Source organism: Tursiops truncatus, chromosome 21, assembly GCF_011762595.2.
Source record: "Tursiops truncatus isolate mTurTru1 chromosome 21, mTurTru1.mat.Y, whole genome shotgun sequence".
Lineage (NCBI taxonomy): Eukaryota > Metazoa > Chordata > Mammalia > Artiodactyla > Delphinidae > Tursiops > Tursiops truncatus.
In genome coordinates this window covers 25,422,529-25,494,617 of record NC_047054.1, presented here as the reverse complement: position 1 = coordinate 25,494,617, position 72,089 = coordinate 25,422,529, and the positions used below count along the sequence as shown (strand labels likewise).

Here is a 72,089-nt window from a genome sequence, read left to right as displayed (position 1 = left end):
TCTTTCCCAGTACTTCCCTCAGCCCTAGGCTTCTTTTCCCTGTCAGTCAATGCCCCCCATGTTCGAATAACCCTTGAGAGGAAGTTGAATGCTCTTCTCTATGCAGCAGAAATTTCCACTTCTGTAGGAAGACAAATGGAGCAAATTGGGTTACGACTGAGAAGGACATTACGGTGTCAGTGGAATAAGTCCTTATTTCGTTTTATTGGCTTCCTTGGAAAGTGCAAACTTCAATAGCCATATATGTTCTCCTGGGCAACACCAAGTCTCTCTTGTGTTTTATTTTTAGTCTTGACAAGAAAGATGTCTTTGCAATTTGCCTCAAAACAGGTGATGGATGGATGTAATATTTATCCTCAAACAAAGGCACAGCAGGAATAACAATAACCTACATTTATACAATGCTTATACATATTGTATATCATTTGATACTTGTAGCAACCAGTGCAAGACAAATTGGCATTATTTCTCCTAAATGAGAACTTGAGGGTCACGGGAGGTGTTTTTTGTTTTTTGGTTTTTTTTTTTTGTTTGCACCACGCGGCATGCAGGATCTTAGTTCCCTGACCAGGTATCAAACCTGTGCCCCCTACAGTGGAAGCACAAAGTCTTAACCACTGGACCGCCAGGGAAGTCCCAAGTTGCCTTGTTTAAGGTCACTCAGTGAATCAGTAAAGAAGCCAGGATTTGAATCCTTATCTCTCTGTCACCAGTACCCACGATTTTCCTATCCAGAATGTTGCCCTAAGCTTTGTTATTATTTACCCAGGGATAAGAAGGATTCCCCTGCGCAGTATACAGATCAGATGCCCAACATACACAATGCCCAGCATGAGCACTGGACTGAAATGAACAGAAAAAGTGGTGCTACCTGAAAAGTGTCATTATTTTTAGGAGAGGCTGACAGAGGGACAAATAAAACTCTTAACTCAGCTTTTAAAGAGGCAATAAGCAATATTAGCAAAGGTAGAATTGAGGAAAATCATTGAAGGAGTAATGTTTATTTAGCAAATTCAGATGACCCATGTGAAAATTATTCAAGCTTAATAGCTTAGAAATGCAAATATAGAAAAATGAGAGACAAATTAATCCCATCAAAATGGCAAAGATTCTTAAAAAGTCATAAGATGAAGTTTTGCGAAGAATGAAGGGAAATGAACTTCTCGTAATTGCTTGTGGGTTTTAAAATTGGTACAACTGCCACAAGGGCAATTTGGCATCTTTATAAAAAATCCTAGATGTATGCATTATCATATATCTGTCTTCCTGTGCTAGGTATTATGCTAGGTAGTAGGAGAGTGATGGATGGTAAGCGAGCTATTATTCCTGCCTTCCTGGCAGGAGAGACAACTAAATAAGCAATCACAATAATGTGATCATTTGATGAAGACTATAAAATAGATTTTCCTATTTTTGCAATAATTATATCTGTGTATGTGTGCATGTAGAATATTAAATACACTAAAAGAATATATACCAGAGTTTAATGGTGTTTGTTTCATCTTTGTATTGTAGAATTGTGGGATATTTATATTCTTTTTAAAGTTTTTCTATATTTTTCAAATCCTCCTATAATTAGTAGGAATTACTAGAATAATAAAACTATATCATGAATTCCTGCCTTTTTTACTAGCAATGAAAATCAGTCAGTTCGTGAGTCAGTAAGAACCAGCCCTGGTGGCATATAAAAATCTAGAATTTTACACGCAGTACACTTTGGGGCAAGCCTCTGTGTATGCATCTGAAATCCAGATAGTCTCTTCCTCACTCACTTCTGCTTTCTTTTACTGCGTTTGTGTGTCTGAGCTGCTGGTGTTTGGACCCAATTATCATTATTGGTTTTCAATACAGTTTATCAGTGAGGCCGGAGTTCAACCTTGAACTTAAGCTCTGTTGGCTAATGAGCTTGCCCTCCCTCTTACCTCTGCCCAAGAAGGAAACTAGGTCCCCAGGACCCCAAACTTCCGGTTGAATATTCCTGGATACATCTCTAGGAATACCTGAGAAATTCTTTTTTTTTTTTTTTTTTTTTTGCGGTACGCGGGCCTTTCACTGTTGTGGCCTCTCCCGTTGCGGAGCACAGGCTCCGGACGCGCAGGCTCAGCGGCCATGGCTCACGGGCCCAGCCGCTCCGCGGCATGTGGGATCTTCCCGGACAGGGGCACTAACCCGTGTCCCCTGCATCGGCAGGTGGACTCTCAACCACTGCGCCACCAGGGAAGCCCGCGAAATTCTTTAGGGCTTAGGATCTAGAGAGTTTTTAGAGCATCCTGTTGTCATGTTCTTTCACCTCCCGCATTAGAATCAAGTGAGTTCTTGCTTCTAGACTTGGAGATTTGGACTTTTAGGTTCCCACCTGCCCTCCAGGGAAAGCAGCTAACTCACTGAATTAGTTCTTTAATTCCATCACCTGACACTCTGGATCATCGCTTCTCTTCTGCTGGCTAGTTGGAAGACACCAGAATGCCTTGCAGATATGGTTTATTATAAACTCCCATTCCAACTTCTTTCGTTGGCCATCCACCTGTCCTGTATTTAGCCATGAGCTTTCCCTCAGCAACACCTCAAGCTTCTCAGTTAAACCTCCTGATTTTATATTCAGGCTGCACAGAAACTTGATATTTATGACAATTGGCAAACATTTTTTTTCCCAAAAGTTAAATAATTACGAGGTTGTGTGACTCTAATATTCTTTTTAGGAAGTGATGAATTATCCTCATTTAGGCCATTAAATAAAAAGTAATCAAAATATCTTGCAAGTCCTATGATTTATGTGCTGCCTGACAGTTCCAACATTTAAATAATGATTTATTTCTCCTTGGGATCCACTGACAATAACAGAACTTTAAAAGAATTTGAAGAATCAAATACCTATGGCAAATATTCTTGGGAAATATTAAAGCAAAAGGCAAAATATATCTAGTTAGCACGATAACATTAAATGAATTTGAAGGTGGCTTCTGTATTATGTAAGTATGTTCTGAGGATAGAAACACTTAGAATGTCAAAATTCCCCTTAGTTTTTCAATGGGGTACTATCTTTAGTCTCAGAAGGAGAAGACAAATTGAGACACAATATTTATTATTAAATATTAGTTATTTGACAGTGCATGGCAGTAATGATTTATCACCATTTTGGTGAAGTTCACTTATTTCCCTAAAATAATTAAGACCAGCAACTCTTCAAGTTATTTATTTTAGAAAGATCAATGACAATATATTCATTGCTGAATACTCCAGTACTAGGGATTTGCACTAAGTGAGGTCTTATTTGTATCAGGGACCAATCGTTGACATGATTCTCATGAAACTCAATGGGACTTAGACTTCTATATTCATATTTCTATGCTATTAAGCCTGAATAATTTTTCATATGGGCCATTTGTATTTGCAAAACAAACACTATCCCTTCAATGATTTCGCTTTAGTTCTACCGTTACAGATATTATTTATTGACCCTTTAAGTCTTAGCCTCTTATGTAAGCTGTTTCTTCTTTTTCTCTCACATCTTAATTTCTGGCGATCTCATTTCTTACAATTTCCTGAGTAAACCTGTTACCAATTATCTAAGTAGCAAAAGAAAAAATGTTGAATTAAGTCTGACTTTCTGTGCTAGAGATCTGAAAATTATTTGTATTTAATACAAAAGGGTGAGAAAATAACTTTTCCTGTTCAGCATATTTGATACATATTCATTAAACACACAAACAAGTGTTTGTGTTCCCTTAAGAATCAACTGCCTCCTCAAAATATGTTTAGGAAAGAAAAGAGATTTGTTCCACATCCAGCCCTGAGTCTGTTCAACTCACATCCCTGAGTCGAGAGGGCATTGCCTACTGCTATACACTAGGCTCCTGGCATCATCGGTTACCCTGAACTCCAGGACCACTTTCGCAACAGGGCTAAGAATTTGGATCATTTGGTCTTAACAGAATGATGTGAGAAAGGCCATGCTTCCATTTATTATTTGTTTTTGTTTTTTTTTTAAGAAATATTTATTTGAGGCTTAATAATTTGTTGGGTTTATTTTATTTTTTAAATACTTTTTTTTTGATGTGGACCATTTTTAAAGTCTATTGAATTTGATACAATATTGCTTCTGTTTTGGTTTTTGGCCGCGAGGCATGTGGGATCTTAGCTCCCCGACCAGGGATTAAACCCACACCCCCTGCATTGGAAGGTGAAGTCTTAACTTCCCTGGACCGCCAGGGAAGTCCCTCATTTATTATTTGTAATAGACCTTTGTCATTCTTTTCGATGACTGAGCCTTGGAACCTCCTTACTGTATTTGGAGAAGCACCCACATTTTGAGGCAAAGCCTGCTTCTCACTATGAATGTATGCTAGATAATCACATTCCCATCATCTTTTGCAGCTAGAGCTGCATGATGTGCCCTAGGCATCAACCATCACATATACAAATGAATCAGGAGCTACTTTTGTGCAGAAGTTAAATACTATTCAGAAGCTCTCTGGGGATCTGTGGAGGCAGCTCCTAGAGGTAACTGTGGCAGTGGTGCGTGTCCAGTGTTTGTGGTGCCAATCTTGGAAGCGGCAGTGTTGTGTACAGTGACGGTAGCAACCTTGTCTTGGACCATCTGTGGCATTATTTGGGCTTTATGCCTGGCTGCATGGCTCCAGAGCCTGACTCTCTAGAGATTATATAAGCAGCCCAACATTCTTTATGTTAACTTTTAAATTTTGATATAATTTAAAACTGACAGAAAATTGGCAAGAATCTACAAGAAATTCCTATATACTTTTAGTTTAGGGTTTTGTTTTAATCTTCCTTAAAAATTTTTTTGGGGGAAATAATCTCAGACTCACATAGAATTTGCAAAAGCAGAACATAGAGTTTCTATATATCCTCCACCCAGCTTCTCCCAATGATAATAACTTACAAAACCATAGCATAACTATCAAAACCGGGAGATGGATAACAAATTACTAGTTAAACTACAGACTTTATTTGGATTTCACCAGTTCTTATATGCACTTAAAAGAGATGTATGTAGTTCCACAAGATTTTATCCCATGTATAGATTTGTGCAACCACCATCACGATCAGGACACAAAACTTCCATCACCCCAAATAAGCTCCCTTTGCTTCCACTTTGCAGTCACACTTTCTCCAAACCATTATCCTTGGCAACCGTGGATCCATTTCCCATCACGATTTTGTTATTTCGAGAGTATTGTATAAATGGAATCATGCAGTATGCATACTCATCTCCTAAAGATAAACAATAATTCTTAGAAGCAATTCAGCTTTATCCAAAATAAGGAAGAGAAATACTTTCTTTTCTTTTTTCTTTGAGAAACATTTTCTAAACACATCATATTCTGTATAGATTCTTTTACCCATTGTCTCCACTCTGTAAACAGTGTTTTCTGTTATCATGCAAAATAATCTCTTCTCTGACACCAATCTCCTGTTTCCAGATGATGGCTAGATGTGGGGTTTCAGAGCTCTATTTCACTGATCTGTCAGACACCTATGCACGTACTCCTGTTGCCACCTTTAGTTAGCTAAATGCCAATTTTTTTTTTTACTTTGGACCATATTCCTTGGTATGGCATCCTTCTCAAATTACCATTAATTAATAAAAAGGTGGGAAAAAAGGTGATGTCAAGGTTTATTACCTTCTTTGTCAATAGCAAACCTCAAAGGATATGAATAGGTCTGTGTGTGTTCCTTCAGTTAAATAAAAAAACACAATGGACACTTCGTTAATATTTCTTTACAACCTAAAGTACCACCTCTCTTTTTTCATTTTGGTACCAACACATGTCTTCTTCGATAAGGGTCTGCTCTCATCATAGGTGACTCGATTTAGTAGAAATAACAATGTCACATAATTCTCCTTGGGTTAACCCAGACACACACATTTACCACTAGTGGGTCTCCTAGTCTTTGTGGTTTTTCTTTATCTCATTTGGCCCTTTGCTGTCCGCTGACTTCTACCTGGCGTTCAATGTAGAGTCTAAGCGCTGAAGGTTGCAAATACAATGCAGGTAGGGGATTCAGAGAGACAAGAGGCATATGAAAGCTGTTTCATTATTTGTCCATATGTGAGTACTGAAATGATTTTTATTAAAAAACTAGTTAGGGCTTCCCTGGTGGCGCAGTGGTTGGGAGTCCGCCTGCCGATGCGGGGGACGGGGGTTCGTGCCCCGGTCCGGGAGGATCCCACATGCCGCGGAGCGTCTGGGCCCGTGGGCCATGGCCGCTGAGCCTGCGCGTCCGGAGCCTGTGCTCCGCGGCGGTAGAGGCCACGGCAGTGAGAGGCCCGCGTACCGCAAAAAAACCCAAAAAACTAGTTATCCTAATTATATGGTGATTTTATTACACACGGGGCTATCCATGTGTAAGACTAACTCCCTGTAAGCTAGTGCAGAACTTTTATATGAGTATGCTTACAGAACGCTCCAGAGAAAAACTGATAATCTGGGAATGATGGGAATAGAACTTGCTAGAGTTTTGTTGTCTAGCAAGTTCTTTATAATAGTCATTCTTAATAAAGATGTGTGTTCTTCCTTCCAGAATTACTTGAATGCATTTTTGACAACGTATAACAGCTTATAAAGACTGTAGGGATCTCACCCCTCTGGGTTGAGAGTCGTCTTTGCAATGATTCCATTTTACCATAAAGGATGTGCTGTTCATTAGTTGTGCTAAAGCTGAAACAGGAGTATGAATTACTAGGTTAGAGCTTTAATAACCTCACATGATAAGATTCAGGTAAAACTAGGGTTGAGGTCATATACTACAGATAGATAAACTTGAAACTGGCCTTTTTGTCAGGTACCTGTGATAACTGAGGAAAAATGCAGAGACCATAAGAAATTAACTTTTTTGTCCTTATGTAGGGGTCATAAGAAAAGTTTTGGTATAAATTAGCTCTGAGGGGCCTAGGAAGATGGAACTCACTCTTCAGGGTAGGAAAGGAAGCCAGGATCTGTGAAGTTGTACCAACTTTTTTTTAAACTTGGAATATCAGAAACCTCTACCTTGAACGTGACTATCTTTATTGCTTTGTTACTGTCTAGAACTAAGTTCTCTTCCTCTTTCCTTTAGTATTGAATGACCTTCTCTTGACATCATTTTCTTGTCTCTGTTAAATGAAGTATTTTTGTCCATGTTTAAGCAATTGGTGAACTTGAGAAAGTTGGGAATCAGACAAGAATCCTAGAGCAGTGCTGTCCAATGGAACATTCTCTGACGATAGAAATGTTCTATACTTATGCAGTCCAATATGGTAGCCACTAACCTGGCTAACCACTGAGTTTTTGAAATGTGACTAGGGTGACTGAGAAACAAAATTCTAAATTGTATTAAATTTTAATTTAAATGACCACAGGTGTCTAGTGGCTAAACTGTGAAACAGCTAAGCTCAAGGAGGAAAATAAACTCAGGTGAGATATTCAGGACTTATTTCATTATAATTCCTTTCATCTAGAGATATTTCTAGAGCTCTTCACTTTTAAAACCTTCGAAATTTTATAATTTGTTTCATTGAAGGAAGCCGTTCATTTATAAACTGTCTCTGAATTATTTTGCTCAAATGCACAAAGCTGCTTTCCAACGTGTCCTTTCTTTCAAGGATGCTTATTCATTCCCTTCTTGACCTGACCACACAGCATCCTTCCCCATATTCATGAGACACACAAGGGCAAGCACATAGGAACTGTATGAAGAGGGTTGTATATATAGACACTGAACATCCTCAGCTTGCAAGAGGCTGGCTTGCAAAGGTTCATTTGTGAATTATGGTTTTGAAACTTAGGATAGATTTTCCCACTGACTCAGGTTACGTGAGCAATATACTCAACTCATTTAACCCAAAATGTAAGTGAAGTTATATTTGCTTTACAAAATCCTCAAAAATGATGAAGTTGCAATTCTAATACAAATACAAAACCATAAATAAAATAAATGTGACAGGGACTTCCCTGGCAGTCCAGTGGTTAAGACGTCACCTTCCAATGCAGGGGGTGCAGGTTCTATCCTTGGGCGGGAGCTAAGATCCCACATGCCTCGGGGCCAAAAAAACCCGAAAACATAAAACAGAAGCAATATTGTAACAAATTCAATAAAGACTTTAAAAATGGTCCACATTAAAAAAAATAAATAAATGTGACAGTTTTCTATTTAGGGTGAGAGAGGCAAGAAATAGAGGGACCCAAGATGTGCATAGTTTTCTTGAGGCGGGGGGAAAGCAAGGATGTCAGTGAGGAAGACGTTAGATTAGAGAGTTCAGCAAACCACCTTTGAAGCAGCGCCCTCATCACTGTGCAGTGAGGACGAAGTATGGGGAGAGGGCAGCTGTCCAAGGAGAGGTGCTGAACGTTTCTGAGTTGATTGTTAAAAACTGGTTGGGGAGGGAGTGGAGTAATACCTCTACTCTCGGTAGCTTTGTATTATTTTTAAACAGGACTCTCAAAAGATACCTGAATGACATGGGACTTAATTTCTTCTCAGTAAGCTCTAGGCATTAGTCTTCTCAGGCAGGCTTGGCAAGCCTATTCTCCCCATGGATTTGGGAAGAAGAGAAAAATATGTGAGAAATGTCTTTGTTGTAACTGTATCTCCAGGATATAACACAGGGTCTGACAGAGCAGTTGCTGAACACGTGACTGAGGTAATAATGACAGAGTGAATGCCATGACCCTTGTGCAGAGCTGTTTGTCCAGGAAGGAAACAAAGCAGAGGCTCTAACCTATGGACATTCTGTTTGCATTCTTCTGAGGGTTAAGGACCCTTAACCTTCCTTAGGCTTTTCTGTAGAGATAGAAATAGTCTACGTTTATGTCTTAATTACAGTTAAAGTTTATAGAAGCTTTTACTTGTATGGAATTCGGTCACTTCATTTAATTTCTTTAAATTATCCGTACACTCTCCTTTTTGTACTGCAGTCTACTTTACACGTTTGGTAAATGAAAGATTCTAAGGGGCTTGCCATCATACTGACACCTGCAATTCATCTCTCTTGGGCCCTGTGTGAGACAGACTTGGAAAAATGCAGCCTTCAGTCGACCATGGGGATGAGCTGTTCTTTTTCATGGTGTGACTGAAGTTCTAGTTAGCCCTTGACTGTTTCCTGGGATGCTACTATCATATTCAGATAGAAAAAATGATAGCTTAAATAAAAACTTAGAAGCAGATGTTTTTCATCTAAAATTTAACCTCCTTTGAGAATTTCTACATCCACTCAGGCATCCTTTATTCCCCCCATACTTTGGAGATTTTATCTTTTCAAAACATTTTGATCAAATAGACTGGCTGACTTCTGCTTTTGGACAACATGGAGTAACAGGGACAGATTTATTCTCTTGACTGAAACAACTAAAAAAAAAAAAAAGGCCATATATAAGAAAACAATGATATTCAGAAACTGGACCTCAGGCAGCACAAGGCACTGGTCCCTAAGAGAGGGTAAACTGATAAGCTGAGCCCTATGATTGCTCCAGCTTACTTCCTAGAGAGAGTTTGAGGCCACTGTACAGGAACGGGGACCCAAGTGAACTGATGATAGTCAATTCCTAGATACTGTGTAATTACGTTTGTAAATTTTCCAGCTGGACCTTTGTACTAGAGATATTTCCATGAAGGTTTATGTTCTGGCCATGTCCACAGCCTTCTTCTGGGGAAAATTGCACTCTCCCCTTCTTTCTGATTAAAGTTGCCATGGCATAGTGCGTGCAATGATCAATCAGTGACCATCCTCATCCTCTGGTTTTGACTGATGGGGCCAGGGATCAATGTTCACGCTTAGGTGGAAAATAAAGGTGTTGCTTGGCAAGAACTTTAACCCAATATCTTGCTCCGTGTTGGATAGTAATTAATTGAGCCACTCAGATCTTCTCTCTTGGAGAGCATAAATGCCAAAAAAAAAAAAAAAGAGGGGGACTTCCCTGGTGGCGCAGTGGTTGAGAGTCCGCCTGCCAATGCAGGGGACACGGGTTCGTGCCCCGGTCCGGGAGGATCCCACATGCCGCGCAGCGGCTGGGCCCGTGAGCCATGGCCGCTGAGCCTGCGCATCCAGAGCCTGTGCTCCACAACGGGAGAGGCCACAACAGTGAGAGGCCCGCGTACCGCAAAAAAAAAAAAAAAAAAAAGAGGGCACCTAGAACTCAGGTTGTGTCTCAAAAGACTGAGCTATTATTTTGGTTTAACACAAAGCCTGATATATATCCCAGTCTTAAGGAAACCACAGTGCAGAGTGACTATACAGTTGCCGATATGATTTTTCTGTTTTCTTTCACAATAAATTACTATTACCAAAGGTCATATATTTGTGTTTTTTCTTACAAACTAAAATAGCTTCTTTATTCTTACCAATAATAATAGATAGCTATGGTTGAGTCCTTACTGTGAACTAAGCCCACATATTATAGCGTCTCCCCAACAGTCTTGTAGAAAAATATATTATTATTACTAATACAATTTTACAGATTATAGCCCAAGGTCAAATTATTAATATGTATCAGAGGTGGGATTCAAGCCCCAGTTCAAGTTCATCTGACCACCAATTTATACCCCTTTTCTTCCTCTGGTTACCTGCCATTGATCAATATTTCTTCCACCTAAGTTAATCAGGATACCTAAAAAAAAGATGAATCTCAGGGTGTATATTGAACTCAAAACCTGTTTTCAATGTTTTTTTATTTTTGGATAATTATTACTAAAATTGGATCTGTTTTTCTTGGGTGAGTTGTCAGTTAACCACTATTAAAATTCTGAATAACCAATTTCCAAGTAATTAAATAAGAGGCTGTCTTCTTTTTGAGAAAATGTTAGCTGACAACAAACATGTTTTTAGCTAATTGATTTCAAATTAAAGGCATTGTAAGTGGTATTTTACTGCCAGGAAGGAGAACTGAATTCTTCTCAGAAAGATTAATATTTCTAATCAAAGAAACACACATACAGTTCTCACTTTCAGATAGAGTCACTTTAGATGGAATTGTATGCTAAGGAAATAGAATTGGTTGCAATCTATGAATATAGTGTGGTTTGAAAAGGTGATTTCAAAAAGTTCAATCAGAAAAGTTCAATGCAGAAAATATAATTTCTTTTAGGAATTATTATGTATATCATCACAACTTAGATTAGCAAATTTGTGTCTTTTGAGCCTACTAAGTAGGTAAAAATCTGGCATAGTTTAGAATATAAGGAAATCTGGAATATAAACTGTTGGACTACACAACAGAAGTGGCTTGAATTCATTGGTATTTTTGGCAAAGGACTAATAATTGCTGTCAGTTTTCCAAAGAACTACAGAAGGAGACTAGGAAAGGAAATATTGTAAAAATTATTAAACCCTGTCACATTATAGCATCCATAGACTCCCAGACAGTATCCCATATTATACTTTTTCTAAGATTAAAAGGAAAAGCTATGTTAAGACTTCAGCACTTTGAAGGTGCTGAGGAGAGAATGTTTTAGAGCAATCATTGTTAAAAACAAAAACCTAAAAGACATAAAACACGACCAGTTTCCTTTGAATTGGACCCTCTTTTTGAGAGCTGTGTGTGTGAATTCAGGTGTCCCCCCGCCCTCTGTTTTGGTCGTTTTAAGGATACAAAAAACCTTATTAGTGAAGGTAACTTATCATTAGTGTCATTATTATTAAGATACTGCAGCACATAATGAAGTCAAACAATACTAAAAAGCACACAGTAATTGAGTCTCCCTTTCGACCTAGACTCAGGAAGGTGATTGTCATCAACAGTTTCTCTGTGTCTTTAGTAAAAAATTTCAATTGTTCACATATATACATATGTATTTACATAATGAGAGTATTTCTATTGAATACTTACTATTCCACTATATATGTTCTGTAATATACACATATGTATTACTAAATAGAATATCTTAGTGACACCTTCATAGCAACATGTATATATATCTACTTTATTCTTTCTAACTGCTGTACACTATTCTTTTATGTAGGCGTAATGTTATTTATTTAACCAGTCCCCTATTGACAGACAATTAGAGTTCTTTGAGATCTTTGCTATTGTTATGCTGCAGTGAGTATGCCTGTATATACGTCTTTGGTAATGTTCAAATATACTTGTTAGATATATTTTTAGAAGTGGAATTGCTCAGCTAAAGGGTATCTGCATATTTAATTTTGATCATGTCAAATTACCCTCCAAAGAAATTTTTGCTAATTATACTTCTATCAAAAATGAAAAACAGTGAGTCTTCATCAACATGGTAAAACTGATCTTTGTTCATCTTCTAGGTGAAAATAAGTTGTTGTTTTACTTTTTATTCTATTGATTTCAAATAAAACTGAAAAACTCCAAAAAATTTTAAACTATCTTTTTTCTATAAAATGCATGCTTTGCTCCTATTTCTATTAATATTTTGGTTTATTCCTCAATCGATTTGTAAGAATGCTTCATAAATTATGGAAATTACCGAAATACACTTTCTTATTAGATTTACTTGGTGAAAGCAATACATGTCTATGATTGTAGACATTTAAGGACATTACCAGTAATGACTAATACTCAAGTTTGATTAGCCTTTGATAAATATTGACACAATAACTTCATACTAATTTGTTAGAGGTCAAAAGAGAATGTTCCCTATGCATCATTTGTTTAGTCATGTGTACTTTCTGTATACTTTGCAGTAAAATTTACACAAAGTACAATATATAGGCACTAGGGATTATTCTGCTCCATTAGAGTGGCTCTTTCCTTGAACTTAAGTAGTTTCCTCATAGTTTGTGTTGATGAGTGTTCAGCTGAGGACTTGAGGAAAGCCCTCTGTTACTCTCCAAATCTCTGTCTCTGCAGCCCTCTCCTTTCTGGTACTTTGCCACGTGAACTCTAGATGCCTTACCCTCCTCAGACGCCCACTTCTCTCTCCTCAATGCAGGAAGACTCTTACTCAATCCAGAGTTATTCCAAACATTTCAGCAAAAGAGCCAGTGAATTCTTTTTCTTAAACCAGATTGCATAAGGATTTTTGTTATTTGCATTGAAACAATCCCACCTGTTTATTGAACTTTATGGAGCTATTTTTTATAACATGTTTTGACAAATATGGTAAGAATTCCAGCGAAGCACAGAGTACCTCTGCAGGGGTCCATTAAAATATAGTTTAATGGGCTTCATCTGTCTAATTCAAGAGTACTTATCGGACTACTAGAGGGAAGAATAGACTAAGTAACTTGATATAATTCTCCACAAATATTATTCTTTCAAACAATTACATATTATACAAATGGTTTATTTGCTTCATCTTATTATGAATATTATACATACTCAGTATAAAACACATACATGTACACATACATACCACCATTACCACCATTAAAAATATTATAAATTATAAAATAAAGATCATCCAAAATATTATGACCCAGTGGTAATATCCATCTCTATTGCACAAGAAAATTCTTAATTCGCAGATGTCCATAAGCAGGGTATACAAGGGCTATTCTGGATCCCGTTCTCTTCTTTCTTCACTTTATCATTCTTCGTAAGACTTAAATTTTAATACAGTTAATCCTCCATTTCTTTCCTTTTAATTGGTCCTTTTTGTGTGTCTTATCAGTGAAAACTTTCCCTCTCCAAGATTACAACTATATTCTCGTATATATTCTTCTAAAATTCTTAAAGTTTCATCTTCACATTGAAGAGTTGAATCGACTTAGAATTGATTTTTGTATATGGTGTGAGGTAGAAATCTAATATATATACATATATATATATTTTTTCCTATATGGATAATCAAATTTTCCAACCTGTTTTTTGAGCAGTCTGTTTTTCCCCCTTTGATTTGTATTGCCCACCTCTGCCTGGTGAGCAATACATGAGTCTGTTTCTGGGTTCTTTATTCTAATCCATTAGCCGGTTTGTCTATACTTGCCTCACAGTGCTAATTACTGAATATTTAAAGTGGTCCTAGCTGATAGGAAGTCTCCTTACCACATTCTGCCTCAAAATCAACTTGACTATTCTTGGTTCTTTGCTCTTCCATATGAACCTTAGTAGAGTTCTCTAGTTTACCACACACACACAAATCTGTTGGAGCTTTGGTCCAAACTTAACAGAGTTTACAGATTAATTTGAAGAAGTGACATCTTTTTGACACAAAATCATCCAGTCCATGAAAGTTACATAGCTATTCATTTATTTGGATCTTCTTTTAGGAGTTTTAATATTGTGTTATTATTTTCTTCATAGACATTTTTAGACTTAGTCCTTTATTTTTGTTGTTGTTACTTTGTTGGGATATCTTTCTATTTAGTTTTATGGAAATAGAACATTATATTGTATCAGGAAACAAGAGAATATTGCTTCAAAAAGAGAGTGATCAACAATTCAAACTGCTCCTGAAGGATAATGATGAAGAAATAGCTGTGGATTTGACAATTAGAAAGACACTGGTATCACTTAAGAGACTATATATTGGCTCAGATATATGTACATTTGAATTCCAGTGCCATCTGTCATTAAGCTATATGAGTTGAAGTACTCCACTGAGTAAAGTGATAAGGTCTTCACCACAGGATTATTGTGTGGGTTACATGAGTCAAAATGTGTAAAGCATGTAATATTTCCCAGCTAATAAGCTATGAAAAGAAGAGGAAGATATGACAGCAGATTAAAAGAATATTAGAATGGAAAATAGGATTTTTCTTAGACCACCAAAGAGTTAAATCTGTGGATAGGAAAAGGGGAAAATTCTAGTTAATAAATAGACCTGGAAGATATTTAAAATAAGACTGATCAAACAAGAGTGATCAAATGGAACAGGATAGAAAGCCCAGAGATAAACCCACACACATATGGTCACTTTGTCTTTGATAAAGGAGGCAAGAATATACAATGGAGAAAAGACAGCCTCTTCAATAAGTGGTGCTGGGAAAACTGGACAGCTACATGGAAAAGAATGAAATTAGAACACTTCCTAACACCATACACAAAAATAAACTCAAAATGGATTAAAGACCTAAATATAGGCCAGACACTGTAAAACTCTTAGAGGAAAACATAGGCAGAACACTCTTTGACATTAATCACAGCAAGATCCTTTTTGACCCACCTCCTAGAGAAATGGAAATAAAAACAAAAATAAACAAATGGGACCTAATGAAACTTCAAAGCTTTTGCACAGCAAAGGGAACCATAAACAAGATGAAAAGACAACCCTCAGAATGGGAGAAAACATTTGCAAATGAAGCAACTGACAAAGGATTAATCTCCAAAATATACAAGCAGCTCACACAGCTCAATATCAAAAACCAAACAATCCAATCCAAAAATGGGCAGAAGACCTAAACAGACGTTTCTCCAAAAAAGATACACAGATTGCCAACAAACACATGAAAGGATGCCCAACATCACTAATCATTAGAGAAACACAAATCAAAACTACAATGAGGTATCACCTCACACCGGTCAGAGTGGCCATCATCAAAAAATCTAGAAACAATAAATGCTGGAGAGGGCGTGGAAAAAAGGGAACCCTCTTGCACTGTTGGTGGGAATGTAAGTTGATACAGTCACTATGGAGAACAGTATGGAGGTTCCTTAAAAAACTACAAATAAAACTACCATATGACCCATCAGTCCCACTACTGGGCATATACCCTGAGGAAAACCGTAATTCAAAGAGAGTCATGTACCACAATGTTCACTGTAGCACTATTTACAATAGCCAGGACATGAAAGCAACCTAAGTGTCCATTGACAGATGAAAGGTTAAAGAATCTGTGGCACATATATACAATGGAATATTCCTGAGCCATAAAAAGAAATGAAATTGAGTTATTTGTAGTGAAGTGGAGGGACCTAGAGTCTGTCATATACAGTGAAGTAAATCAGAAAAAGAAAAACAAATACCATATACTAACATATATATGGAATCTAAAAAAAAAAAAAGGTTCTGAATAACCTAGGGGCAGGACAGGAATAAAGATGCAGACATAGAGAATGGACTTGAGGACACAGGGAGGGGGAAGGGTAAACTGGGATGAAGTGAGAGAGTGGCATGGATATATATACACTACCAAAAGTAAAATAGATAGATAGCTAGTGGGAAGCAGCTGCACAGCACAGGGAGATCAGCTTGGTGCTTTGTGATCACCTAGAGGGGTGGGATAGGGAGGGTGGGAGGGAGACGCAAGAGGGAAGGGTTATGGGGATATATGTATACATACAGCTGATTCACTTTGTTATACAGCAGAAATGAACACAACATTGTAAAGCAATTATACTCCAATAAAGATGTTAAAAAAAAAAAAAGAGTGATCAAAGCAGAGTGGATAGTCTCAAAAGCAGACAGTGTGACAGGGCAGAAAGTGGGATGAGGAAGGAGACACTTGAACCAAATGGGAAAACAATATTTTGGAGCCATTTAGCATAGTGTCAAGTAGCCTTACACTTGTCCACATCCCATAAACATATATTTGATTTTCATCATGTTATGATGTTTTTTTCAAAATGATATCATTAGAAATAGTTAACATATTCTTCTTAGTAATGAAGGAATTGTGTTATAAATTTTATAGTGTGCCAAAAACGATTAAACTGAAAAGCAAATGTTAGTGTTATGGTTTGGATTAAGCTATCTAGAATATTCAATAAATCAGAATCACTCCTTGCCTGGTGATAGTCTATAAAGGAACTTTTATTATAGCTTAGTGGTAAATTTATTTGGGTTGTTAAGGCCCCTCTGAAGAGTAACTGGGACTGAATGGATGACAAACTTGGAAAGATTATGAAGTTAAAAGAAAAAGGAGATAAAGCAAAAGAAATAAATCCTTAATCCTTTGTTCAGGAAATGTTTAGTCTTATTGTGTCCAATAAATCAGAGAAACACAATCAAAATGTCAAGATTCAATAAGCATCATCCTCTCTTGTAACTTCTTCTCCCATTTTCTTTCTTAACAACAGTTCTTTGTATTTCTGATTTTAACCAGACCAAGCCTTTTTGCAACTGCATGCATTTTAAGTCTCATTTATATTAGGGGATGACTCTAGGTTAAAAAATAAGGGAAGGGGCTTCCCTGGTGGCACAGTGGTTAAGAATCCAGCTGCCAATGCAGGGGACATGGGTTTAAGCCCTGGTCCAGGAATATCCCACGTACCGCGGAGCAACTAAGCCCATGCGCCACAACTACTGAGCCTGTGCTCTAGAGCCTGCGAGTCACATCTACTGAGCCCACGTGCCACAAGTACTGAAGCCCGCACACCTAGAGCCTGTGCTGCACAACAAGAGAAGCCACTGCAATGAGAAGCCCGCGCACCACAGCGAAGAGTAGTCCCCGCTCGTCGCAGCTAGAGAAAGCCCGTGCACAGCAATGAAGACCAAATGCAGCCAAAAATAAATAAATAAAATAAATAATTTTTAAAAAAAAATAAGGGAAGGAATGAAGGTGGGAAATAAGAAAGGAGGATAAGAAACAAATAAGGAAGGAAGGGAAGAATAAAAAGAAGAGAAACAAGCAACGAAGTGTCAATTGAAAACAATAGCAGAAGGATGTGCAGCAAACTAAATAGACACCTCCAGTTCTCAAACTCGATTTACCCTTTAAAAGCAATTTTTTTTGACCCAATAAGAGCACATGTTACTCTCTTACAGATTCACAATGTACATTAGCACATTAAGGACTTGGAGAGGGAATCAGTTTAACTTGTTTAACTCGACATTTCCCAAACGTATGTTCATGGTATGTACATGGCTCCTTGTGAAACAACTATTAATGCCATAGAAATTTAATTCCCATGGAGCACACTTCAGGAAAAGCTGGAGCTCACAAATTCAATTGCATGTATTACTGAATTTTATTTTCTTCCTCTTAAGCACAGCTTCTCTTTTTTTTCCAGCTTCATTGAGACATAATTGACATGTAACATTGTGTAAGTTGAAGGTATACAATCAGTTAATTCAATACACTTACATATTGCAATAATGATCACCGCCATAGCGTTAGCTAACATTTCCATTACATTACACAATTACTATTTCTTTTTTGCAATAAGAACATTTGAGATCTAGTCTCTCAGGAACTTTCAAGTATATAACGCAGTATAATTAACTATAATCATCATGCTGCATATTAGCTCCCCAGAACTTATTCATCTTATAATCAGAAGTTTGTATCTTTTGACAGATTTTCTTATCTTTGGCTGGATTATCATGCTGTATCAGTTGTGAAGCATGTCATTATACAATGCTCAATATCCACTATTCCAGGATATACTGTCCATTAGATATATGTATCACATGCTTTCTAAGCCATGGTTCTTTGGTCTTTGAAGATATGGTTTAAATAAAAGAAAAAATGAAATGGGCTGAGAGGTCCCCAGGCCTCTATTTTGAAAGATAGGTAGGTAGAATCATGGCCTCTAGAAAAGGTCATGCCCTGATCCTTGGAATCTATGAATGTGACTTTACATGGCAAAAGGGACTTTACAGATGTGACTAGGAGAAGAATCTAGAGATGGAGAAGTTATTTTGGATTATTTAGGTGGCCTTAACCTGATCGATCACCTGAGTCCTTAAAAGTAGAGAATGTTTCCCTGGTGCAAGACAACCAGAGAGATGGTAGCATGAGAAGGACCATTGTTAGCTTAGAAGGTGGGGGAAGGGAACCATGAGCTATAGAATGTGGCCGCCTCTAGAAGCTGGAAAAGGCCTTTGGAAAGGAATACAGCCCTGTTGATATCTCAATTTTATCCCAGTAAGACCTGTGTCAGACTTCTGACCTATAGAACTGTAAGATAATATATTTGTAAAGTTTGAGTCATCAGTTTGGGGGAATTTATAATGGCAGCAATAAAAATCGAATTCCATAAATAAGTATGCAAGAAGGTAGGATAGAAAATATTTGGATTAAACAACCTCCTCTAGTAAAAAATGATTTAACACACTTGTATTCTGGCACTGTCATAGGCAGAATTCTAAGATAGCCTCCAAGATTCCTGGTATATACACAATTTTCCCAGTTATTCAATCAAACACAGGTCTGAGTGCTGCTGCAAAAGTGCAGATTAATTGAGGTCCCATAATTGTTGACCTGAAAATAGGAGATTATCCTTTATGGGCCTGACAGGTTATTACCTGACAGGTAATCAGGTGAGCCCTTAAAAAGGATGGGGTTCGGGCTTCCCTGGTGGTGCAGTGGTTGGGAGTCCGCCTGCCGATGCAGGGAACACGGGTTCCTGCCCCGGTCCGGGAAGATCCCACGTGCCGCGGAGCGGCTGGGCCCGTGAGCCATGGTCGCTGAGCCTGCGTGTCCGGAGCCTGTGCTCTGCAACGGGAGCGGCCACAGCAGTGAGAGGCCTGGGTACCACCACCACCACAACAACAAACAAACAAACAAAAAGGATGGGGTTCTTGCTAGCGGAAGAGATTCAAAGAATGAGAGAAATTTGACACAAGGGGGATTCTCCATTGCTAGCTCTGAAGATCTCCATTGTTTGTTGTAAAATTGTGGGCAGTCTCCAAGAGTTGAGTGGGCCCCAGCTGATAGCCAGCAAAGAGATAAGGACTTCAGTCCTACAGCCACAAAGAACTGTACTCTGCCAACAATGTGAATGAGCTTGAAGAGCACCCATCGTTCCAGATGAGAGCATAGTCAACATCTTGATTTCAGCTTCATAAAATCCTAGGCAGAAAGCCCAGTCTTACTGTGCCTTGACTGTTGACCCTCAGAACTATGACGTAATAAATGGTCTTGTTTTAAGCTGCTAACTGTGTGGTAATCTGTTACACATCAATAGAAAACTAATTCAGGCACATAATGACATAATTTTTAAAAGTTATCTAAAACTCCATTTCAGTCAATGATAGCATTTTCATGGGGCCTGAGGGAAGCACCTTCCGTCAGATCATATACCTTTGAGGAAAATTATTTATCCACGTATGTGTCACAGAGCCAATCCCCATGCACTGTAGACTCGAACGAATAGGTTTTGATTTGAGTTAAAAAGATTCCACACCCCCTATCATATTGGGGATCATTTTAAGGGATGTTCAACTTTAAACACCTCTACTCTCATGATGCCAATTTCCTATTTTCATTTGGCAAAACAAGCCTACTCTGTTTATTGAAAAGATGAAATATGCTTCTATCAAAAGACTAATAATGATCATGTCTCTCGAGTATGAGAATAGACTTCAAGGCATTGCATCCGGGGGAATTGAATGGAGAACACCAGGTCTGCTCCAGTGCCCAGTGACTGGTAATGCTCCAGGGTGCTTGCTGATGTTACTAATAGAAGTGACCAGGATTTGGTGAGGAAATGCCTAGAGGGCACTGCATCTGAGTCAGGGGTCCGCAGGTCTTAAAAGCACAAATACTTACTGACTTTTGTCTTGATTGATTCTCTTGGCCTCCGTGCTAGAAGTTGAACGAACCATACTAAGACAAGGGACTCAAAAGGAGAGGGAGTAGGCAGACAATACTCAGGAATAAAAGAACAATGCCAATGCGGAAGTCAGGACCCAGGTCTAAGAATAATAGACCATGCCGTAGTGGAAAGAACCTGGTTCTCATTTTGCTCATTTGTGAAATCAGATTTTGCAAGGGAATGCGTTGCCATCCCATTTAATACAGACGAGCAAAATTTCTTTTTGGTGGACCTCAACCTGAATTCCAGGTTGTAGATAAACAGGGACCTGCAAAGGGAAGTATGTGGTGGAAGCAATTGGTGAAAGTCTCTCACAACTTTCTCTATCCCAATCAGAAGTAGAACACATGTAGAAAAATATATGTTGTGTTAACATTAAACCATAGTAATAAGAAAATATTTGGGTGGATGATAAGACTTAAAACACAGTTGTCTTTTATCATACATGAAATTAAAACAATTTGTATCTAACAAAATGAAGCACTCTTACACCTAAGAGTTTTAAAGGAAAGCAATTCCTTGCTCATATAAATATGTCTGCTCTGGCAACAGGAATTTTAAATCTGTGAGGAACTAATATTAAGTGACAGGTTCTCTAGATCAGCTCTGTAAATGCAAGGCATTATTTGATTTAGATATAAGATTTTCATCACTTAATCATATAATTCAGTGAGATATCTTTATTCTAACCTGAACTTCTTTTCAGAAGACTTGAATCACAAAGAGAGATATTGGCAAGAGATAATGATTTGTTAAATGTATGAGACAATTATTTTAGGGATTAACATTGTGTATATAAAATCTACTGATTGGACACCCGATTTTATAGCAAGTATATTTTGAGTTAAAAAAGTGAGAAAAAATATTTTTGTATGCTTATGGCACACACTGTCTAACATTTTTTCTTTTAAGGGTGCTATGTAAAAAACATTATCACTATCAAAAAGTAAAAGTTATTAGTTATCCAGAATTTGCTCAGTGTAAAGGTTGGACCTATTGTAATCTTTTGAGTCAAAAGTGAGTTGCCTCTGTACTTTGATGGAGAAAAATCATTTTCCAGTTTGGGACAGTGTTACTAAAGTGATTCTTAGAGACTGAAATGGAATAATTCTTTTGTATAGATGCATAGTAATCTATTTAGAAAACATAAAAGCACTAAAGAATATATGCCCCACATTTAACCTTAGGGAAGTCCAATGACCTCTAAAAGATGCATGGGCTCTGTGTGTACTGAGGGGGATGGAGGGATGCCCAGTGTCAGGACGGGTGTCATTGTCCGTGCCCTCACTGGAGTTGTGGGCAGAACATGTATGGCAGTAATAATGCTAAGCTGTATCTAGAATAATCTGGAATCTTCCAATTGGACAAATTTTTGATCAAATAAATCAGATTTGGATGTTCTTAGTTATAATACCAATTGAATCTTTGATGTGCCTCAGTCTTCATGGATGTTATTAATTGCATTTCACTGCTGTTACTTTGCACCTATGTGATAGTGTGATGCTTGAGCAACGTCAGATAGCAGGGTTTGTGGAGTAACCAGACAGCCACACTGGAAGCACCAGTTGTGCTCCTAATCTTTTCCCTGGGTTTAGCTTTAATTTTTAATGAGTTTGCCTCTGCTGAAGAGCCAAATCTCTAATACCCGGTATGGGGAATGATGCGTGAGTTATTAAAACATATAAGAGCTTAGACAATGAGAAGGGAAAGGGCTACACCCTCAGTTGTTGAATTGGTTGTAAAACAAATTCCTGGGGATTTAATGAATAAAATTTCTGTTGGCCTCACATTTGGAATTAATGAGGTGGAAAATATGAAATAACATGGAACAGCCTTGCAACACAGAGAACCAGACCTAGGAGAGTTTATTTTGGAGAAGGAACGTTTTCTAATCTTAGGTTCCTGTTTAGACTTATGACCACTAGCTGGCATGTGAATTCTAGTTAAACTCAGAAACTGTTTATTTTTGTAATTTTTGTCTGGGACTTTTCTCAATTTTTTGACTGTCAATAAAAAGGCTGACTGGCCGAGAGCTTAAACCAGGCCCCGCTGGAGTTCACTGAAGAACTTCAGTCAACAACTATTTGTCTGACACTGGTCTCAGGCTGGGGAGAAGGTTGGGGAAAAAAAACCCATTCTGGGAAACTGGAGGCCTGGGTTTAGTTCTAGCTCTACCACTAGTTAGCTGCAGGTCTCAGGACAGTTATCTAACCTTCCTGGGCCTTGTCACCAGGTAAGTTCCCTAAAGTTTAACTTGAGAAACAGTAAGCTCCAGGTTGACAGATCTGGTTTTCCTAACAGTGCCTCCATCAGACTGCTGCCAAAGTTTAGGAAACAAAGAATGTTTGGTCATCTGGGACTCGGGGCAGTTTCCTAACACCTGCAGGACTCGCTGCTTTGGAACATCCTTGATGGTACGTAGCAAAACACATGACGTATATAGATAATTCCAATCCAATCCAAAGCGGTGCCTGGCAAAATGTTCCAGAGCGTTCGTGTGTCTTTCTGCAATGTGACAGACATTCTCATGAAATTCCTGCAGCATATCTCTTGGACAGTTATTGATGTATGACGTACATAGAGGACAGTGCTCCAATCTGAAGGGTCCTGCTCTCCTAGTCTTCACAAACGAACACATCTGACTAATCGGTTTCCAAATCAAGAAATAGAACGTAAGCAGGGCCACAGAACCTTGCTTGCTTCCTCTTCAGTCATTTCCTCGCCCAAGGGTAGCCACTGTTTCTAATGGCATAGAGTGGTTTTAAAATGTCCAAAAAAACCCAGATGGAAAACGGAGATTGCCAGGTCCTAATTTAGAGATCTTGACATGTCATTCAGAAATCTAATCCTTTGCCTGTGCCTGGATGAATAGGTACTACCCTTTTGGAAAACAGTTTGGTACTGTGTCTCAAGATCTCTTAACACATTTATTCTATTCCATTCTTGGATTATCCAAGGAAATCCAAGATTTCCAGATTATCCAAGGAAAATCTGCTTAAAAAAGGATGACTTCAGGGCTTCCCTGGTGGTGCAGTGGTTGAGAATCTGCCTGCCAATGCAGGGGACATGGGTTCGAGCCCTGGTCTGGGAGGATCCCAGATGCCGCGGAGCAACTGGGCCCGTGAGCCACAATTACTGAGCCTGTGCGTCTGGAGCCCGCGATCCACAACTACTGAGCACGCGTGCCACGAAGACCGTGCTCCGCAACAAGAGAGGCCGCGATAGTAAGAGGCCCGCGCACCGCGATGAAGAGCGGCCCCCGCTTGCCACACCTAGAGAAAGACCTCGCACAGAAACGAAGACCCAACACAGCCATAAATAAATAAATTTTAAAAATTCACAACATATGTCAATATTTAGTGTTGATGAATTTATTCTATTAAAAAAAAGATGACTTCATATTTATGAATATTTTCACTTCACAGTTATCTGTAATTATTAAACCAGAAAAGTAGCTCAGACATTCAACAATGGCTGAATCATTAATGAGTTCAGAGATACAAACCATGAAACATTAAGCAGCTGTTAAAAGGGAAAACAGGGAAAGTACTTATCTTGTAATGTGTAGTAAAAAATTGAAAGTGCGAAATTACACTATGCTAGAACCATATCTTTGTAAAACTGAAATGCATATGGACAAGAACCGGACAATATTTATGGAGAGATGTTGGTTGCTTTCTATATCTGTTATGTTGTAAAATTGTTATTGTGATAAAAGTGTGATGGGGTAAAAAAAAAAAGCTGATGGGTAGCTGTGCACGATTTTAGTTCCATGGTCAATTAAGCCTTCACAGAAATATAAAAATTTGAGTCTAAATTAAAGGAGACAGTCTGAGACCTGCCATTCTTGATATTTCCAGGTATTCAAATTCTAATGTAGAATTCACAGGAATATTTTCCATAATGGACATACCCAGAAGCAAACATTTTCTTTTAAAGGGATCATCACAACCCTCTGAATTGTTTGTTTATGGTTCAGGAATCTTTACTGGCCTGTTGGATTGGCAGAAGTCTCCTCTAAGGACCTCAAAATTTATCCCTGCTGGCACTGCTGATTTGACCAGATATGTCTCAACCAGTCATTGGCTGAGCCTCATATAGGCCTGTTTTCACAGTTAACTGTCAGCACTGGGCTCTTCCCAATTAATATCAGACTAATGCCACTTCCAGCAGCTTGGCAACCTGCCCCTTGAGTTTACCATCTGTCACTGCTGCTGTTTTTAACTGATAAACCCCCCATCTCAGGCTTAACCCAATAAGAAGTGTATTTCGTGCCCGTGTCATTCTTAAACAGGTGTTCTAATTGGCAGGCAGCATCTCCTAGGCAGTGATGCTTCATAGATCGGCAACATGTGGTTTCCAAGTTGGCTGTCCTTGCTGGAAGAGGTAAGAGAATGAAGGATTCATGGCGGAGGTTTTTGTGGGTCAAGCCTAGAAGTGGTGCGCCTCCCCTCCACTCATATACCATTGACCCCAGCTTAATCACATGGCCAGATCTAACTGCAAGAGATACTGGGAAGTACAGTCTGTCTTTGAGCCCAAGAAGAGGAGAAATGGGGTTTGATGAATAGCTAGTTTCTGACACACATACAACTGTACAACTATTTTCAGAGTATTTAAATTTTTTAAATTACTTTTCCCTTTGTTGCATTATTTGTGATTTCTCACATGTGAATTTTAAAAATTATTCCAATTTGTCTCTGAAACATCTATTATAATTATAATTTTGCTGTACATTTTTTCAAGCTATATATATACATATATATATAGTACACATATATACATGTAAAATATGTGTGTGTATGCATAATGCAAGGTTACATAGGCCAGATCCAGAACTTGAGACCAGAATTTATAACTGTGAGTCCACTGAGTGGTTTCATTTTACTATACTTCAATATCAAATATATAGAGAAGATGACAAAAAGGTCCATGAGTCAATACTTTCGATTAACATCATCTCTACTTTAAATTCCAGTACTGAGTAGTAAATATCTAGATAACTATCTTACATTTTAGAGCCACTAGGGCATCAAATATTGGGATCTTTTTGTAATTACCTTTGCTACTTCTTCCATTCTTTTTCTCTTAGTATTAAATATTTCTTTATCAGTTTGACTCAGAGATTTATCATAATCACTCTGGCAATTGAGGAGTTAGAGCGAGGCATAGATAGGTAAATAGATATGGTGGAAGGCTGAGCTTTCTAAAAATTACAAAGGTACAGAGACCAAACTCACATCATTTGCCTACCCCCTTTCCCCATATCCCATAAAGGGTATCCAATGGGAGAACAGCAGAAAAAAACAATGGTCCCTTTAAAGTACAAAAACTGATATGGTGCTTGAATCAGAAATCTGACTACAAAAGCAACAAGAGGAGTGGGCTGAGCTAGGTGGGTATGACAAGCTTTGAGCCATGATGATGACACCAGTGTCTCTGTGTCACTGCCCAGGCCAGACAGCTGCTTCTCATTATCACTGCCAAGTAGGATGCCAGGAGAGAGTAGAAAATTGTGCATAAAGAAACAAACTAAAATTCAGATAAACTCAGAGAGGAATTAGCTAGTTAGTGAAAAACGCTAAAAAGCCAGAACCATCTGGTGTAGGAAAAACTACCCTAAAAGGGACTGTCAACATTACAAATAGCAAAAGAACAGATAGTCTTCCCAGGGTAGAATGAGGGGAGGTGTTTTATTGTGGTCTGATAAGGTGAGTAATATAGAAGGATTGTTTCCAGGCAGCTGCTGCCCATTAGATGAAGGTGGTGAGAGACTCCACGGAGAGCCTTTCAGACAAAGTTATGTGAAAGTATGCACACACCAGAAACTATTGAAGATATTAGATTGATCATGCTCCAAGTTCTATTGTGGCTAGAATGTTCTCTGGGCAAAGGGAAAAAGGCCAGGTTTGGATTGACAATACGTCTTAAACACTTAATAAAAAATTATATTATATTAATTCCTTTATATCCTCTGTTATTTGTCCAAGAGACGAAATATGATTCAGATTGTCTTCACAGGACTCTACTGATTGAAAAAGACATTGCTTGGCTTTCTTTTTCTCTTTCAATTCCTTAATTTTGTTTTTTTTTTGTTTTTTTGAATTTCAACTTTAAACTCATCGAAGGTAGAACCAACATTTATTGATGGTTTACTGCTTCCCAGACCTTGTCTCAATACTTTACCTCTTGTAACCCTCCATACAACCCTGTAAAGGAAATAACTGTAAAAATCACATTTCACAAATGAGGAAACTGCTTTGCTTAAGGATACAGTAATTGGCAGAACCAGAAAATTTATTGTATTTCTTAGTGCAAAGGTCATGCTCTTTTCCTAGAAGAGATGTGAGGATCCCCGACACTGGGTTTGAGCTTGACTGATTTTTCAGCGTTTTCTCTTACAGTTAACATAGCAGCTTCTTCAATTTTCCTCTACTTTCTGCTCTTGGAGGCAACACTGGAGCCTCGGTCACTGTGTTTCTTGTAATCTTGGGCAAGTCACTTCACTTTGTCCAGTAGTAAAATGATGAGATTGGACTAGAGGAAATCACAGATCTCAACCAGCTTTGACAAATCTCCAGTCCAAGGACCAGGATGTGCCAACCTTTCAGCCACGCTTCTTAACGCGATACCTATGAAGAATCTAGGAGCATTTCCCATTGCCAGGTAATGTCTCCCCTCACTTCTCCCCTCTTTGTAGGTAACTCTTTTTTAAAAGGTAAAAGTGGGGAAACTTCTCTGTTTGGTATCCACACTCAGAAAGCCTGGTGTGATGGTGAACATCAATTTGCAATTCATCAAGATGAATTCAAGCCATCAGTCATTTCACCCATCTGTAATCATCAGGAAAATACCTAAGTCTCAGTTGGAAGACTCATGCATTTTTCCAGAAAGTAGAAAGTGTTTGCCTCTTTTCTAGACTGGCAGCTGGCTAAAAGTGCTTACTCAAAAGACTATTGCTGAGAGGGGTGATGTCTAACCATTACGGGAAATTGGTTGCATATGTAAATTTACACCTCTCTTTATCCTTACTGACTTAGTGTTTTTGTGACACTTGTATCATCACAGGAGCAAATGATAGGAAAGCATGGCAATTTCACTTACCCATGGAAGCAATTCACAAAAACAAAATAAAACAAGAACAGATCTCTTTCTCCACTGTGCTTGGGAACTTTTTTGGGCAGATGAAGCATATCTTTCCTTTAGTATAAAATCCCTTTACACCTCACACGAAGTGATCTATTTGCTCAGTTATTTACTCAATATCATTAAATATCTGTTTAACCCATCTAAGGGGCAAGTTACTTCTCCCATGAAACATTTTCTTACCTATAAAGTGGCCAAAAATAATATGAGCTTATAGAGTTATTACATGAAGTAATTAAGAATATGCATGACAGTGCCTCCCTTCTCTGTGAAAAGTACTTGTCAGTCATTGTATAGAGTAAAAAAAGATGATTTTGTAAGGAAATGGATCAAGTGCTCAAGAAGTTGCAGTCTGCTAAGACAAATAAGGTATGTTCATCAATCCCCCAAAGTTACAGAAGGAAGTGGCATGTATGAAAGAAAAATATAGAAAAAATGCCAGAGGAGTTTGGAGAAGAGAGGATACTTCTAGGATTATAAGACACAATATTTTGCACAAGGCATTTGAACTCCACTTTTAAGGATGGATAGGATTTGGACATGAACAAATGGAGGAGAGAGAATAGAGTTACTTCCTGAAGGTGCAGCGTGAGAATAGAACTAAGAAATAGATGTCATAAGAGAATAACCAATGGTTCGGTTTGGTTGGAGTATGTGGTTTATGGAGGGGGCAATGGTAAATAAGGTTGGAAATGTAAGTATGACTAGATTGAAGATGGGTTTCAGTGCTTTTATTCTGGAGGCCAAGATTGGGGGTGATAGTGAGAATAGAGAGGTTATGAGGTGGAGTGGATGTGTAATGAAAGAGGACAGAAAGTTCAGTGAGGGACATATTGGATTTGAGATGTACCAAGAGCCTTCTTGTTGGATTGCTAGGGAGAACCGAGAACTGGGACACTGGAGGAGAGGTACATGGTGGGGTACCTTGGCTGTACCTTTATAGCAAACAACTTCCAATATAATTCAGTAGACTAGAACTGCCTCAAAAGACTTTTGTAAACACAGAGCCTCAGCAATTCCATCACTTATCTCAATCCCTAGCCACTGAAGGGAGTAGAGGTGACATAAGAAGTGAGAGTGAGTTTATTCAAATTTTAAAATAAAATTTGAAAAAGATCTACTGAAGGTGTTGAGGACCAAGAAGTACCATACTGCATACATTTTGGATTCAGTTTATAGTGTGTTCATGATGGTCTGGGGTGAAGGAACCTTAATAAGCCCTCAAACCAATTAACTGAAATAAGTTATTGATAAGGACAAAAAAAAATGAGCAAATAATACACCTTAACTACACAAGTGCCAGGAGTGATCCCAAGATAAAAAATGACTGATATGTGAAAGGCAATACAATCCAAAGGAAAAATGAATTGCTAACAAGTTGCTTTTTAAAATATTTTAATGTGGTAAGTTGCCATTCACATGGAAGGATTTTCTGATATGAGGATCAAAAGGAAATTTCTGGCAGCAAAAATTATTGACATAGAAAATTCAAGGGAAGCAGTGAAAATTCCATTAGCATGTCAGGGAGCCTTATCTGTAGTTTATTTTCTGCAGCTTGATTTTGTTGATGGAGACTGGCTACAAAGATTAGGAGCCATAAAGATAAGAAAAGTTGACAGACAGAAAAGGTACCTTGAAAACAGTATAGGATGCAGAATAATATCTTAACACCCTATACCTCTGAAAATATCAAATAAAAGACTCCCTGCCATAAAACCTCAGGAAAATAACTCTGTGCAGTAATATAGGGAGAATATTTATTGGAAGGACCAATTTTCTTCATGGGCTTTGGGCCCATTTAGTAATATAATGCGTATCAGAAATCTCTGCTATGATTTCTCATAATTTTGTGTCTAACAGGAAGACTTCCTGTAAAATATAAGGGCTTAGGCAATACACGTAGAGTGAATTCTCCAGAAAGTCAGAAAATAAAGTCAACATGACTTGTTCTCTCACTATTTAGGGTCTGAAATCAGAAGACCTGGCTGACACCGACCTTTGAGTTGATCCTGTGAGTAAATAAATAGTGGGAACAGAGACTAGAAAGATCTGCAGAGACTTTGAAATTCAGGTTTAAAACTTTTGACTTACTTTAAATAAGAAACAACAGGCCCCGAATAGAGTCACTTGTGCTCAGCCCCACATCAGCAAACCAAGATTTAATACCTAACCTAATTACAGTTTCTGTATCTTCCAGGCTTGACATTTTAAACCGATTGGCCTGGAATTTCCTGATCCACACTAATGAGGTAATCTTCAGGTGACAAGGTGACCTTGCCTGAAATAATCCTTCCTTTTGTTTTTGACTTCCTTGTCTCACTCCTCTTTTGCCTTTAAAAACCTTCCATTTTGTACAGGTCCTCAGAGTGCCTTTCTACTTGCTAGCTGGGATGCTGCCCAATTCATGAATCATTGTATAAAGTTGATTCGATCTTCAAAATTTACTCATTCGAAATTTGTTTTTTAACAGATTATATCCTTCTGGAAAAAAAAAAAGAAAAAGGGTAGCTATGTGAGGTCTTGGGGGGTGGGGTGGGGGGAGGGTGGTAGGCAGTAATATGACCAAATCTGTATTTTATAAAGAGTTGTCTGACAGGTGTAGAATAAGTGGAAATAAGAAGAGATTTGAACTAGGAAGAAAGGTTAAGAAGTTTTTTGTTTGTTTGTTTTGTTCTGTTTTTTTTTGGCTGCGCTGTGAGGCTTGCGGGATCTTAGTTCCCCAACCAGGGATTGAACCCATGCCCTCATCAGTGAAAGTGCTGAGTCCTAACCACTGGACTGCCAAGGAATTCCCAGGCTCAGAAGTTCTTATAAAGCCTGATCTAGATAGTGGCAGACAGCATGGTCCAAGAAGTGTTTCTCAAGTAGAATGATAGGGTTAGAGGAAAAAAGATCACTGTTATATCTTTTAGTGAACGTCAAAATAAAGTTTTTTAGTCTTCACCTAAGATTTTGCTCTAAATATTAAAGGATAATGTGATTGAATGTAATATTCTAGATTGACAGTTATTTTCATGCACACTTGGAACATACTACTCTACTGCCTCTGGACTTCATTGTTGATGAGATGTTTGCTATCAGTCTATCAATAACTTTCCTTTGCTAATTTTTATGATTTTCTCTTTATTCTTTATTTTCACTATGTGACCAAGGTATGGATTTATTTTTATTGTATTTTTATTTCTTGCTTGATTCTAGAGGTAAATTTTTGATCTAAAAATTCAGTTTTTAATCAATATTCTGGAATATTCCTAGCAATTGATTCTCAAAGGTAGCCTACCACCATTCCTTCCTTTCTCTGCTTCTGCAGTTTTTATTAAACATTAGATATTAGGCGTCTCAATCTATCTTTCATGTCTCTTAACTTCTCAATATTTTTTTCCCTTTTACTTTCTAGACTGCATTCTGGGTAAGCATCTCAGTACTATTTCCAAACTCACTAATTAGCTCTTTTACAGATTTCAAGTTAGAATGTATCCCACCTACTGCAGTTTTAAAATTTCAAGGATTAATGTAAGTTTGATGTTCAAATTGTCTAATTGATTCTTGAAATCAATTGATCCACATGATTTTGTTTCATTTCTGTTTACATTGTTTCAAGACTTTATGTTCTTTTCAAGATGGCAGTTATGCCTTGGTTTATTTCCTTAAACACAATGTACTTATTTTAAAGTTTTCCCCAAACTGTTCAATGAAGAGAATTTCATATTGAGTATTTTGATTTTTGATTGCAATGGTTTTCTTAGCATTAGAATTCTTCAAGTGTTTGTAATATTGCCCTGCAGGAGGCCTCTCTTTCTCTCTCTCTCTTCTCTCTCAGATGCACACACACACACACACACACACACACACACACACACACACAATCTCTCTAGAGTCTGGAGTCTCCAAAATGAATAAAAGAAAGAAGATGCATGGGAGTTACCAATTCAGGAGGACAAGTTTCTCTTACAAGGACTGACAGTTTGGTAGCAACCTTAGAAGTCTCTCACTACTGATAGTTCTGGGAAGTATGTAAAACTAATCTTTTATCAGCATCTTGTATAGCATTTACCTTGTGTATTATATTTATCAAATATGTATTAAATACATATTTTTTGAACTCATTTCTTAGTAACCATGCTAAAGAAAATTGCAAAACCACTCAAAATCATACCTACAAAAGGAAACTAAAGCCCTATAATTATATAGAGGTCTTCTAGAAGCATTGAAAAGTTATACCATTTCCAGAAGGAAAAAAAATAATAAAACGTTACTGCAACTATTAATCCAGGTCTGAAACTCCCATGTACTATATTAGGAAAGTAAGAGACCAGAGCAGATGTAGTCAGGATGTGCTCATTATCATAAAGTCTGGGAATGTGAGCCCCACAGAGAAAAGGTTGACAGCAAGAGAAGAAATGAGCAGAAAGGAAGAATTAAGGAGATGCTAAAGGGTTTAACATGAGGAGGGGTTTACAAAAGACAAGCTATGTTAATTGGAAATATAGAAGCGTTAATAAAAAATGAGACTGACTGAATGCCCATAGAAGATGTTAACCCAAGGTCTGGAGAGATTTAGGAAAGGAGGAGACATCATAATAAGAACTATAATATATTATATTTGTACAGCAAATTACTTTTTATGAAGCATTTCTACAGACTTTATCTTATGTGAACTTTACAACCACCCTATGAAGTAGAATAATTATTATTTAGGTTCACTGGTAGTAACATATATTGAGCAGCTTCTTTGTGCTAAGAAATTTCACCTGTTTATACAGTTTAATTGGAGTCAGAGAACGTGGATTCAAATATCAGCTCTTCTATTTATAAGCTAGGAGGCCTGGGGCAAGTTACTTAATATCTCTATTCTTCCATACCCATTTTTTCAGATGACACATGTATGTGTTAAGATATGATATTTGTTTTTCTCTTTCTGACTTACTTCACTCTGTCTGACAGTCTCTAGGTCCATCCATGTCTCTGCAAATGACCCAATTTCATTCCTTTTTATGGCTGAGTAATATTCAATTGTATATATATGTACCACATCTTCTTTATCCATTCCTCTGTTGATGGACATTTAGGTTGCTTCCATGTCCTGGCTATCGTAAATAGTGCTGCAATGCAGACAGAGAGAACAAACATATGGATACCAAGGGGGCAAAGGGAGGGGTGGGATGAATTGAGAGATTGGGATTGACATATATACACTATTGATGCTATGTATAAGATAAGTAACTAATGAGAACCTACCATATAGCACAGGGAACTCTACTCAATGCTCTGTGGTGACCTAAATGAGAAAGAAATCCAAGAAAGAGGGCATATATGTATATGTATAGCTGATCCACTTTGCTGTACAGTAGAAACTAACACAATATTGTAGAGCAACTATACTCCAATAAAAAATGTATATATCTCTGGTCTTCCTTACATATAAGATGGATCTAATAAAAGTTCTTATTGAAAGTGTTGCTGTGAGGCCTCAATGACTTAAGACATTTAAAGTACTTACAACAGGGAATTCCCTGGTGGTTCTGTGGTTGGAACTCTGCGCTTTCACTGCTGAGGGCCCGGGTTCAATTCCTGATTGGGGAACTATGATCCCACGGGCTGTGCGGTGCAGCCAAAAATAAATAAATAAAGTACTTAAAACAGAGCCTGGCACATAGCAAGGGCCTTTTAAATGTTATGTATAATCATAATGATGATAATAATCATTATTTTCTTTTCTGATGAAGACATGAGGTCCTGAAAAGTCATGTTCTTGATCAAGATCACATAATTACTCGTGTTAAAAACTCAAAGCTGGATTCTCACTCCAAATTCTATGCTTTTCCAGGAACATTGCGTATTGCTTCAGTTGTAGTTTGTGACGATGTTGAAACAGAATATTAATATAAGAAATGAAAGAGTATGTGATGTATAAAAACAAGCTGGAGACAGCCATTGGGAGAAGAGTCCTCAGGTCAAGTGAGTACGTCAAAGAATGTAGATGAAGAAGCTTCCAAAGAGCTGTTTTAGCTTTGTGTTCTTAGTGTTTGGTACAGTATGTGACACCCCCTAGGTGAAACTGAATTACTTTTTGGCCATCTAATAACCATTCTCCATTGAAAAGTAAGACTCCAAATGGCCTTTGGGAAACCACCACTAACCCACTCTCAGTCATGGTATTTGGGTGAGAATGACTCCTAATCACCCCCTAGCTACAGGGGTGGATGGTAATGATTTGATTCATCTCCTCAGTATCCTATTTCCCTTGTCACAGCAAATGGTCATAAATGGGCATGTAAGTCAGTCCAAGCCAAAGAAAACCAAGGAGAAATTTGCTGGAATTTGGCAGGAGGAAATTTCATTTCCCCTTGGAAATACCAGTAGGCGCACTTACACTTCTCTTAGGTGGGGCCCTGTGAGAATGTGAGGGCTGGAACTACTGCAGCCATTTTGCAATTATTAAAAGGGCATGAAAGAGAATAGAGGGGGAGGAAAAGTCTTTGGTGACATCAGCTGCTTGTTTTGTGAGCCCATGAATTGAGTCTTGTCTGAAGCCAGTCTTACTTTTGGACTTTTCAGTTATACAGCTCCCACATTTTTTTTTAAAGTATGTGTTACTTTTTTTTTTGGTCACTGGTAACACAAAAAGCCCTGATACAGTGAATGTTTAATAAATATTGTTATGAAAACATTTGCAGTTTATTTTACGTAAAATGGGTGCATAACACTAATATGTAAAAAGATATTAGAAACAGTTTAGAAAAGCAACAACCTGACGGAAAAGCAAGTAGAGTGTAGACAGTTCACTGAAAAAGAAATAGAAATAGCTCTTAGCCATATTTAAAGAAAAAGCTTAAACTGGCTCAGTTTAAAAGATATACAAATTAAAACTACATTGAGATACAATATCTCACCTATTAGATTGACTAAAATCCAAATGTTTAACAATGCATTTGATGAGGTTCTGGGTTAATAGGCACTTTACTGCATTTCTGCTTGGAATACAAATTGTCATAACACCCATGGAGTATTTGTTGGCAATATCCAGCAAATTTACATATGAATTTTCCTTGGTCTGAGTAATCTAGGCCAAAGCTATACAGGCAAACAATTTTTTTTAATTAAAAAAAAAAGATTATATGGACAAGGCTATTTATTGTGCTGGTTGAATTTAAACAATAATACATCTACTCAAAAGAGTACTCTGCAGCTGGAGAAAAGGATGAGGAATATCTCAATATCTTAATATATCCAATATATCAATATTAAGTGAAAAGGCAAGGTAGGGAAAAATGTATATAGTAGGCAAGCAATTGATTAAGAAGGAGGTTATATGAATACATAGATTGATATTTGTTTATTTGTTTTAAATGGAGGCTAAAGTTTATACTTTTTGAAAAATGGTCACCTAAGGAGGAGGAAGTAGGGTGGGGACAGATATCAAAGCTAGACTTTTTGACATACCTTTGATTGAGGATCCATTAAATATTTTACATAGTTATAAATCAAAATTAAATTTAAAAGGCAGCTCCTAAAACCCAAAAGTGAGATAAAATAGTTCTTTTGGTGGCATAAAGTAACTTTTTCAAGTTACTTTAAAACACAGTCATTTGACTGTACATCCTAGGGACAAAAACAAAACACAAACTTTTTCATCAAAGGATCCAAAATCTAGGTGATGTTAGTATAATTAAAATAAGAAATTAAGACTTCCACTTCTGGAAAGATGGAGTAGATGTTCATTTCCCTATTCCTCCCACTAAGTACAGCTAAAATCCCTGAACATTATATATATACAAGCATAAGAAGACTCTGAAAGGTGAAGAGAAGAAGGCAGATTGGCCATGGACCTCAGGATCTAAGGAACAACATAGCAGTGAGTTCCCTGCGTTTTCTTTTTGCCTCATGTATCCTGGACTGAATGCCAGAAATGCTAGCCAGCATAGACATAAAAGCAGCAAGAAAAGCCTAGTCCCTCTAGCCAAGGGCTCAGCAAAGGGGCAGCCTCGGAAGACAGACAACTCGCAGAAACCTCTGCTCAAGTCAAACGTCATCCCACCCCCAACAGCCAAGGCTGAGTGTGGAGCCTAGACCCCCAACCTTGCCTGCCTGCTTGTTGCAAGTCACCCCTCATGCTGCCCCTGACCAGGGTGGTAAAAGAGTTGGACAACCAGGCAGCTGAAACTTTACCGTCGGCAGTAACAAGGACTCTCCCTGCCATGTTGTCAGTGGAGGTGTAGTAGTAGTAACTAGGCACTCCTATCCCCATGACGATGTCAATGGAGGCCAAGTGGAGAATGTGGACTTCAACCCCACTGGGCACTAAGCAGGTGGCATCCACCTTCTCTTGCTGGTGTGGTTTCAGAGGAGGCCTGCTAAAACAGAAGATTCAAATAAGAACCAGAGTATCGTAACATAACGTCCAACAGGTCTAGGATTCAAGCAAAACTCATTCACCTTACCAAGAACCAGGAAAGTCTCAACTTGAATGAGAAAAGACAATCAGTAGATACCAACACCAAGATGACCTAGATGTTATAATTATCTGACAAAGATTTTTAAAGCAACTATGATAAAAAAATGCTTTAACGAGCATTTATGAACATATTTGGGAAAAAGATTCAGCAAAAAGTTGAATATAGAAAGGAAAACCAAAGCTGAAATAAAAAACTCAGTTGATGGGCTCAAAAGCAAAATGGAGAAGACAGAGAAATGTTTCAGCAAACTTGAAGATAGAAATTACCAAATCTGAATAACAGAGAGAAAATAGACTGGGGGAAAAAAAAAAAAAGAACACAGCCAAAGGGACCTGTAGGACTATAACAAATATGTAACATTCATGTCCGAGAAAGAGTGGGACTAAAATAAATAATAATGACTAAAAATTTCCCAAATTTGGCAAGAGACATAAACATACATATTCAAGAAGCTGAGAAAACCCCATACAGGATGAACCCAAAGAAATACATACCAAAACAAATCATAATCAAACTTCTGAGCACTAAAGACAAAGAAAACTTTTGAAAGCAGCCAAAGAAAAATGACACCTTACCTGTAGGAGAAAAACAGTTCATTTGACAATTCAAGTTAGATTTCTTATCAGAAAACATGGAGGCAGAAGGGAGTGGCACAATATTTTTCAAGTGATGAGAGAAAAGAACTGTCAACCCAGAATTCTATGGCCAGTGGAAACAACCTTGAGGAATAAAGGGGAAATCAAGACACTCTCAAGAGAAGGAAAGCTAAAAGAATTTGTTGTCAGCAGATCTACCCTCAAATAATGGCTTAAGGAAGTTCTGTAAACAGAAGGGAAATGAAAAAAGAAGAAAACTTGGAACATCAGGAAGGAAAGAAGAAAAAGAGAGTAAAACTATGAGTTAGAATAATTTGCTTTCCTTTAGTCTTTAGTCTTCTAAATTATATTTCATGATTGTGGCAAAATTAGAACAATTTCTGATATGGTTATCAATGTATGCAGGGGAAACTTTTTAGATAATTATATTATAAATGGGAGAGGGTAAAGAGAGGTAAGATTTCATTCACACTGGCAAAGTGTTTGTGGTAGACTGTGAAAGGTGCATATATAATGTAATACCTAGAGTCTTCACTAAAAAGGTTATACAATGGGATATACTTAGAAACACTATAGATAAATCAAAACGGAAAAAAAAATGTTTAATTAACCTACATGAATGCCAGAAAAAACCAACTAAAACTGAAACAAAAAGATGAAACAAACAGAAAATAAAAACCAAATGACAGACACAATCTCTCACCTATCAGTGATATGGCAAAGGCATTACGCTGAGTGAAAAAAAAAAAAAGCCTTTCTCCAAAGGTTGCATACTGTATAATTCCATTTATATAACATTTTCAAAATTATACTGATGGACAAGAAATGAGCAGTTGCCAGGGGTTCAGGATGGGGGGTGGGGTGGGTGGGTGTAACTACAAAAGGGTAACATGAAGGAGATCATTGTGGTGATAGAACAGTTATGTAACTTGGCTGGGTGGTGGTTTAATGAGTCTACAGATGTCATAAAACAGCATAGAACTGTAAACACACATTGTACCAATGTCAATTTCCTATAGTTTTGTAAGATATAACCACTGGGGGAAACTGGATGAAGGGTACAGGTGACTGCTCTGCACTATCTTTGCAAATTCCTGTGAATGTATAATTATTTCCAAATTAAATGTTAAAAAGTTATTCAAGAACAATGTTTTGAAAGTTATGAAGTAAATATGCACCTAGTGCTGTCGTAATGAGGAAACAGAGGGCCTAATTCAATGTAAACAAATCAGGACAACTTGACAGAAGAGGCAACATTTGCACTGAAACTTGCAGGACAAATGTTTGTCAAGCAAAGCGCAAAGCTGACTGGAGCATTTCAGGGTTATGGAATTGTATGTGCCCAAAAGAGGAAAACATCCGGAGGAGGGCGCGCGGCTCATTATGAACAGGCTATGCGGTCCCGTGGGAGAGCGGCAGTTCTAATGAATGAACATTGACACCTCCACAGACATTCCATGGACACAAGTTTATTTGCCCATGTATATGCTGACTTATGTCTTTCCTCCCCAGTACAGACTGTATCACTATGATTTCATGAGAAAATATTGAGAAGCAAGACACATTTTTCTTTTTTTACATCTCATGCCACTGACCTTCAATTAATTATCCTTTTTTATCATGGATGCATGCTCAAAATTTTAATAGAAGAAAGATGAGAGAAGAAGCCAGGTAGATGCTGAGGAAAGGTGGAAGTGGATTTTAAACATTTATTAAATAATGGGTGAAGTTACCATTAAAAAAAGTACAATGACTACCAAAAACCATTGATCCTGTGGGATGGAAAATAGCTACAGTGTCCATCAGGGGCTGGATGTACACAAATGCAGGATCTTGGGCCTTGTAAGAGGTTCCATTCAGGGAGACAATACGCTACCATCAGAAAATCAATACAAATGCTAACTTTTTCTTCTAGTTCCAAGTTACATTCGAATGATTGGAAGGATTGACCTGCATCTGTAGGAAAAAGAGTGAAGCTATTGTTTGTCAGTATGGGTCAAATATTTCATTAATTCATTCACCCTTTCCTTTATCCAATATTTATTGAGTATTCATGGTGTGTCAGGCATTCTTCTAAACACAGGGGCTTTCAAAACTTAAAACTGTGGAAAGAAATTTGCCACATATGAGTTTCAGAACTTTTACATCTAAAAAATATGGAAACATGATTATGATATTCAACAAACTGGGGGAAATGTTGGCCCCAAATAGGAAAGACAAATGGTTACTATCCTTAAAATACAAAGAGCTCATATAATTTTGCAATTGAAAAATTGGTATAAAACTAAAATAGATAGTTCAGCGAAGATATATAAACTGTTTTTTGGGGGTTTTTTGTTTGTTTGTTTTTTGTTTTTGCGGTACGCGGGCCTCTCACTGTTGTGGCCTCTCCCGTTGCGGAGCAAGGCTCCGGACGCACAGGCTCAGCGGCCACGGCTCACGGGCCCAGCCGCTCCGCGGCATGTGGGATCTTCCCAGACCGGGGCATGAGCCCGTGTCCCCTGCATCGGCAGGCGGACTCTCAACCACTGCACCACCAGGGAAGCCCAAACTGTTAATAAATATTGGAAGTGATGCTCATTCTCACTATTGAGCAAAATACTTTCCACTATTACAGGAAATAAAATACACAAACTCTTGAGATTCATCCAACAAACATGTACTACATGAAACTAAGTGCCAGATATTGTGCTAGGTTCTGGAGCTACAAATATAAAGAAGCTATGTTTTCTTCCCTCCAGGAGTTCTTACACTAGTAAAGAAAGGTTCGTAAAAAGAGATTACAAAATGTGATAAGTACAAAAATGAAAATATAAAAATAGCATTCTGGGAGCCCAGGGGAGAGAGAGAACATTTGGAAAGAATTGATATTGAGGGCTGAGGGTCCCTATTTCCACTCTACTTTCTGTTTTGCAAATTCAGCCTGACCCTCATTCATGCTGTAAGACACCCAGGGTTATGGTCAGAGCTTGTAGATTTGGTTTGACGCACATCTGCCATTTACTAGCTAGTGACTTCCGGGCAAGTTGTTTTTGGGTTCTATAATAGGTTCAAACATCCCTACCCTGTAGATCTTATGGATTTTCTAAAATGAAAGTCAAAATGAGATCTTGCCTGTTAAGTCCAGTTCAAAATACAAAGCACTATGCCAGTGTCAGGAATTACTCTGATTTGTTAATCTATACCATCTAAAGGGAGTGAAAAGGCAAGGCTTTTATCCTAAAAACTCTTGGGTGACTAAATGACAAACCCGTGCATGAATAATGAATGGAGTAGGCTCCCTGGAAGGTGTCTAGACTTCAGGGGAGTATCTGATCTAGCATCCCAAAGGATCTCATTTGCAAAACGTACTGTCAGTGACTGAGCTGGCATAAACGGGGTTGCATTACAGAAGTCTGGTTGGAAGATGAAAGATAAAGGACAGCAAATGGAGGGTGCAAGGTGGCGTCTGGCAGGCATCGCAGGTATCAGTGTAGATCTACATTTCATATTAGTGGATCACAAGAGGGAGAAAAGCAGGGGGTCCAGGAATATTTGAAAAAGAATAGAAATCTGTGAGCTGTGACTTGAAGTTCATCAATTTGGCATTTAAAAAAAAAAACACATTTGTGAAACACCATACAGCTGTAAAATATACTTGCAAAAAGATTTTCCCTTTATCCTAAAAAAGAAAAGAATAAATAAAACCCTAACACCGGACAGTTTGCGTTAAGCACTATCACCCAGATTTTGTAAGTAAAGAAAGGAAAAAACCTAGAAAGCTTAAGTTATTTGCTCAAGGCCTCACAATATAACCAATACATAAGAAAGAATTTCTGACCTGAAGACCAGTCATTTCCCCCACACCGTGGAAAATAGGTATAGTAAAAAGAAGTTGGCCAAGTTGGTTAATAACTGATCTCACTGGAGAATAAAGTGAAATTGCAATTTAACAGGAGAATCAGGCCTGGATAAGCTGTGTTGCCAGCACTGTGGACATCTTAGACCTATATATGACCCCTTTAATTGGGATTAATATTTGAAATCTACTCAAGATTTTCAGTGAGTTAAACAGGGAAATAAACACAGGAGTAGAGCTTTACCTCTTTAACCTTCAACCAGATTCAAGGATGTTGGGCAAAGAAGTTATTGCTTGGCCTTTCCCCAGGCAAACTCACTTTCCTGGAGGCCTGTCTGCAATGGCTGGAGGCTATCTTCTTTGTAGCCAGAACTCTGAGAATTTGCCTCAAAACAGAAGTGCCTCGGGCTGCCCTGGGGAACCTGGCATCTCTTGAAATCCTCTTATGAAAGACAGCTTTTGCCTAAAGCTCTAAGTAACTCATAAAAGGCAAGGGAAGATACTGGCAATTATCCAAGGGATTTCAGCAAGAGAAATGAATTTCAGGCAAAATCTCTTAGAGCAGTGCTTCTCAATTTTTATTGTGCAGGGATCTTGTTAAGATACAGACTTTAACGAGGGATCTTGTTAAAATGCAGATTCTAGTTGGTTAGGCTTGGGGTGGGGATGGAGCTTCTGCGTTTCTTATAAGCTCTCAGGTGATGCTGATGTAGCGAGCTTTCAGAGCATCTGCTTCCTGACAGAATTTGCCCCAATTCTCCACTTGCTATCTTTGGAGCAGAGGATCTCAGAATTTAGGTCACATTAGAATTACCTGAGGAACTTGGAAAAAATGCAACGTTTGATTTGGTAGGCCTGGGTGGGCTCTAGGAGTCTGCTTTTCTAACAAATACCTCAGCTGTCCCATTTTTCTAAGAAATGTTGCTTTAGGGGAAGTACAGTGGTGACCCAAGGTACCCAGAAATGCCCCAGAAATGCACAATAAAGCCAGTACACAGCCTTAGGGACCAGTAAGTCTTAGCTAGTGAGAGGTTTCTTTAATTGGGGAACAATGTAAGATTCAATTAAAGAAGTTCAGCTCATAATTCAGCAAAATAAAATAAGGTTATTAGAGGTTTCACATGGGCTTCTTCATTGCTAGGCAGAGAAAAGGAGTCTCAAATCTCCTCTGATTACACTCCTGCTAATTTCATGCTGAAGGACCTGCTATGTGACACAAGTAGGAGCAAGCGGAGAGTGACAGTAACTGACACCCGAAACTCCAGGAAGAGGGCATGTATAAGAGCCCCTAGAGATCCAGACATCCCAGTAAGAAGAGGACACATGTAGCTCCACAGCCAAAACTGAGTCATATTTTTTGCTTTCAGAAACTGTTTCTATGGAAACTCACTAGAAAGGTCTCTTGGTCTCTGCAAGCAGAGATCATTTTGAGAGATGTGTGGGGTTTTTTGTTTGTTTGTTTTGTTTTTTTGTGAACGTAAAGTAGCAATATAAACGTGAGTAAAATTGATGCATGATGTAAACAGAGTTGTGCTCCTCTATGATCTCCTACTTAGATAACCCCTTGAGGAGGAAGAGATGACATGGTTTCAGATGGCCATCCTGAACTACAAGAGGACACAAGGTGATGGAGAAAAACAAGGTGAGGCTGAAAGGGCAGTGAATCAGAACCCAAAAGATTAGTTGCTGCAGTACTGGCTGAACCACTAAGTGGCTGTGAGGTCTTGTACCATCACTGGACCTCACTGGATCTTGTGTTCATCATATAATGAGAATGGCATTAACCTAGATTGAAAATAAAGTCTTGTCTAGCTTGGGAAGTCTGTGTTTTCATGACTGCAGCCACTGTTTTCTTCTCACCTGTGCTATGAGGGACTGGAGGAGAACTCTTTTGAACACTCACTAAAGAATGCGTAACATAGTTTGTGCATATGACGGGTGTGTATATGACTTAATTATGTACTTTCCTAATTTCACGATGGCAGAGCTCTATGGTGTGAAATGCTGTATGCTCAAGAACTGTGCCTTTTGTTTTCTGTTCTTTCTGATCCAGTCATTGCCACAGATTGCATCCCTGATTCCCTAAACTGTTGAAGTCTCAGATCTAAAATAAATTGATGAAGCTTGGCTCCTTTTACAATGACCTCTCCATTAATCTGTCATAAACGTTTTTGGCTTGTTTGTTGGGAATATTCAGATAATTAAAAAAACCTTTTATTAGCAGAATGATAATTGCTGATATCTTTCAATTCTGGAGCTTGGGAGTTAGACTACAGAATAGATTTGGACCCCTTTGGAGATCTATCTATCTATCTATCTATCTATATATATCTGAAGCTTAAATATATATATATAATATATATAAGTTTAAATATATATATATATATCTCTCTCTGAAGCTTAAAGCTCATCTCCTTTGTGTGAGTCCCTCAAATTATAACTAATTATTCCTCCCTCTTTGATCTTATAAATCATTGCTCTTTCCTCATTTATCCTTTAGCATATTTCTAGGTGTAAGTGAGCAAACTTAGGTAATATATAATCTAAGTTTGTACCAAACACTGAAATAATTGGGTAGATTAAAATATGTACTAAAACCATGCAGAGAACTTGGTAAGGATCTCTCTGTTGGACTGAACAAGTTTCACAGAAAAATGAAAGTCTTAGTCTGAAAAACCTTAGGTCCCTGGGAAAGGATCTGGGCAAGAGGAAAGGAAGAATGTTTTTCACACTGCAGCCCTGGGTCACGTGCATGGATGCAGAAGTCCTGTTCCAGCTCTGACATCACCAACTGAAGCCAAACCCGGCCTCTGTACCCTGACACCAAATTAAATCTCAGAGACAGAGTTTTGGGTGAAGTAGAAAAGAATAGCTTTATTGCTTTGCCACGCCGAGGGGGCCACAGAAGGCCAATGCCCTCAAAACTGTGTGTCCCCCCTTGGAGAGGGTAGTGAGAAGTTTCATAGTAATGGTTCAAAGAGGGCATGATCAGCTCCTACGTTCTTCTGATTGGCTGGTGGTGAGGTAAGTGGGAGTCGGCATCCTCAACCTTCTGGTTCCAACCCATCTGGGGTCTCTGTGCTTGTGGGCAGCACACAGTTACCTTCTCCCACCCGGTGGGGGTTTCAGTATCTGCAAAACAGCTCAAAGATATTGTTGTGTGTATCCCTTGAGGGGGAACCAGGAACCTGCCCCAAGGCTGCACTATTGTTTCTTTTGACTGTTCCTCCCTTGTCTCTGCATCCACTCCCTTCCCTAATTAACAGCTGCTTGAATCTGCCCATTGGAACTGAGGGAAGGTCATGGAGGCTGAACGAAGCTTATCTCCTGTAATCAAGAAATGGGGGATGCAGAAAGGCTTTTGTGCCCAGGAGCCCCACAGGGCCCTGCTTGGTATCACAACTCTGTGAACTTAAGGGAACTTACAACCTCCCTGACTTCCAGTTTCCTCAACTATCAAATGGAGACGGTAATACTAAGCTCCTAGGGTGGATATGATAATTAAATGACACATATAGAATTTAACAGTGCCTGGTTCGAAGCGCTCAGTCAATATAACCTAATGATAATGAAAATGGTGTTGAGAGTGAGTAGGGGTTGATCTACTGGAAGATGGAACAAACTGTGGAGATAAATTCTAGGGCCAAATCCAAGCAAGAATAAAGCCTAACTTGGGAATTAAGTATCGTGGGGCATTTTCTAAAGTTAACTGATTTCAAATACTTTCAATCCACCACTCTTTTAGTGCTTCACTTGTCTGAAAGCCATGAGGTTTAGGATCTGTTGTCTGATTATTACGCTTTATAACACACTCTCAACAAAGGAGATGAAAGGGAATAAATTATTTTGTAGTATTTCTTTCTCCAAGGTATCAACTGCTGATTTTGAGACACATAATTATTAAAATTATAATTGGCTATTGGCAAGTAGAACATTGGAAGCAAAGAAATGAATTATAAAAGAATGGAAACTCTGTGGATCATTTTTATTCTTCTGAGTCATTTGTGCTACTTAGCGGCCCTCAGAGAAACAAATCAATAACTATTGTTTAGAACTTCCCTCCAGCTTCCAGTGCTTTGGGAGCCTTTTTTCTATCAGTGAGCCGTAATTTCATCAATATGGTATCATTAGCACACCACAGTTAGCAATTAACCTTTATCCAATAAGCTCCTTTATCGCTTTAGGAAAAAAACCGTCAGTCCCAGGGAATATACTCAGGTTTCAGTGGTACAGCTAGTTCTATTTAGGAGAGATGAAACAGCTGTTAAAGTTAGAGTCAGAGCTAGAGTAAGCATTGATTTGTAAGAACCAATCTCCTGCTTTTAAGGCATCCCGAGGAACGGAGGGGGTATCCATATCCGTCGTTTTTAATTTTAGTCAGAAGTAAAGTGCTCCCCAATAGGGGCACCGTTATACTCTGGTTTCTTGCAGGGCTCATTAGCAACAGCTCCATTTTGGATACCAAAATATGTATGGGTGTTCCAGTAGTTACGCTCCTGTATAATTACTTCAAATGATCCTCACATCAACACTGGGAGGCAGTGATAATTACGCCCATTCTTCTGATTGGAAAGTAAAGCTCACAAAGGTCAAGTAAACTGCCCTTCCTCCCACAGCTATTAAGTATTACAAACTCTGGGTCATTCTTACTCATTTTCACGAGTACTTTTGAGCCAAAACATATTCCTGGATCCTTGCCCCAGATCTACCAGTAAATTTCTGGATGACCTTGAAAGTTGCCTCTCTGGTTTTCAGTTTCCTCAGCTGTAAAATCAGCTGTAATAACAGGGAGTTGGTTCAATGGACTCTAAGCTCATTTCTAGATGTGAGATCTATGATTCCAGACGTCTCCAAATTAATTTTGTATCTCAGCAAGAGTAGTATTAATTTTGTGTGTGTGTGTGTGTGGTACGCGGGCCTCTCACTGTTGTGGCCTAGTATTAATTATTGGTGCAATTACATCATAATGTCCCAGTCATTGTCCTAGAGTATATTTTTTAAGAGTAATGATGTTTTTAGTAATATGAACACCCTATGCGGCCTTTGTCTTTTACATTTTTGCAGGGTGTTTGTTGGCTCTTTTCTTTAAAATAGTGTCCAGGGTTTACAGATTATACTCATAATAATATTAACCATTAATTTCTTCCTAGATCTAAAAAATTGCTTCTGACATGTATTATAAGTAACCGGAATGATTTAAATAGTCAGAACAAAATAATTAAGAGATGGATGACATAGGGATTCATTCCTGCTGTTCACGTTAATGTGAATTGGCTGGCATATAAAATGTCATTAGTGAAGGCAAAAAAGATTCCAGAGACAGGTCTACGAATAGTCTATGTATTAGATGAAAACATTCCAAGTAGAGAAAGAAATGTCCCACTTTAATTTGTCATAGACTAAATTAAATATAGAAAGACATAAAAGCTTTTGTTAAGATTTTTTTGTTTCATGTACAGGGACAGTTGGTCTCAAAAGATTAAAATTGAATACAATCCAGTAGAGAAACAGTAACTTTTAAAATTCACAAAAACCTTTGCAGAGGGAAAAAGGAGAAAACAACCTATGAAATAAATTTAAAACCCTGGAGAACGTTCCTTGGTTTGTCTAGCTCTTGAAGAAGAATCCTGTGGACCTTGCTCCTTCATCGTGCTAGAGGTGAGCTCTAAATGGAGTTAAATTCTCCTCAATTGCATGTTCCACTTACAGCCATGAGGTCTGAAAAGGGTTTAACAGGAATGGAGGAGGGCTGCAACACAATGATTGCTGTGGTTGGCACACATTATTTATTTTTATGTTATTTTATTTACTTGGGGGGAGGGTGCTTTATTTTAAATGAAGGAAATTCCTTGAGTCATTTATTCAAAATTCCGTTATCACTTCTGTTGCAGGTTTTAATAATGATACATACATATAGGTTAATGATGCCTTTTTTTTCTACCACTGACATGCCAACATTGTTTTTCCTTGTCTTTCACATCAAATATTATATGCAAGCAAGCTTCATAATTTCAACAATAAATATAGAGAAAAAATAACTATCATGGAATTTAAGATATATAATGGTCCAGTATATATACATACACATACGTGGATGTTTATGTATATGCAATTCTTCTTTTAATAAAAATCTATGACCTCAATACATACCACAGTTAAAAGGAGAACCACTGTGACTGAATTGGGAGTAAAGCCTTTTGAACTCCTTCTTCCGTCATTTCTGGTGGAGGTCACTGAGACACCACCCAAGTTTGAAAACAAATGATGTAGTCCATGTCCTTTCCACTTTTTATACATGAGGAAACTGAGGCCCGAACATGTTAAAATACTTGGCCCCATCACAGTCACTCACTCACCCACCTAGACTGGGACCTCACCCCGAGTTCAGCGATAGGACGATGGCAAACCCTTTCTTTCTGAATATCCAAAGTACTGCCTTGTAGTCACCACTGTGCTACTGATTTGGGTCTGTGACCTTGAACACACCCGTTGACCTCATTGGACTGATGTTTTCTTGTCCTAATACAGGAAAGATGATAGGAAATATTAAAACAGGAAAAGGAAGAGCAGATCTTCTACAGGACAGTTTTATTTCTACAAAATGACTTCCGGTGAAATCCTCCAGACATCACCAAAGGCTTCAACTACAGAAAATGAAATGAAACAAAAGCACTAATACGAACTTCAAAGAAAGCAAACAGTAAGAGAGATCCACTGGTACACTGGGTATCTACAATGGCATATTTCTTAAATACAACATGGAACATTTGCAGTAGAACAATGTGTGTTTCACTACTGCAATCCTTTTCTAAAATTTCCATGGTAGTGCCTCTAACAGGAGAGAAATGGGAATGTATTAGCCCTTCTTTTTTTTTTACTTTACTTTATTTATTTATTTTTTATACAGCAGGTTCTTATTAGTTATCAGTTTTATACCTATTGGTGTATACATGTCAATCCCAATCTCCCAGTTCATCCCACCACCAGCACCACCGCCCCTGCCGCTTTCCCCCCTTGGTGTCTATACGTTTGTTCTTTATGTCTTGTCTCTGTTTCTGCCTTGCACACTGGTTCATCTGCAGCATTTTTCTAGACTCCACATATATGCATTAATATACGGTACTTGTCTTCCTCTGTCTGGCTTACTTCCCCCATAGGACAGTCTCTAGGTCCATCCGCGTCTCTGCAAATGACCCGGTCTCGTTCCTCCTTATTAGCCCTTCTTACTCTAACACCAGCTGAATTTATAAGCCGACTATATTCTCATACTTTATGTATAAATATGTAATCTTTAGCATCTCATTTCTCAATTTTGCCTTTACTTTTGTAAGTAAAATTATGAATTAACTTTAATAAAAAATAATGTGCCTCTACTTAGCTATACTGCTAAGTTTTACAGCAGGACCATAGGGAGGGGAAGAGGAGGAATAAAGACACAGATAATTCTAAAATAACTTTTCACTATATGGTTAAGGATACACATGGAGCCCAGAGGATGGTACAAACATTTCCTCCATGATTCACCTTTCAGATCATGTTAATTTCACCCAAGGTGAGCATAGATGAATCCTTCTTTTCTGTTCTCCTTCGATCCCATGGATTACTATATGCTGATAGGCATTAATAAATATTTTCTGAGGAATTTTAGAATTTTAAAATTAATATCCTTTTATACCCAAATATTTTTGTCATAAAACTTTTATCATGACCTATATAGACAAATAAACATCTAGAGAAATATAGGTTAGATGCACATTAATACATGAATTCGATTTTGCAAACTATTATATGTTCTTTAAAAGGTTTTGTCTATTGTTAATAAGTAGAAAAATATACAGTGTAAATGCATACACAAAAACTTAAGTAATGATTACATATTAAGAGCAAGACTTTTGCACAAAGAAATATATTTCTACTTGGTTGAATCAGAGAGTAAAAGGAAAAAAAAGAGGCCAGTGGGGTTAAAATGTGCTGAAGGTGGCTTCTGCTAGTTCTTAAGAGTGAGTTGTACACATACCTTCACATCTCTTCCAAGCTCCTCATTCAATGACATCATGTTGGTAGTTTGAATCAGCCTAGGTGGGAGGATTTACACCGCAGGATTCAGCAAACATTCCAAATCAGGATTTGTTCAACCAGTTCTGGAGCACTGATCATTAAATAGTAATCAACACATCACTGTCTAAGACCCTGAAGAACCTAAAGAGGACCTTCACAAGCGTTCATCTGTTATCAAGACTCCTTAATTTATATCATGTACAGATTGTCTTACTTCACTACTTTTCTTTCCTTCCAGTTGTTTGGGTTTACACATTTAGATGTATTTGCAGCAAATTTAATAGCTAATATGCTGCCTTAAAAATTGTATTGTGCTATATTAAATACCAGAATGTTCCAAGAAAACTAGTCATATTATACAGGTTAGGAGAAAATAAATAATAAATACTTGCATAAAGATGAGAATTGAGTTGCAGTAACATCAGCAAGATGGCTGAGTAGGAAGCCCTGGACCCTCCTTTCTCCCATAAACACAATTCAGCAATAGCTTATGGACAGATTTCCTTGGTGAGAAATCAGAAAATGTAAATTGTGACAACAGTAACATAAAGTGTGTGTGTTGGGGGGAGGAGTCATTAAAGTTTAGAAGTTTTGCATGTGATTGAACTTAAGTTGTTATCAGCTTAAAATAAACTGTAATAGCTATGAGATATTTTATATAAGCCCCCCCATACACATACAAAATACCTATATAGAAGTTGCAGAAAAGAAAAAAGAATCAAAACATATCAATACAAAAAAATGACAAAACCAAAAAGAAGACAACAAGAGGAGAGACAGAAAAAAAGAACAACAAGACTAACAGAAAACAACTAACAAAATGGCAATTGTATATCCTTTCCTATCAATAACTACTTTAAAGTAAATGAGTTAAAAGTTCCATCAAAATATATAGAGTGGCTGAATGGCTAAAAAAATAAGACCCAAGAATATGCGGACTACGAGAACATCACTTTAGATTTAAGGACACACACTAACTGACAGTGAAGGCATGAAAAAAGATATTCCATGCAAACGGTAACCAAAAGAGTGTGTAGGTGGCTATACTTATATCAGACAAAGGAGACTTTAAGTTAAAAACTGTTGCAAGAGACAAAGAAGGACATTTTATAATGATAAAAGTGTCAATCCACCAGGAAGCCATAACAATTATAAATGTAAATGCATCTAACATAAGAACATCTAAATATATAAAGCAAATGCTGACAGAACTGAAGGGAGAAATAGAGAGCAATAAAATAATAACAGACTTCAATACCCCACTTTCAATAATGAACAGAACACCCAGAACAGGAAACAGAGGACTCAAATAACACTATAGACCAAATGAACCTAACAGACATGTACAGATGTACAGAACATCCCACCCAGCAGCAGGGGAGTACACATTCTTCTTAAGTGCACGTGGATCTTTCTCCAGGATAGATCACGTGTTAGGTCACAAAACAAGTCTTAACAAATTTAAAAAGGTTGAAATCATACTAAGTATGTTTTCTGACCATAACGGTATGAAACTAGAAATCAGTAACAGAAGGACCATTGGAAAATTCACAAATATGTAGAAATTAAACAATGCACTGTTGAACAGCCATTAGATCAAAGAAGAAATCAAAAGGAAATTAGAAAATACCTTGAGACAAACAAAAACAAAAGCACAACATACCAAAACTTGTGTGACGCAGCAAAAGCAGTACTAAGAGGGAAGTTCAAATGCCTGCATTAAAAAAGAGGAATGATCTCAAATAAACAACCTAACTTTACAACTCAAGGAACTAGGAAAAGAACAAACTAGGCCCAAAGTTAGTAAAAGGAAAGAAATAACAAAGATTAGAGCAGAAATAAATAAAATAGAAAATAGAAAAACAATAGGAAAAAAACAATGAAATTGAGTTTTAAGTAAACAAAATTGACAAACCCTGAGTTAGACTAAGAAAAAAAGAGAAGACTCAAATAAATAAAATTGGTAATAAAAGAAGAGACATTACAACCAACCCAAAAAGAAAAGGTGTAAGAGACTATGATGAACAATTGTATACCAACAAACTGGATAACCCAGAAAAAAATGGATAAATTCTTAGAAACATACAACCTACCAAGACAAAATCATAAAGAAATAGAAAGACTGAACTTACTTATAACTAGTAGGAGATTGAATCAGTAATCAAAAACCTCCCAACAAAGAAAAGCCCAGGACCAGATAGTTTCACTGGTGAATTCTACCAAACATTTAAAGAACTAACACCAGTTCTTCTCAAACTCGTTCAGAAATATGAAGAAGAGGGAACGCTTCCAAACTCATTTTATGAGGCTAGCATTACCCGCAAGCCAGACAAAGACACCACAAGAAAAGAGAACTACAGGTCATCCTTGATGAATAGATAGATAGATAGATAGATAGGTAGATAGATAGATAGATATAGATGCAATAATCCTTAACAAAATATTAGCAAACTAAATTTAACAGCACATTAAAAAGATCATACACCATGACCAAGAGGGATTTATCCCTGGGATCCAAGGATGTTTCAACCTATGAAAGTCAATTAATATGCTATACCACATTAACAGAATAAAGCATATGATTGTGTCAATAGATGCAGAAAACACATTTGACAAAATTCAACACCCTTTTATGATAAAACTGCTCAACAAACAACAAAGAAATTACCTCAACATAATAAAGACCATAAATGAAAAGTCCACAGCTAACATTATACTCCACAGTAAAAGACAAAGTTTTTTCTCTAAGATCAAGAAGGCAAGTATATCTACTCTACAGGTACCACAGCAATTAGGCAAAAAAAAAGAAAGGAAGGAAGGAAGGAAGGAAGGGAGGGAGGGAGGGAGGGAGGGAGGGAGGGAAGGGAAGGAATCCAAATTGGAAAGGAAGAAGTAAAATTGTTCCTGTTTGTAGACAGCATGATCTTATATATAGAAAACCCTAAAGACTCCATAAGAAAAAGCTATTAGAAGTAATAAATGAATTCAGTAGAGTTACAGGATCCAAAATCAACATACAAAAATCAGTTGTGTTTCTGTACACTAACAACGAACTATCTGAAAAGGAACTTAGGAAAACAATCCCATTTACAATAGTGGAACCTTATATTACTTATACTTCATGTTTTATTTTTTTAGTGGCTGTTCTGGGATTTCCAATATACATCCTTAAGTTATCAGAGGCTGCTTTCAAATACTATGCAACTTTGCATACAGTGTAACAACTTATAATGGTATACTTTTTCTTTCCTCCCTCAAATCTTTGTGCTATCTTTGTTATACATGTTACTTCTATATATGTTATAAACTCCACAGTGCATAATACATTGCTACTACTTTTGCTTTAGACAATTATCTTTTAAAATGGTTAAAAGTAAAGAAACATGTCTTCTATATTTATCTTCCTTTTTACCGTATCTAGATATCTTTACTTCTTTGTGTAGAACCACATTTCCATCTGGTATCATATTCCTTCAAACTAGAAAGCTTCCTTAAACATCCCTTGCAGTGCAAGTCTTTGGCAATGAATTCTCGTAGCTTTTGTTTGTCTGAAGAAGTCTTTATTTTATTCATTTAAAAAAGATATATTCATTGGGTAGAGAATCTGGGTTGACAATTTTTTTCTTTAAATACTCTGAAGATGTCACTCTACCATTTTCTGGTTTGCATAGTTTCTGAAGGGAATTCTGCTGATACGTATGTTTCACTCTCACTGCCTTCAAGATTTCCTCTCTATCCTTGATTTTCAGCATTTTTACTGTGACATGTTCTGGTTCTGGTGGTTTTTGTTTGTTTGTTTTTAAATTCTCTGGAATACTTGGATCTGTTCGTTTTCTTTCATTAAATTTGGAAAATTCTGTGAATTCGTTTCGACAACACGTGGAAACCAGCAAGAGAACCTTGAATTGCAATGGATTGAAACAAAGTAGAAGTTTGTTTCTCTCTCATAAAAAGAGTCAGAATGTAGGCAGTCCAGAACTTTCACAGCAGGTGGATCATCATCAAGGGCCAAATTATTTTTATTTTTTGTTTTACAACATTTTTACGGTGCCTTAGGGTCTAACATGGGTGCCTGAGCCTCAGTCATTATTTCAGCATTCCAGCCAGCAGAAAAAAGAAAAAAAAATGGGAGAAGGGAGAAGAATGTCCCCTCCCTTTAAAGACACCTAAGAAACTTCTTGGAAGTCTCATCTGATAATTCTGCTTATGTCTCTTGGCTAGAACTTAGTCACATTGCCCACACTGAACACAAGGAAGACTGAGAAATATACTTTTTATTCTGGATGGCCATCTAGCCAGCTAAAACTCAAGAGGTCTCTAAGAAAATAATAAGGAATATATAGTAAGGTAGGAGGCGGGTAGCAGTCTTTTCCACAGCTGTGCATGAAAGCCATGTCCTTAGCCTTTAAAAACTACAGATAGCTGGTGTTTCAATTACCTATTGCTGTGTAACGACCACTCCAAAACATAGTGGTTAAAAATAACAATATTATCTTATTTCTCATAATTCTGTGCTTGGCTAGGCTCAGTTGGACGGTTTTCCTCATCTACATGGTGTCTGCTGAGGATCACACATGAGGCTGATTTCAGAGGGGAGCTTGGCCAGCACTGGAATATAAAAGACAGCCTTGCCCATGTGTCTGGGGTCTTGGTAGGGAAAACTGGGATGTCCACAAGGCTGCAATATCTCCTTCTTTCTCCATCAGGAGAGCCAGGTCTCTCTACATGGTGGTGAAAAAGGCTCTAAGAAAGTAGGTATAAGATGCCAAGTGTCTGAAAGCCTAGGTCCAGAGCTGTCATGATGGTACTTCTATCGTATTCTATTGGTCAAAGCAAGTCACAAGATTATCCCAGATACAAGAGCAGGAGAAAGAGACTCCGCCTTTGTATCGTAGGTGAGGCAAGTGCACAGAATGAGAGGACGAATTGCTGGTGGCCATCTTTGGACTCAGATCACTACTTCACTTAGAGATTCTCCATAGGCTAGGAGTTTGCTGAAGTTGTCTGTTCTTAGAATGAAAGGAAGAGAGGAAACTCATAGGTGGTTGGGTTTATGCACAAGAGTAAGAATCACTGGCTCACTCTGGTATCACTGCCAGAATCCCAGCAGACAAGATCTTGGAAGCGGCACAAAGAAGTACACATAATTTCTACATAGAGAAGCTCCTAAAGCAACGAAATTACTCTCAGACAGTGTTGTCAGCAGTTTAGACTGGTATAACCTTTCTAGGTAATAGAAAGGTTAGAAAAATGTGTGTCCCATTGACTCAGTAATCCCAATTTTAAAGACTCTATCTTAAGCACATATTTTAACAAGTGTGAACAAAGATGTGTAATGCAGTGTTTTGTATATGGATGCAAACCTGGAAATAATTGAATATTTATTAGAAAGGGGAGATTTATTTAGAGGGTTAATAGAATGCACTGCAGTTTTAAAAAATAATAAAGTGTGAAAAGTCTTCACCATATCTGAAGTAAAAGCAGCCTAAAAAGGAGACTATAAAATTGTATGTGTATAAATTGTATATAATTTTATTTTCTTTTGCAAAATTATGCATAAGAAAATGTCTGGAAAAATATACATTAACAGTGGTCATATTATGGTTCCTATTACTTTTTCTCAGTTGTATTTTCTAAACAAAAAGTTTTTTATGATAAACAAGCATTATTAATGTACTAAAATAATATTATATACAATATTAGATACTAAAGCAGCTGCATAGTGTCCAGTTGGCTTGGTTTATGTTTTCCAAACATAACCATGTGAGTAACTTTATGTGGGTTCTTTTTGTTCTTCCCAAGGAACAGAGAATTATATTCAAACATTCCCTTTCTGTACATAATTTTAATTTGTGAGCCCTGCCATCTGTGTGAGGCTTGTTGCATCACTCCTTACTAGAGGTTATTGTTCAGGCTTTCCCACTTTGGAATAATTACAACAGAATAACCTTGAAGTTATCACCTCTAATAGCAAAAGAAAGCAAGGTCCTGAGAACCTGACTATCTTCTAAACCAGCATAGAAAGCCAGAGAATCAGAAGGAATGAGAATCAGGGTGTAAAGATTTATTAGGCTAAAACATCATTTCAAAAGGTCAAAATTCCACATTATTTCATTAGGTTTGAAGTAACTCATGAAGGCCTTCCCACTTATCACGTGCCCAGTTTAGGAAGGTTGTTAAATGAAATAGGAGGCATGTCCCCTGGAGAAAGAGAGAGAGAGAAAGGGAGAACACAGACACAGAAGAAAGCCACCAGGAGCCCTTACAAAGCAACCCACCCACAGACACTGACACGAGGGTTCCAAGCAAGCAGAGTTTACAGAGAGCTCATTTGTAATCTTCCAGACTCAATCCAATTTCTGATCTTCTTAAAATTCTCTCTAACCTCTGCAAATCGAACATCATCATTGTTATACTCCTGTCTTCTTAATGTAAGGGCTGGCTATCTATTTGATACCATCTAAATATTACTTTGAATCTGAATTGGTATCTTCAATATTCTGCTTTGGGTTGTTACATTTTTTTCAGTTTTATTATAAAATCACTTCATATTAAAATTTACATAAGTAACATTCAAATATATTTTCATCAAAATGCAAAATAATAAAGGTTAACATTGTTGAGCACTTACTCTATGTCAGGCATTTAAAAAAATTTACATGTACTTCTTCAATTCTTGAAACAACTCTATGAGGTAGCTTATGTTATTATCTTCATTTTGCTTAAGGAAAGCAGGGTACACAGAGGTGAAGTAATTTGCCCAGAATGTCTCCAGAGCTAGAACTCTTAAGCTCTATATTATACTATTTCTCATTAATATAAGATAACATGGAATAAAAATGGGAATGGTACCTGCACAATTATGTGAGACAGCCCTGCCTCTGTTACTCTCTGGTCATTTGTCTTTCCAGAGATTTATCTATTCATTTGCATGTTCATTTACATGTATGAGTACCAAGTATGAGTCTCACTCCATAAACTATGCATGTACAATGTAATTTTTCTATAACTGAACTTAATTGGTCTAATTTTTCTTACGGCACAAACGTATTCTTTTTTAATTCCACGTCTCCTTGACACTTTTTCCTGGATTGTCTGTAGGTTCTTCAGGGAATGCCAGGTACTACATTATGGGGAAGCATCGGGGGTCTCCATCCTGAGACATCCATAGTTCCATCTGATCCTTATTCAGAAGGATCACTGTCAGTGACAGAGAGGCCTCTCCAGATCTGTGTCTTTCTTAGCTATACCTGCATCCCGCAAAAGCAGATTTAAAATTATCCCACTGTTCCCAAACTCCCCTTGGGCTGCAGTAGGAAACCAGGTGGGGCTGCAGAAGGCCCTTCACCACCCAAGCACTGCTCCTCAAGTGCTTCTGAATCCTCTTGCAGCAGGGGGAGTTCTGGGGCCTTGTCTTAGAACCCTTACCTGGGAAGGTCCATGGAGAGCAGTCCAGGGTCACTGGCACTGGATTCCTCAAATGTTGCTAGAGCTTCTATTATTTCTCTTCTCCTCTCCCCTTCCTCTCTGGCATGGTGAGAGGCTCTGTCTCAATGGATATGTAACTCGTTTACCTTATTTCTTTGATGCTTTTATTCTCCCACTTCAGGGAAAAAAATTGCTCTGATTGTATTTTTCCAAATCCTCGAAACTCAAAAGCCAAGATTTAGAAAACAGTTACAAGGTTTCACTGTTATATGTGAGGACCGTGATAGGATTCTTTTATGTAATCTTTATCAAGCTATGGTGGCATCCTTTTACTATCTATTGGGACTTCTACTATTATCAAGAATGGGAGTTGAATTGTATCAAATGCTTTCTAAGCATCTATTGAGATAACCATATATTTTTCCTTATATACATTCTAAAGTAGTAAATCACATTAATAGATAAGCATATATTCAGTCTTCTGCATTTCTGAGAAAAGGTCTCCTTTGTCCTGAATTATCAGCCTTTTTCATGTGCTGGTGGCTCGAGTCACTGAGATTTTGAAAACCCGTGATTGAGTTTGAGCATTTTGTAGGCGCCTGGCTCTGATCAAGTCACTTAATGTTCATTAACTTTAGTTCCCTCAAGTGCAATATAAGTACTTCCATCCTAGTCACAAAGTAGGTGTTAGGATTAGGTAAAATTGTAAAATTCTTATACAGTAAAAAAAAAAGAAAAAAAAATGTTGTACAGATATCATTTATTACTTCAGGTATTCAAGAGAACTGAGTGATTATACTTGTATCCTTACCTAGCATGCCGTTAATGAGGATGCACTAGTGCATTGAATTACCACTTCGTGCAGCTCTCCTTTTTTCTAGTGGCAGTGGCTCCACGCACCAAATGGGTTAGGAGCCCAAGGCACACAGGATGATAAGTTAATTTTCCCTAAGACTGCATCAATGTTAGAAATGCTGTCATGGCTTCGTGTGAGGGTCCAGGGATACCGACCAATAGTTCTTGGTTAGTAGCTGGAGCTACTTCTTCAAGAATAACGACCGTATTTTGATGGGTAGAAAGAAAATGGCCCGTGGGATGATATTTTGAACGTTGACCACTAGATGGCATTATGAGCCTATCAGAATTGTTTTAATGAGGCATTTATTCACCAGTTAAATACTAATTAGTTAAAGAAAGATATTAGTAAATGGAAGTTAGTGATAATAACAGCACTATCTTTGAGAAAGCTGTTTGTCCTCCTTGTCTGAATATCAGCTAAAGGTAGCAATAATATCTAGAGACAATGTTATTTAGCCCTCATTTCAAAACAATCACCTCCATAAGGAAAATAATTACACTAAAGCAAATGGAAAGGATACACTCTTAGAAACAAAAAGTCAGTGAGAAATTCTATCAAAAAAAAACCAAACATATTTTTGTTCTCAACTGAATTGCCTAAACACTTTGTGAGATAAATGAATTCCAAAAGAGTTTAGATAACTTGGCTTCAAAAGGAAGTGGGTAGGATGACAATGAGGAAATAATTTTAGGTTTAACTCAGAGAGGGCTGCTTCTCCTGTCATCTCTTTGGGGTTGCTTTTGGCAACGGAACACTTAGATGGATGGAATTTAGGTAGTAATAAGAACAAATATTCGAATGATTATTAATTCTTATTTTAATTCATATTAACTATCATGACAGGAAGTAACTGAACTTAAAGCTAGGACTTCTTTGTTGGGGACACTCATAGTAGCATTTACTGACGCTAAACAAACACTGGCTTTTCTGGTTTATTCTGCTTTCCTATCATCTCATTTATCCCCTCCATGCATCTCCACTTCCTCCAGTACACCTTCACAGGTTTCCCCAGCTATCAGAAAGTAGAGTTCCTATGGACCCTTTCACGAGCCACGATGCTGTAAAGCAAAGAAGCAACTACCTTTGGACACATCTTGCTAATGGAGGCACAAAATAAATGGAGATAAAGCACAGATGCTCACAGACACAGTTCAAAGCTATGGCGGCCGCTTGCTGAGATCCTGAGTGTGGTTCTGGGGAAGGAGCTTGACGGGGCCATTCTCCCTATTCTGGGTGCACAGATGCCTCTACTAAGTCTCAATGCAAAACAAACGCTGGGGTCTTCCCTGGTGGCGCAGTAGTTGAGAATCCGCCTGCCAATGCAGGGAACACGTAGGTTCGATCCTTGGTCCAGGAAGATCCCACGTGCCACAGAGCAACTAAGCCCATGCGCCACAACTACTGAGCCCGCACGACACAACTACTGAAGCCCATGCGCCTAGAGCCCATGCTCCGCAACAAGAGAAGCCACCGCAATAAGAGCCCTGAAATTATTCTGGAATTTCGGGGGGTTTTGTTTGTTTTTTTGTTTTTGTTTTTTAAGTACAGCCCACAACGAAGAGTAGCCCCCGCTTGCCACAAGTAGAGAAAGTCCACAGTAGAGAAAGCCCAGCAAGGAAGACCCAATGCAGCCAAAAATTTAAAAAAATTAATTTAAAAAAACCCCAAAAAGCAAACGCTGAATGCTATTTTTGCTTTTTACCTTTTATCATAAAAGCGAAAATCCTCTTCAGATTTCTTTCTGTTAGATAAAATAGGTACTAATGCAGGTTTTTCGTAAAAGCAAAGTGGCTTAGAGAGAACTTTTGAAAATTGGAGGATACCTGCACTCACTCTCATAGTATTTTAAAGAACGAAACACCTCTCTCTCTCTTTAATCTCTTGAGAAAGAAAGAACACTCCCAAGTTGGCAGCTCACACTGCTCAGAGTGAAATACAGTGGTCTGTGGGTGCCGGAATCATGCCTGGAAATACTGTCCCCAATACACACATGTATAACATCAGCTGTAAGTACAGCTTGTGTCTGATCCTCAGTCCTACTTGGAATGTTTGAGATGATTGCCTACTAGGGATCTCTTTACAACTATGAAATAGTAGGCTTTTCATCAACAATTATTTCATAATTTATATATATAGATAGGCTTGATAAGGAAGAGACCAATTTCTAATGGCCAGGGAGTTTTAGGAAAGAAGAAGAAGAAATACTCCCAAAGACTTACTAGTGCATAGTAATCCAATATCTAGAGCTGAGATCTGACAGAAAAGTTCATAGATGTCAAGGATTCTAAGAAAATATGTTTACACAGTTTTCTTGGGTCACATTTTTGGCTTCAAACTTTATTTCACGGTTTTCAGGAATTCTGTCTTCACAGTGAATCAGTAAATGGTCAACATTTAAGACACGCCACTCTTCTGAAATCAATCAAAGTTCAAGTAGAACATTCTTAGTCAAGTGTTGAGTCATGCTGACTAAGAGGCAATGGTGCAGGGAGGTGGGAGAGAGGATTGAGGCCCTCACAGAAGTCACTTGATTAACAATAGCTTCATTCTAGGACTGGAGAGCTCTCTAGGTCCAGGAGTCAGAGTTCCTAACCAATGGGAGAGACAGAAGGTTGAACAGCCCCCTTTATTTCAGTGGGAGAAAAATCTCTGGAATGTTATTTGCATAACTGTGACCTCAATTCAATACAACATGTCCAAGCAGGTAAGACAGAATCCACTATACTGGAGGTCGAAGTCTCAAGGGTATACTTTTAACATTTCCATTACAGAAATTCTTATCATGGAATAATGTTCTCATCTACACAAGGTGAGACTATAAGGTAATGTGATTCATTTAACAAAACAACAAGCATAACAGAATGCATGCAATGAGATGAATGTGGGCTCTTGTCTTTGGAGAATAGATTTGAATTTTGGAAACAGCCAAAATGTCAGTAGCTTGGAGGTAGGGCAAGGGAGAACTCTTAAAAAGCTGAATAATTGGGAAGATTGAAGCTGCAGTGCGCAATCTCTTTTTTCAAACAGGAGCTTCTTTTGGTTTTCACAAAGACCTTCCCTGCCTGAGGTAAGGTAGCTTGAGACAGAGAGCAGTTATTTGTGATATGGTCATGTGTGGACATTCCATGAGAAAGAATGCACAACTTGGAGAGTCAACTTGATAGACCTTGAAAAGACTTAATACATGATAATTGCATAGACTAATTGAGGATGTCTATATCTAAAGAATTGAGATTTTGAGTCACGTGCCGTTATAAGGAATTCCAAGGATCCACTGAATTTATCCTATTCTGGAATTTCAGTTTTCTTTGTTTGTTTGTTTTTGTTTTTATTAGTACAGCCCAATAGTCTAGGTATATGTTCTGAGATTGTTTCTTAATGTGAAATTTGCCTTATTCTTTGCATTTAGGATAATTGGATTTGGCTTATAAGAAACATGAGAAAAGAAGATTTACAAGCAACCTATGCTAGATCTAAGATCTTCTACAGAGAATTGACTTAATGTGGTCTCCATCTTCTCCACTGACAGAATCCCATGATTTGGACTAGCGCACAATGAAAGAATTGGATTAGATGTAAAAGGTTTCTAGAAAAAACTCTGAGTCTTCCGCCCTGATGATCTATGAGTAGGAAATGTGATAATATAGCAGCCTACCCAGAGAGCTTTATTCCATGCTGCCTATTTTCAGAAGAAATAATGACTTCCCAACTGGAGAGTCACCATGTTCATCACTTACAGAGGCTGGGTACTTGGCAATCTCGACCAAAATATTAGCTAAGGATACCTGGGTAATAAAGGAAAGCCTTCCTTATTGATATTTGCAAATTACAACAAGTCTTGATGTGGCTTTGAGTTATATATCACCTATATGATCTATTGTAATTAGCTACATATATGACATATAACTGTACATATGACACCTGTGCACACGACAGATATGTGTAGATGTATATTACCTATATGAAAGAATATTTGGAAAATTTTCCTTTCAAGAAAGTATTTCTGTAGATTTGGAGACAATTTTCTTGCTCCACAATTGTGTATTTCTCCTCTTATTCAAAATACTCTTCTGTGTAAGAAAGTGACCAAGGGGACTTCCCTGGTGGTCCAGTGTTTAAGACTCTGTGCTTTCACGGCAGGGGGTGCGGGTTTGATCCCTAGTCAGGGAATTAAGATCCTGCATGCCATGCAAATGCGGCCAACAAAGAAAAGAAGAAGAAAAAAAGAAAGTGACTAAAATGCAATTGTCTTCCTCATCAAAGGAAATTAGATTGATTATATTATAAGTCTCCCTCTCTCCACCAAGTCGAACAATATTAGCCTCCCGTTTCATCCTAAAACAAAAAGCCTTCAGGAGCAGGGGTGAAGGGGCTACAGGAAAGAGGTACACTGGAAAGAACCCTGAAATGTGGGACCAATTCCACCTTTGCCCTGGAGCAGCTGTGTGCCTTTGGGCAAATCATGTGACCTCTTAGGGCTTCAGCTTCCTGGTCTGTAGAATGTAGAGTTGAACCAGAGAGTTTCTTAGGCGTGTGTGCACAGAAGAATCACGTGTGTCTACCCAGTGTGCACAGAAGAATCACCTACAGTCTTCGAAAGAGATGAGTTCCTTGAAATAGGTAATGGTGTTTTAAACCCAGAGCTTACCACAGGATGTGACACGTAGTTAAGGTTGCCAGATTTAGCAAATAAAAACACAGAATGTTCAGTTAAATATGGATTTCAAATAAATGATGAATACATTTTTAACATGAGTATGTCCCAAATATTTATCTGACAACCTGACACATAAAGGAAGTCAAAGTTTGTTCATGTGATGAACTTACATCACCAAGCCTCTACTGGTGGGAATTTTAGATAAAGAATGGGAAGTGGTAGGGGATGTGTGTTTCAGTAGTTTTCCGGTCATACCACATGGGGAGTCTCTTGCTTTTTTTTTTTCAAGCTTTATCAGCCTTGATTGGAGTACTTTTTCAACCTTCGACAAGAACTATGTCAACTGGAATGCTTTAGGCTGTGAGTAAAGTACACCTCAATTAAAATAGTCCAAACAATAAGGAAATTTATGGATTTACTTAACAAGAGGTCTGGAGCTGAGATGAAGCCATCAGGGACCCAGGTGTTTCCATCTTCTTTCTGCTGGGACATCCTAGGTGTGTTGGCTTTCACCTTCAGGACATTAGAGGGGAAAAGGAAAAACAGTATATATATATATATATATATATATATATATATATATATTTTTTTTTTTTTTTTTTTTTTTTTTTTTTTTCTGGCCATGCCATGTGGTTTGTGGGACCTTAGTTCCCCGACCAGGGATCAAACCCATGCCCCCTGCAGTGGAAACAGGTGGAGTCCTAACTACTGGGCTGCCAGGGAAGTCCCTATACATGTACCTTTTTAACTGAAGGGAAAGGAAAACATTTCTAAGGGCTTTCTATCTCCAGAATACTTCCCGTTCAAACACATTGGCCAGAATTGGGTCACATGCCCGTGCACTAGCCCAAAGGGAGGCTGGAATGCAAATTTCAGATGTTTTCACTCTTCCTGGTAGGAGGCAGTTTCTGTAAGTAATGAAGGAAATGGTTGGAAATAAATATTGTGGAGGCAACTGAGTGTCATCCCTAACCATCACATCTGGGATAAGCCTCTTCTTTTTTTTTAAGCCTTTTCTTTTCAATGACTCCGACTCACTGATGGATTCTTGCCTGGTGGGCCAGTCTGAAGGAGTGGGGAATGCCTCACAGTTTTAGGTGTTGTTCTTTTGAAGGCCTTTATGCATTAAACCCTGACCCCAAACAAAGACACATTTATGTTGGTCCCAACGTAGCACTTTAAATGTGTTCTCCTTTAGCCAGAATGATTAGAACTTCAAATTTCACAGTCACTTTCCTTTTTGCCCAGAAAAATATTTTTTTAAACTTGAAGAATACTTTTTCTTTTACCCATTATTCACTTCAATTTTTCATGCCAAGCTTATGGCACAATATCCCGCTGAGTATACGCACAACAGTCTTCGAAATGGCAGAATCCTCATTTCAGAGGGGACTTTCTTTCAGCTGGATTTCATCCAAATGTACTTTCATTCTTAAGTATGCTATTAGAAGGAAGGTAAAACAGATAATGATTTTCTTTTGATGCTCAAGATTGCCCAAGATTTTTAAAGCGCTCTGCACACTGATTTTAACCTCTCATCACTTCGATCAGGTGAAGCAGGCCAACGTGCAGTGTTTCAGTGTGGGGAATACTTAACTAGTCTCAAGACCTGCAAAAGAGGTTTGGCCCTGATTTGCACACAATGTTATATACTTTTGTTCACCATGTAAATGGGGCCTGTAACTGGGGTAAATTATTTCACAATGTTGCTAAAGCACAGATATTAAAGTGCATTTTCTCAAAGCTTACATAAAATTCCAAGTGGTGTACAAAATAAGTTTTAAATGCTACATATGGAGAAAAGAGAAGAGAAAGAAAATTAGTATTTAATGAATAGCTTTGCTATTCAAGACATGATGCTTAAATGTCTGACATCTTTACATTTATATAATCTTGAAAACAACTTTTTGAGTTATTTTACAGGCTATTGATTCATCCAAGGTTATACAATCTAATGAACATCAGAGACAGAATGAGAATTACTGCCAAAGACTATTCCTGCAAAGGAAGCGATGTGGAGTTTTTACAAACACACACTTGATAAGGTAGTTTTTTCTTAGTCTTTGCCTGTTTATTAAAATAGAATTTCTGTTTAGGGTTGAGTTGCAGAACAAGCTTTAAATCCAAAACAGCACTCTCATGATCATTAGCAGGATATCCAATCAGAGATATTTTCTTCAGAAAGATTTGTACATTTTCTCCTGCCCACTGGTAAGGATAGGCACGTCCTCTGGAACTCAATGCATTACACATTCCAAGCATAGCAAATCAATCATTAATTATTCTCAGGAAGAGTGTTCAAAGTTCTCTTCCTTCTTTGGGTGATATGATACAACATGAAAAACAAAACAAAAACCCTGGGTACTTAGTCCTTAGGTAGTACCTGATCAAATACCCCGTTTGTTACAGATCCTTCAACTTCTACACTGTTCCATCACTTCCCAAGATAAAAAGGGGGGTAGGGGCTTTCCTGGTGGCGCAGTGGTTGAGAGTCCGCCTGCAGATGCAGGGGACACGGGTTTGTGCCCCGGTCTGGGAAGATCCCACATGCCGCGGAGCGGCTGCGCCCCTGAGCCATGGCTGCCAAGCCTGCGCGTCCGGAGCCTGTGCTCCGCAACGGGAGAGGCCACAACAGTGAGAGGCCCGCGTACAGCAAAAAAAAAAAAAAAAAAAAAAAGCCGGGGGGGGAAGACTATGGATTTCTGTACTGAGGGAACTTTTCTGAGCTAACTAAGTAAATCTGAATTGTAGCACAAAATAGCAGTGTTAAAATCTTGAGCTGTATGTTAGTTCTTCAAAAAGGCTTTGAGGTATGCATGAGTTTATAGTGACTGCGAAAAGTTGTTGGGCTGGTTTTTTTTCAGAGAGAGCAGCCACTGGGGTACATTTTTGTCCTTTTGGGCCTGGCAGGCTGGGAGCAGAATACAGACAAAGGCACTGGGGCATATGGGCCTGTTATGGCCTGGAATTCGGGCTCTCCGGGTGGTAACTGAATGGGTATGCCAGGGTGTGTAGGGACTGGACTGATCCTCCCAGAACTGAGAGAAGGGCCCTTGGGATGTGGAAGCAACGCAAGTGTTGGACATGGCACTGGTGCGGGAGAGGGGTCACGCAGTGGGTGTGAGATTGGGTGTGCTGGCCTGGGGTCACCCTTCGGGCAGGGCGTGGTGAAGCTTGTTGGGCCCTGGCTGTTGGCTGAGAAGCTGGATGCCAAGGGCTGGGAGAACTGAAAGGCCCATGAAGGTATGACTGCCATCAGCCTCAGCCCTGGGAGAGACGGAAGAGTCCAAGGTGAGTCCTGCGGCGAGGCAATGAGGGGGCAGGTCTGGGGCTCCCATTCAGGAATACATGGTCAGCTGCAGCCACTCCTGGCTGTCCACCTGGATTTGTCCGGTGCCACGTCTGTCAAGAGGTTTGAAGGCACAGAAATCTGACGAGTCTGACCAGACAGCTGATGAAGCTGTCAACATCCGTGTTCCCTCCCCCATCTGAGTAGCGTCCGATGATCCTGTCGTAGAGATGCTCATTCAGGCGGAACCCTGCTGCCTCAAAGGTTCCCGGGGAGTTCACCGCTGCCCATGGTCCCTGAACGGTCAACGTCAAACTGTTTGCCACATTTTGATGTTGCTCCACAAGCACTATAATTCCTCGAAGCCCAGCTTGCTGGTCGTGTCACTACCACGGTCACCATGATGCAACAGGATTCAATGCTAAAACCGTCAGTCTTCAGACCGGGAGGTCGGGTCACGACTTGGTTGAGAATGTTCGTGAATTCTGTGGCACTGACTCTCTAGCCAGCTGGGCAAAGACTCCCCGGCACTGCCGGACCTCCTCACTCTGATTGGCCCGGATGATGGCGTAACGGGTGCGTGGGGCGGGGCTCTGGGTGTAACGCGCAGGCGCCTCACGGGCGACGCTAGTAACCCGGCCGGGAAACGCCGGCCTCGTTGCGACTGGACGTTCCGCCAGCACCCCTGCCTTTGGCCCTGCTGTCCTCTGTACCACCCTCCCCACCCCAGCCACCGTCTCCCCCTGACTCCAACCAGGGTGCCCCCTTCTTCCCCCTTCCCCCTCCCGCTCCTTCGAGAACGAGTTAACCAGGACCGTGGCTGTGACTCAAGATTACGCCTCAATCACACGCTCGCCGGTCTGCTCACCTGTGCGGCCTCCCTAGCGTTGGACTTCGGGGGAAGGCTGCTTGAGAAAACTCTAGAAAATTAAGCAACAAACTCCAGTTATCTCCAGAAAAAAGAAGAAAGGAAAACTTCAAAGGTAAAAAAAATTAAGCCAGTAAAAAATTTGCTGCCTAAAGGTTCTTTTACGAGGCCTGTGGGTTTTCATCTTTCCGTATGCCAATAACTTAGACATAGTGTTTAATTTGCTGCTTTATGGTAGAAAATTCTTTGATTCAACAATGATTTGTTCAATAATAACTTCTTCAACAACTTTGTGGTGAATACCGGACGTGGATATGGGGGCAAAATAGAACTGTAAACTGGGATAAAAGACGGAAGATGCCACTGCAAAAAACAGCCAGGTACCAAAATTCAAGAAAAAAGATAGGAATTAATTCTAAGGGATTTATTCTTCAGCGTGACCCATGAATGCCGGGTCATCCATATAATGTCCCACCCACTTATTGTACAAAGTGAACAGTGAGGCCTAAGGTCCTTGAAAATTCTCCTCACTTAAAAATAAATGCGTCTACCTTTGTTGCACATTTAACAGTGTGCAAAGAACCTGTGAGAAACGTGTTTTTGAATAGAGCTAATAATAACAAGGAGTATTAAAAAGTGTGATGTCGGTCCTTTAAAATTGTTTTAAGTCAAAGATCATCTGCTAGCATATGGATTTCAACTTTGCTACCCTAAAGAGATGGCTTCAGATTACAGTGTTTAAAAAATTTAGTTTACTCTCTGAACTCCAATTTAATATTAACTTTCGCTTAGAGAAATGTCTTTTGAAATCTAACCTGAGCTAAAGGAAAACTTCCGCTGACAATTCCTTTTGGCGGGGAACCATTCTTTGCCACTCTCAGTGTTCCCCACCTTGATCCTTCTGGTGTCTATTTCTGTTTTGTTTCTGAACTCAGAGAGGGTCAGAGTATGATCCGTTCTTCCTCTAAAACCCCAGCATCACCTAGAATTGCAGACCAGGCAGGCGTACAGCAGACCTGCCCACACATGCCATCAATGTCAGGCAGACTCAGACCAGAGAGATCCTTCTCTGATCGTGGAGAGAGATCATGAAAAGTGTGTAAAAACTAGGCTTGTACCCTGGTTCATTACAGAGTCACCTTGGCTTGCACAACTAAAAGAAGAGGTTCCCTGATGGCTCATGAAACCCGGAGGAAACCTGACCTTAAAAATGCTAAACATATGGATTACAATTGAACACCATATTGTCCCAATATTCAGAAAAGTGATGAAAGATTTTCAGTTTTAATCCCAGTGTTGGTCTCCTGAAGACACATAGAGTTTCAAATAGTGCAGGCCTCATCCCTGAATTTTTTTACATGAACTTTTAGCCAAACAGCTGGTAAACAGGTTTCCTTGAATTCATTCAAATATCTCATTATCTTTTCAAAGTTTCCCTTTGAACGTTCATTTCTCTGCTAGTCTAACTTCTTATCACTAATTTCTTCAATGGGTATAAGGATCATACTCCTTGCTCCTACAATATTATGCAGATCTATAACACTCCTAAAATGAAAACCATAGTGCTAGACTTGCTGTCATAATTGTCATAAAAAGACTAATTTAGTCTCTCTCTAATTTAAAACAAGATACTAATATATTTTAAGGATTCTAGAAAAGAGGCATTGCTATTTTCACTCATTGTTACTGACCAGTCTTCTTAGAGTTTTAAGTCTTGCATCTGTTTTCTCCATGTTTTCTTAACTGAACTATATCCTATTAAAACTGGGAAGCAGGGCTTCCCTGGTGGCACAGTGGTTGAGAGCCCGCCTGCCGATGCAGGGGACACGGGTTCGTGCCCCGGTCCGGGAAGATCCCACGTGCCGTGGAGCGGCTGGGCCCGTGAGCCATGGCCGCTGAGCCTGCGCGTCCGGAGCCTGTGCACCGCGACGGGAGGGGCCGCGGCAGTGAGAGGCCTGCGTACCGCAAAAAAAAAAAAAAAAAACAAAAAACTGGGAAGCAACCATCCTAGGTTAAGATTTCAATACATGTTTCTCTCTTTTCCTTGCCAATGTATTTCTCTGATTGTCCCTTATTTCCCATAGCATTTAATACCCATATAATGCAAAAAGATCACCATGTTACCTAATGGATTTGTACATGTACATATGGTACATATCTTGAAACAGCTTTTAATTTTATATAGCTGTGCAGTCAGCTGCTGGTTTCTACTGCTTCTAGAAACCTTGCCAGACCATCTGCAGACCTCTAATACTTCTGACCAGAGGGTAACTGGCAGGAATTAAATGTTACGACCGTATTCAGCAAAATTTCATGATTCCAATGCCCTAACTAGAAGCAATACTAACTGGCCTTCAGAAAGAGACAGAGGTTAGCAAGACCTCTACGTTAACTACAGTAATGCTTCTCTGAGTCAGCAAATATTATTGACACGAGTAGCAGAACTCAGACCCTACACAAATATCAATCATCAGCTGGTCAGAATAATAGGACTGGGTATGTGGACAATAGCAGAAAGATGTTCTAGATGCTGGGCATACCTTCTTGGAATCAGGAGGAATTATTGTGACTGGCTTTGGGAACACAGTAAATTATAGGATCAGGCTAACTAATTGCAGCTTTAAGGAGTCCCCACTAGCAGAAAATACTCACTAGACCAGGGGTCCTCAACCCCCGGGCCATGGACCAGTACTGGTGTGCAGCCTGTTAGGAGCCGGGCCGCACAGCAGGGGGCGAGTGAGCTGCTGCATCTGCCGCTCCCCATGGCTCCCCATCGCTCGCATTGCCACCTGAACCATCCCCACCCCCACCGGTCTTCCATGAGACCGGTCACTGGTGCCAAAAAGGTTGGGGACCTCTGGGCTAGACTGAAGGAAACAAGCTAGTTTAGCTGAGCTTCTGTGTAGCAGGTGACCTGAAGGTGAGGGTGTGTAGGACACCCGTGAAACCTTGTAGACCAGTTTTTTTTTTTAAATCCAGTGGTTTTCTTTCTCTCTTTTTTTAACATTTTATTTACTTATTTATTTTTTGGCTGCACGGTGTGTTAGTTGCAGCATGCGGGCTCCTCTCTAGTTGTGGTGCGCAGGTTCCAGGGCGCGTGGGCTCTGTAGTTTGCAGCAGGCGGGGTCTCTAGTTGAGGCGCTAGAAATCAGTAGTTGCAGCGCGCCGCCTTACTTGCCCCACGACATGTTGTGGGATCTTAGTTCCCTGACCAGGGATCAAACCCGAGTCCCCTGCATTGGAAGGCGGATTCTTGACCACTGGACCACCAGGGTAGTCCCTGCACACCCGTGTTGATGCAGCTAATCTGAAAATGGTTGTCCCCTTCCTCCTCAATAATCCACTCCAAAGTGACATGATTTGTGTATCATCACAGATTCATAGTTAACTCCTACAATTCTTTATTCCTGTCCTCTAACCATTTAGTTATCACGTATAATGATTACATCACTTGCTTCCTTGTATAGCGCCCCCCATAAAGGGATGTTTTGGGGGAAAGGGCGCACATACGCCATGCACACGTGCTGCTGTGTTTGTTGTTTCAGGGGGAGTCTAAAGTTGTTGCATTAGTCAGAAGGGAACTTCACACTTTTATTTTGTGGGTGGAGTGGTAGACAGAGTGAAATGTGGAGGTATGCATGACAGGAAGGAAAGGAAAATGGACAGCGAATGCGTTCCTCATTCTATGAGACTGTGAGGTAACTGATGTTGTTTGGAAAGTTCAAGTTCAAATTCCAGAGATTGGTGGTTATATGTAGAGATGTAGGTATATGGAGACACATAGCATTGGGCTAGCCTTCTTTGTTTTTGAAAATCAACTTTATTGAGATATCATTTACGTACAATGTAATGCATCCATTTAAAATGCACAACTCAGTGTGTACACATGAGGAACTACTGCCACAATCAAGATGGAGAATATTTCTATCGTTCTCCAAAATTTCTCCTTGCTTCTTTGTTGTCCCTCCCTTCTTCTACTTTGGCCCCAATCAAAACAGAGCTGCTTTTTGGTCACAGATTTTTTTAATTTTCTAGACTTTTATATAAATGGAATCATACTCTTATGTCTGGCATCGTACACGCAACATAATGATGTTGACATTTATTCATTTTGTTGTGTATTTAGCAGTTTGTTTCTTTTTATTGTTGAATAATATTCCACCATGTGCATGTATCACTTTCTGTTTATCCATAACCTGCCGGTGAACATCTGGATTGGTTTTGATTTTTGATTGTTGTGCATAAAGCTGCTATGGATGATTTCCAATTTAGGGTTATTGTGTGCAAAACTGTTATAAATACTTGTGTACAAGTCTTTGTGTGGACATATGTTTTCATTTCTTTTGTGTATATACTTGGGAGTGGAACATCTGGGTCATATGTTTCACTTTTTCAGAAATTACCAAAAGGTTTTTTTCTGAATGATTGAGCCATATAATATTCCCAGAAGGGGTGTATGAGGATTCCAGTCGCTGAGCATCCTCACCTCCATTTGGTTTTGTCCATTTTAATTATAGCCATTCTAATGGGTGCATGGTGGAATCTCACGGTAGTTTTAATTTCCATTTCCCTGGTGACTAGTGTCATTTACATCTTTTCATGCAGCTTGTATACTGTCATTAGTGAAGTGTCTGTTCAATTCTTTCACTTATTTTTTAATTGGATTGTTTGTCTTTTTATTATTGCATTGTAAGTGTTCTTTAAATAGTCTGGATACAAGTCCTTTGTTAAATATATGCTTTGCAAACATTTTTTACATTCTCTTGGTTGTCTTTTCATTTTCTTGACAATGTCTTTTAAAGACCCCAATTTTTAAAAATTAATTAATTAATTAATTAATTTATGACTGCATTAGGTCTTCATTGCTGCATGCCAGCTTTCTTTAGTTGCATCAAGTGGGGGCTACTCTTCATTGTGGTGAGCAGGCTTCTCATTGTGGTGGCTTCTCTTGTTGTGGATGACGGGCTCTAGGCACATGGGCTTCAGTAGTTGTGGCACTCGGGCTCAGTAGTTGTGGCGCATAGGCTTAGTTGCTCCACGGCACGTGGGATCTTCCCAGACCAGGGCTCGAACCTGTGTTCCCTGAATTGGCAGGCGGATTCTTAACCACTGCACCACCAGGGAAGCCCTAAAGACCCAAATTTTTATTTTGATAAAGTAACTTACTGGCATTTTCTTTTATAGCTCATGGTTTTTCTCTCCTATTTAAGAAATCTTCACAAAACCCAAGGTCACTAAAATTTCTCCATTGTTTTCTTCTAGAAATTTTATAGTACTAGGCTTCACATTTAGGTCTATGATCATTTCAAGTTAATTTTTGTGTATAGTTTGAGTTGACACTTTTTTTTTTTTTGCATATGGATATCCAGTCATTCCAGCATCATTAGACATATATGTGTGGATCTCTTTCTGGACTCTATTGTGTTTCATTGTTCCTTTTGTCTATCTTTCTGTCAATACTGCACTATCTCGATTTTTGTAGATAGCATAAGTTCTTCTTACACTATCAAGGTCCATCTTGTTCTTCTTTTTCAAAATTGTTTTGTCTATTCTAGAGCTGTCACCTTTCCAAATAAAATTTAGAATGAGCTTGTCAATTTCAGGGAGAATACTGGCTGGGATTTTGACTGGGGTTACTTTGAATCCCTCAGTCAATTTGAGTAGAATTGAAATCTTAACAGTTGAATCTTTCAACAAACCTATGAATTTTAACGTACTATGAATCGGAACCTTCCAATAAACCTATGAACATGGATTATTTCTCCATGTATGTGATTCTTCCTTAATTTCTTTGAGCAATGTTCTATAATTTTCAGTGACGAGTTCTCACATATCTTTTGTTAAATATATTCCTAAATATTGTTTGTTTTTAGGTACCCTTGCAAATCGAATTTTTATTATTTAATTTTCTGATTGTTGACTGCTGGCGTACAGAATACAATTAACTTCTGGATGCTTCACTTTGTACTCTCCCACCTTGCTAAATTTACATATTAATTCTAGTAGCTGTCATGTAGATTTCCTTGAGGTTTTCAGCACAAATACTCATGCCATCTGTAAATAGAGTCCAATTTTCTTCTTCCTTTCTTTGCTTTTGATATTTATTTTGGTTTCTTTTTTTTTTTTTCTTACTTCCATTTTATTGTTTTGTACTCAATTTTTGCCCTCGTTGCTCACTGGGGATGACCCACCGCTACGTTAAAATCCCTGATCTGGGGAAATTTAGCAGAGATCTCAAACTAAGGCAGGAATAGGGCCAGGAAAACAGCTGATGGATTAAAGAAGAAACAAAAAAGAGACACTGTGAAGAAATATAGTTAGCTAGAGGCAAGCCTGCAGTTTTAGCTTTGCTCTGCTGCTGCTGTTGCTGGTCACGTCAAGGTCTTTTTGAGCTGGTTGGAAAGAAGGAGAAAATGTGTGAGAGCTGTGAGTGGATGGGTCTTAGCTGTGGCTGGAAAACTCTGTGGACGTTAGGAACTCCTAGGATTTTCAAGTGAGGAGGCCAGT

The 72,089-nt window shown here is 38.5% G+C and overlaps 2 long non-coding RNA genes and 1 pseudogene across 3 annotated transcripts; 1 reads left to right on the top strand and 2 right to left on the bottom strand.

Moving 5' to 3' along the window:
- Positions 1 to 30,086: 30,086 nt before the first annotated feature.
- Positions 30,087 to 61,943, top strand: LOC141277461 (uncharacterized). Of its 2 annotated transcripts, XR_012328891.1 has the most exons (5): positions 30,087 to 33,491; positions 41,980 to 42,065; positions 45,966 to 46,081; positions 46,952 to 47,123; positions 60,178 to 61,943. It is a non-coding gene; the product is annotated as an uncharacterized lncRNA (long non-coding RNA). The 2 variants fall into 2 exon arrangements; XR_012328890.1 differs by lacking the exon at positions 30,087 to 33,491 and having other exon boundaries at positions 37,468 to 42,065.
- LOC141277463 (uncharacterized) lies at positions 32,506 to 34,061 on the bottom strand. Its single transcript, XR_012328893.1, has 3 exons — positions 33,907 to 34,061; positions 32,772 to 32,811; positions 32,506 to 32,635 (listed from the first exon to the last, which is right to left on the bottom strand). It is a non-coding gene; the product is annotated as an uncharacterized lncRNA (long non-coding RNA).
- A 2,630-nt stretch (positions 61,944 to 64,573) lies between the features above and the next one.
- Positions 64,574 to 72,089, bottom strand: part of LOC101331940 (calpain small subunit 1 pseudogene) — an 11,888-nt pseudogene continuing 4,372 nt past the window's right edge.